Raw genomic sequence first — 71,764 nt, 5'->3', positions numbered from 1 at the left:
GTCGTGGGTTGCGCATGTTAATAAAGAAAGCGTAGACGGGGCAGCCCAAAACCCAGCTGATACTTGCTACCCGAGTGATAATAAATGATACCTGCCAGCTCCCCGGCTTCGTTGTGAATTTATCTCCTATAGTAACTACGTTGAAGCACCTAAAAAATGTAACTATGTTGACAAACCTGTGGGCCCCAATGTCAGTATATCATTAGGAGGAAGTATTTTTTTGATGAGGCACTTGCTTGCGTACGGCCATAGACCTGGTGGGTCCTGACTGTCCGCCTCTCCATGTACAGTCCTCTCCGGATTCCTCTCGTTTGTTCAGCATGTTCACAACAGCAGACACCGGCGTCATGGCGAGCGCACAAAGGCGCAGGAGGAGATCCGACCACCTGAGGAAGTGCCTTATTAGTAACGAAACAACTGAACTAGCCTAGTGGCCGAGTGACACTACCCGACAGCTGTTCCGCCCGGGTTCGATTCCACCTGTGCAGAGAAAATATCTTCAAAATTTTTGCCTTTGCCTTTATTGACATGTGGGTCCCAATTGTCATCTACGCACACCACGTCCAACACTTGCCAAAACTTTGTCCCTCGTTTTCTCTGTTTTTCGCACACTCGACATTGTGTGGGCATCTCGAAAATAGCATATCTTTTTGACTGTGCATCATATGAAGATGTGCTATGCATGAATGTTGATCAGCATGATGTTAACTGACTGGTAGTTCCAGTTTCGAACATGAATAAAACTTCCAGCATGATGTTAACACTGTTTGAAAAGGCCGTGTTAATATAAATGCTCTGCCTCTGAAAGTTGCAGTTTCTTATCTAAAACTGAAATTGGAGTTTCTTATCTGAAACTGAAACTTGCAGTTTCTTCTCTGAGAATCACATTGTCTGCACTTTTATACTCCTATGAAACTACATTTTTTTAAGTGCTAAAAATAGATCTCTAGAATTCATAAAATACTTCATATGCTCAATACTGCAAATCTGAAATTCAAAAGACATTCATATCTGAAAGTACTCTCAGAATACACAACACAAAACACAATTCACAACCTGCAAATACTAACAACCCTAAGCTCCTCCTGACAATTCACAACATGCCCGACTATTGGTCTGGGGGGGCAATCCCTCCTATTCCTCGGCGGCAGATAGCCGCCCCGTGAGACGATGTGAATGGCGAGGGAGAGGATGGCGGGGAAGCGTCGTCGGGCCAACTGTTTTTCTCCTCTTGAAGTTGGGTTCGGTCGACGAAGACTCCACCGGCTCGCTCTGGCACGACACCCTCACAAACGGCACCCTGTAGATGCTCGATCCTTCAATCTCTGGTGGATGCTCCATCTGGGATCGATACTCCCACCATCGCTCCCTCATGATCGGATTCGGTGAATCTGTTTGCTCCATGGCCCAGAGGAGCAGCTCTATGTACTCCCGCACGACTCCCTCCGGGAGTATCGCCGCCTTTTCGCTCTGTTGCAGATATTTGGCCATGGATGTCGCTGTCTCCGCTAGTTGGTCCTTGTTGTCGAACCAAGACTGTATCTCCAACATCCTAGCTAGCTTCACAGGGTCGCCGTCTGCGATCCTCACATATCGGTTGTACTCCTCCATCGATCTACTTCTCCACAGCACCTTCACTCGCCGGCGGTGGTTTTTGAATGGAAGAGGAGAGGAGCAGCGCTGGTTTTGGTTTGGAACGGGAGAGGAGCGACACTGGTTTTGGATTGGAATAGGAGAGGAGGGGTGGTAGTTTTGAAATGGAAGAGGAGAGGAGCGGCGCTGGATTTAGATTGGAACACGAGAGGAGCGGCGGTGGTTTAAGAGGAGAAGAGCGGAAGAGCGGCGCTGATCTTGGAAGTATTTTTTTGTTTTGCGTATTTTGGGTCAAAGTTTGACCACGTACTGTATTTGACAAGCAAAATGTGAATGCATGTCACCAAAAAATGTATCGTTTGGTTCGTATCTGAATGTACTTTCAAATTATATTATTTTTGCAACGTATAACATATATTTTATTTGCGAAAATCATGGTCAATTATGACCCAGAATAAAAGGGAGACTAGTTAATGTGGGCTCGCTTTCTTAATTGAAGGGTAAATTGATTTTGATTTTGATCCAGTCACAGCGCGCCGGCCCTCTCGTCCAATCCTAAATCGCTGTCGCACGCTCCTCTCCCTCTTCTCAATTGCAAAACCACCTCCTCTCCTCTCCATCATCTCCATTCCAAAACCACTGTGTCGCCTCTCCCTCTTCTCCATTGCAAAACCACCTCCACTCCTCTCCATCATTTCCATTCGAAAACCACCGTCTCGCCTCTCCCTCTTCTCTATTGAAAGACCACCGTCTCTCCTCCCATCTTCCAAAGCTAGCATCGAATCAGGCAGATCGCCGGCAGCGACCAGGCAAAGTTAGCCAGGTTGAAGGAGATCCTTACTTGGTTTGACAATGAGTGGGAAATTTCGAGGACGATAGGGTTTAAGGTAAGCTTCGCACTAACCTAATCTTCCACCTGCTCATGCTTACAATCAGTGTGACAGCTAATGAAAATCATGGTTACAATCAGTCTCCGAGTACTACGCCAATCACCCTTAAATAGCTGTGGACCTTTGGGTCAAAGTTGTGACACTGTGTACAAATAAAGAAAAATAGATTGGTGCTTCTTTCAGAAAAGAGTACTCCCTAGAAAACTAGCAATATAAGCTACTAGTATTTGGTTAGAGGATTTGCTGCCGAGAAAGATCCGTCCACAGAGAGCGCCACACATCCCACTGGTGGTGGTGGATGCCAATGCGTGCATGGATCATGGTTAGTGTCGGTAATTTTTACTTGGCACACCTCGCACTCTGCATATATGCCGGTTCCATCCGTACATTTGTGCAGTTCCACCAAAATGCAGCTGAATAACCCTGTTTGCACAGATAATGAAAAAGCGTGATTACATTATAGTGGCACTAGTTGATGAAACACGCAAAATAAATAGAAGGAAATATTGCGATAGTATCATAGTATGCCATGCTGCGAGGGCGAGATGGGCCCTGCGACGCCTCATACGGTACGCCATGCCTCATACTGGAAATCGTCCCAAGTCTCCCCGATACACCTTCTACCAGTGATGAACATCAGTGTACAGCGGTAGTACAAGGAGGGGCCTTGAGACATTCAAATCTCTATTTTTGTGCAGATCAACTAAAATTAAGCACCCCAGTTTGCAGAAACGCTTAAACATTAACAATGGGACTAGTTGATGAAACATACATTAACAAAGAGAAGCACTTTCTTTATCTACATTGGAAATGAAATGATAGAGAGGACACTCGCTCTATTTTAACTGTATTATTACTTCATTTTATCAGTGACACTAGGGTCGAGCAGGTGGCAAACGAGGTGTACCGTGCATCGCAAGGATGAAGGCCGGGGGTGCTTAGACTGGGATGCTGAAGCTGGCTCTTTCGGTCCCTATCTCCCCCCTGATGTTTCTGTGGTAGCATTTGGGTTGTAATCCAAACTTGGTCGAGCTGGTGCTGCGTCCCCCTACCTGCCTAGCTTATGTGGCGAACTTGTCTCCTGCTAGTACTCAGTCCATTCTAGTAGTAGTTGCATAACTGCCCGTTTACACTGAGATGTTGCCGGATAATGGTTCTCTATGGTTGGGTTTCTTTAATGAAATCGGAGGGAACCCCCTCTTTCGATATATAAAAAAACAGTGGCACTAGCGGTGCCAAAACATTGCCTCAAATTAATAGTGCCACTAGATTAAGGTGCAAAATAATAACATTACTGCTTTATCATGGCAGTGCCAAAACAGTAGCACAAGAGCAGGATCAACATGCAGGATCTTTGGCAAACGGTCAGACCAAAAAGGAACATACCTCGTGATGGGAACCATATCTGCAGTCAACGCCATCGTAGAAGGGATGACACCAGTCACCAACATGGATGATTCAATTCATGGGACCTTTTGGTGCAGTTCACCTAAAATGAAGCAATGTCCCATGAGCTAGCAGCTTCTTCTTCTTCTTTTTTTAAGAAAAGGGCAGTTCCATTTCCATCAGAAAACGAAACCCACAGAGCTTATTCTTCATTAGTTGCAATAAAATTGAGCAACATCAAGGTTGGTCGTGAAGCTCCTGGAGAGTAGGCGGACCAGGACAGTTGCATCTCTAACGAAAAGAAGCAACTTATCTTAATGTGAAATTTAGCAGGACATGAAATAAGTGCCATTGATTCATATTACTGGAGGCATTACATTGAAAACAACATTGGTTTAACGTGTCCTTACTTTTAACAGTGCGACTGCTACATTTTACCAGTGGCATTACATAAGAGCGACTCGGGGCAACAAACATCAGAAGAGGATATCTGGGTTGGTCCCATTTTTGTTCGGTATATAGCCACCTTATACTGTGTGAGGCTAGCAAATCTAGTGCTGGACTTACTCTGTTGACGTGTCCCCCAGTCCCCACTTTCTTTCCTTTTTCAACCAATAGATCGGGTTTATATTGAGTTTGTACTGCGTTCCCTTTATTTCCCTATTAGACCTAGAGACCAGTTGGATAGCCGGTCTCTGCTACTTTTCGCCCCCATTATTTCCTCTTTCGACCAAGTCCTAGATTCAGGTAACAAATCTTCCCCCACCCCCACCCCCTTTCTTCCTTGTTTGAACCAAGTACTACTAGATTCGAGTGCATGAACTAGTTTTACCTCTTAACAGTAAAAAATTAGGTGGTTTTCGAACACCCGATCGATCCTATCTACACGAGGGGCCTGAGAAATAGTAAAAGATACAAATGCAGCGGCGTCATGAGCTCGAGAAGTAGAGCAAGGCCGGTTTCGAAGGAAGTTATACCTGAGGGTCACCGGGATGTCACTAGGTGGGCGGCGAGAGGCCGGATCTGCCCACACTACGGCAACGAGGAAGAAGGGGTGGGAGTCCCTCCCTCGCTAGCGATGCTTGGGAGAGAACGGCAAGGCACGCTGATCGGGACACGCCGGCAGTGGGTAAGAGCCATCGCCGAGGACGACCGCGTGAACGTTGCACATTCTCACCTTCCCTGACGGAGAGGATCCGGCTGGATCTGTGACCAGCGGTGAGCAGAGAGAGAGAGAGAGTGTGGCCACCGCTGTCGTGTTTAGATCTGGAGAGGACGAGACAGTGTGAAGAGAGAAACACTAGCAAGCAAGCGCGGAGGCTCCTGCCTATATAGTGGAGTACTAGTTTTCTTTTGTCTACCGGTCGGAGCCGGCTTGACCTCGGCAATGATTGTCGACAAGTCTTCATGCACGTGCCCCGGAGGCGCAGTTGTCGTCATTTTGATCTGAAGCACCGGATTATAACATATAACACGAAAAAATGCCACATGACAAGAAATCATAACCTCACTGCCCAAAGGAGACAAGATGAATCCCGACGGACAAACTAGACGAGGATCAAAGCTCAAATTAAAGATAAACTCGTAGAAAAGGGGTCCGTCGATAGATGTCCTAATTAACATAGCCGGCTTGACCTAGATGGCAGCCGATTAGTCTTCGTGCATGTGCCCCCAATGACTAGCCCAACTCAGTTGTCGCTGTTTAACCCTCGCAGTGATCCAAAGCACAGGACACCTAATTTTGCGAGATGACAAGAAACCTTTTTTTAGATTTCTCACCAGAACTACAGCCCTGTACAACACGGCCTGCACGATATGTAGACGATAGCCAATCCAGGCGTGTCTGCTGGAGTCTGGTCACATGCATGGACAAACTGATCTTCCGTGTCTTGCAGGGATCGTCCAAGTACCAACGTATGTACTTCTATTAACTCACCCGACTTGCGGGGCCGGGGAGTGTGCCTATGGTCGGTTCTCAATTGCGGTCCCACATGTGTGTGAAAACGCAATATGATGCGCGTTCCATTCGGAGAGCGGCATGCCAGACCGACCGACCGTCTGGGGTGCGACGCGAACGCGATGGGCGTATTGTATACTACGTACATGTGTACCGCCGTTTTCTTGAGGCTTTGCTCCATGGCGCAATCCATGGATACAAAATTAGTATACTGTACTATTTAGAAGTCGAGGGCGGGGCTTTTCCCGCGCGGTAGGCGGGGTAGTTCCGCCTAGTCGGTTCGATAGAGACGCGAGAAGATGAGGGAGTAGGCTGCTGCAAACGTAGGGCTGTGTGATTTGACAGTGAGTTACTGCTGGACAGGTGGGGCCCGGTGATTTGACTTGCCATTATCATTTTAACCGCGGCGCTATGACCGGCTTGAGTCTCCCGATTCCTGACCACCTCCATACAGGTGCCTCTCCCGATGCTCCACCATGTAGAGGCTGGCTCTTGCTTGAGAGCCCACTCCTCCACTTTTTCCTGGCCTCTTTCCCCCACATATGCAAAAATGCCATGTAAAGCGGGCTTATAGCCCACTATTGTACTTGATCCTACAGGTGCTAAGCCTGCCACATAGGCATAAAGTCTGATGTGGCAAGTTAATTAAGAAGAGAGACTAGTTTGGTGACCCCAGAAAGAAACGGTGATAAGCGTGTGTACCTAGATGAAGCAAACTTAGCAACAAAAAACTAAGCACCTATGCATTGGGGGCTTGAGTTGCTAAGCCATTTAATGCCCATAGCACCTCATCTAAGCACCATTTCATTGGAAGAGGTCACTCCTTGGCAAATGCAATAAATACTACGAAGAAAGAGATGGAGAGAAGTAAACAAAAAATACTCTTATAGCCAACCTTATAGCTAACCTTGTTGCATGAGTGACTAAGTGATGACTATGTATGACATGCCAACATTAGATATCCTAACGTACCGTGTTAAATATCCAAGGGCGCGACCGTGCGAGCGAGGCGACGGTCGTGGTAGGCGCGACCATGATACGGGCTGCTGGCAGCCCTTGGATCTGAGATCGAACGGTCGCATGCTAAGTTGCTAAAAATTTGCAGAATAACCCTCCAGGATAGGATATTCACCCATAGGTCTAGAATCACGCCATGCAACCGTTCGATCTCAGATCCAAGGGCTCTTGGAATCCCGTATCATGGGAGAATGGAAAGCTTCGTATCACCTGTAATTTTTCCGACGCTTGACATGACATCGAAAGCCATTTAATTGGGCGTCGAGTAGACATGACATCTAATTGGGCCCCCATAGTACTGTGCATGAATCCATTTATCCACCAGGCAAGCCACTACCCTGCCATTCGCACGCGCCCCCCACTCGACATTTTTACAATCGATAAACCGCTCCTAGTCGTCCCGTCCTTTCACATTACGGCAGTTCCACTAATCCTAACCCTCCTCCCAAATCCATGGCGTCCCAAATCTCCATGATCGGCGGTGAGTACAAGATTAGAACCATCACCGGCGATGAGTTCGACGTCATCTACACCCGTTCTTCCGCAGCGGTGAAAGAATGCCTTGCTCGCTTCAAACACATGTTCGAAAACTCAAATGATGAGTGGGTCGCTGGGCTAGATGTTGAGTACACCACAGTCCTGGGAAGCGAGAAGAAACTAAAGGAGGCAGAGAAGAAGAAGCCCACCGTGATCCAGGTTTGCGTGCATGACTTATGCTTGGTCTACCACATATGCCATGCCGACGTTGAGTGCGAGGAATTTAAGAAGTTCCTCAAGGGCGGCCGAGTCAAATTCGTTACTGTAGACTTTAGGAACGACAAGGAAATCCTGGGTCGGATAGGCCTCATTGTAGGCGACCCCTTCGACCTCCAGAAGGAAGGGCTGGTGCCCTCCCTTGATCAGCCTTCAATGCTGACCCTGGCAGGAGCCATGGTTCATCCTTCGTACGAGAACTGAAGAAACCTCCACACACGTTTCATCGTGCATGGCAGTGGACTGTACTAGATATAGACCACATCTAGTATGTTGCAATGGATGGCTACCTTTGTTTCAATATCTACAAGGGTTGGATGAAGAGCAAGAGCCAAGTGTGCGGTTCAAGCAAAGAAGTATCGCCCAAGAGGAAGAGGGACAAGTACGAAGTCGAGGACGTGGACGAGGACTCCGAGTAAGGTGGCAGTGTCGTTGCTCATGGTGGTTCTAATGCAGTGTCTACCGAATTAGTTGCTTAGTTTAATTTCTGGTGTGCTTAGTTTTATTTGAGGGGTGTGTTGTGTGAGCCCCCAGCAGAACTATGTTATGTTTCTTCTCGTTATATTTCGTACATTTCATCTTTTAGTTGGTATAGTACTACCACTCGTTTCTTGACATTATATGCGTACAATATATATGGCCAACATCATATAGCCAGCAGTTTAGTTGTCAAAGAATTTCAGGGTGCTTAGTTTTGTCAAAGAATTCCAGGGTGCTTAGTTTTATTTGAGGGGTGTGTTGTGCTGGACACCATTAACTTATCATTGTGAGAATCGGCTTATTTTTGTCATGTAACATGGTCAACGGGTTTGACGTGAAAATAACAATGTCTAATGGCATTTCTGAGCAAACATCTAACTTAACGATGGCATTTTTTAGATATCTAATTGCATTTTTTAGCAGGCATCTCACGGATCGATTGCATTTTTTGAGTAGTTGTAACTTCTAATGGCAAAACTGAGTAGTGATACACAACTAGTGGCATAAATAATAAGAACCCAAGAATTAAATAGGTATGCTAATTTCTTTATTTCTTTATACCTTTGTGTGCGAAACAATATATGCTGCCTCCCCCCAGATTTTCTTTACAGAGGCAACATAGAACTATATGAGTGCCCTGTTAAATTTTGGAATTATTCTGGGTTCGTTTGGCCTTTTTTATACATTAGTTGAGTTTCTGGTCATTTAATGTGCATAATTCAAATTTGAACTACAAGCACATGCTCCCGTGCACCAAAGTTGACTGAAAAATCACATGTGTGTCCTCGGGTGAATTTCTAGGTCCCATGCAAGAAATGGGAATGAAATTCAAACATCTAGGCATCGTGGTTCGGCCGAGAACATTGAGAAGCTTGGTTTTAAAATTCTTGTAAATCCAAAACACGCCTGAAAATCATGAAACTTGGCATGGTGTCATGTCATGGTACTACCATGCTGTGGTAAAAAAATTGCAGAATAGGAACAAGTTTTGGTATAAGTTTCTTGCAAACCGGAGCTTCTCTCAAGAAGGCTCGTGGTTCTGAGAGGGAATGTGTCACCTTTGTGTGCATAATTCAAATTTTAAATACAAGCACATGCTCCAGTGCACCAAAGCTGGTTGAAAAATCACATGTGTGTCCTCGGGTGAATTTCTAGGTCCCATGCCAGAAATGGGAATGAAATTCAAACATCTGGGCGTCATGGCTCGGCTGGAAACATTGAGAAACTTGGATTTTTAATTCCTGTAAATCCGAAACACGCATGAAAATCATGAAACTTGGCTTGGTGTCATGACATGGCACCAACATGCCGTGGTAATTTTGATGTCCGATTTGCGAAGGCGCACACATTAACAATCAACAAAGTCATTTTGGAACAAGTGCTGTCACGTTACAATCGGAAACACAGGTATTATTGAAACCGTGGGCGTTCTATTTACCATTTACGTGCCGCCACGCGTCCCCTTTTTTATTAGCTAGGAGGCGCCGTGTAGGGTAGCTATTTGAGTACGGGAGGCGTACGATCAGACCCCTGCGCGTGCTTACCAGGAGGAGAGCCCTTTGACCTCCATCTGCCGTCCACCTCTCTCCCAAGGTCTCCATTAATGGCACCTGAGCCTCTGTTTAATGGCGTGGCAATGTCTCACTCGACTGAGATTTAAGAGAGAAAAAAGAAAATCTGAAAAGAAAATTTTGCACGGATCTTGATGTAAGATCCGACGGACCTATATAGCATCTACTGCAACTTATAGCAAGACTGATGAATATATATATGGACGACGAGAGTGGATAATAATTGTCTTACATAATTAGGAAGATAATTAAAAAAGTCACATGCGGCTACGCCTGAAATACACAAGGGCAAAAGAAGAAGGAAGACGCATACAACGATCTGGCTCGCTAATCTCTACTTTCTTTATGCGTTGCAGGTCGCGGAGACTAGTTCTCGCGGCAGGCGATGATCTCTTTCATCAGTTTCATGTCCTTAATATGCTGCTTGGTAGCATCCATGGATTCCTCCACCAGCCTGTTGCGCTCGATGCGGAGCATGGCATTCTCGTCCATAAGTTTCTTGATGATGACGCCCGTCCTCTGCAACAAGGCAACGGTCTCCCCCTCCTGCTTCGCCCTTCCGGAGATCTTCGCCCTCAGCAGGTCGCGCTCGCCCCGGAGCTTCGCATTACCCTCCCCTAGTTGTCGGATGACGCCGGTAGCCTCGTCCTGCATCCTCGCCCAGCCGGAGATCTGATCCATGTGGCTATGGACTATCGCATGCATGCGCGTGTAAGAGTCCTCGCCTGCCCGCGAGAAATTTTCCCAGGCCGCCACGGTGCGGCGGGACCTCCCTGCTGCTTCGGTGGCGTGGCGGGACATCTCTGCTGCTTCCGCGGCGTGGCCGGACCAGTCTGCTACATCGACGGCGCGGCGGGACCTCCGTGATGCTTCGGCGATGCGGCGGGACCTCTGTGCTACTACTGCTGCGCGGCTGGACATGTCGGCTGCTTTCGCAGCGAGGCGGGACATCTCTCGTGCTTCCTCTTCCATGCTCACCTCTCCCTGGTGGAAATATCTCGACCCAGAACTCGCGCTGGCTATGGCTTGATTGACTTGATTGTTTTTTTGGATGAGGAGTTGAGGAGGAATGTGCAGTCATCTTAGCATAATAGTATTTATAACCGAGTACTACTAATACGCTCCTAAGTGGGAAACCGTTTGGGTTGTGATCGGTGTGTACAGGTTTGCAATTAAATATAGCGTGGTAGTAGTAGTAATTTGGAATGTGATGAGACGCGCTCAAAATTTATTGACGGTTCTAGTTTTGAAGTGCGGCACTATTCCCGGATGGCGTAACGTCGGCACGTTTTCTCGGCCGTGGGGTAGCATATGCCATGGTACTAGTTCTTTTTCTACTGCTGTGTACGTGCAAAAACTGGCACCGTCGGATACATATCTTACGCTTGGCATTCGACAGGAATAGCCTCGTGGCGAGCTATAGACTAGTCTTTTTTTCACACGCTTTACACCTATCTCTCGGGACATCTCGCACGCACCATCACTGCTCCCTAGGTCGATGCCACCCACATACAGTTGTACTCTAAGAAGAGGTGCACGCACGCACTCGTCCTCTCTCACACACGCATCTGTAGCTACGAATTGTAGTGTTCTCAACCATCCGATTGGCTCTATCATAGGTTTCACGTTGCTCCTTGGCCTTGAGATTGAGAAGTTTAAAACGTGGAGGCTAAGATGGAGGCGCGAGGTTTTGGTTAATGTGCGGGCCGCACACGACACCAACACGACACTAGCTTCGTCTGCCTGGTGCGCATGCAGTCGGGCGAGTTGTCCAAGTATAGAAACAACCAGGCCCTCGTTGGTATCCGCGCCTCGACTTTGGCTGGTCATAGTGGAGAGTAGCATAGACTAGTTACTAGTCTATGTTACTAGTACCTTTATAGTGGGTAGTCTCATATAGTATATGCATAATTTGGCGACGAGCGCTCTCTATATGTACCACCTTTTTTATTTAATTACATCTTGTTAGTTTTGCTCCATAGCGCAATCCATCGATACTACTACTGTACAAATGTATATATTTTTTAAAAGGCTAGAGGGTGGGGCAGTCTAGCTTGGTCCTTTTCACGAGAGGCGAGGGCCTTTGTGATTTGACGGCTCATTACTGCTGGAACGCGGGGCCTTGTGATTTGACTGCTCGTATAAATGTGCCGACGACCTGAGGAGGAGCAAAGAACCGTGCGGTATACTCAAGTTTTCCACTGGAGTATGACGGAGGAGCACGAAACACGGCAGCCCAGTGCCATATCCTCTACTCTCTACTCTTATTATATATTACTAGCAAGAGGCATTGTTCTATTGGCGATAAAGAATGATCTAATTTGCTAGTCATCTCATTTTTAGCATTGTTCTATTCATGCCTCGCAGAGAAGGTGACACGTGCGGCGAAACACCCGAAGCAAAATAAGAAACACAGGAGCAAAAGAAGAAGGAGGATTATCACCCCAAAAAAGAAGGAAGACGCACACACAAGTCTGGGGCGCTGCTCTCACTACATGAAGGGTTGCTGGCCGCGGAGTCGTAACTGCTTCTTCATCGCCTCCACGACCTCCATCTCCTTGCGCATCTCCTCCGCCATCTTCTTCATTATGTCCATGACGCGGGATTTCTTGATGCGAGCCTTCATCATCTGTTCCACGGCCGCATTACGTACCTTGACAGCAGTCGGGTGCTCGATGCGGAGCTTCGCCAACTCCTCCCATGACGAGGGCCTGCAACATCTTCATCGAGGAACTACTATTCTCATGCAGCTTCTTCCAGCCGGTGTTCTCCTCCTTCAGCAGGTCGAGCTCGTGGCAGAGCTTCGCCTTGTCCTCCTGAAGTTGCAGGATTTCACCGGTCACCTTCTTCTCCGAGGCAATGCTCTTCTTCAGCAGCATCACCAAGCCAGCGGTCAACTCCCCCTGCTCATCGAGCTCAGCGGACATGTTGTCGAGGCTCTCCTTCAGCAGCTCCACCAAGCCGTGGATGAACTCCTTCTGCTTATTGAGGTGCTTATTGAGCTGATCGGGCATGCCGTCGAGGGATAACGACTCCAGCGCCGCTAGCTCGGCATGTTCTCCTCCGCGTCTAGGGCGCTCCTGGGAGCCATTGCCTGCCCGTGAGAGATCTTTCGAGGTCTCTGCGTGGCGGCGAGCCCTCTCTTTTTTTCCGCAGCCTTGGTTGCCGCTCCCTTGTTACGAGTAGTTCTCGACCTAGAGCTCTGCACACCAGCCATGGCAAGGACAAACGAAGGAGGACTTATGAGGAGGAAGGTAGAGTAATTTTCGGTTAGGTAGTTCCCCTTTTTATAACCTAAGTACTACACTAGTACTAAAACCTGCATAGTGGGAACACGTTCAGGTTTGGTACGTACTGGTAGGTGTGAGCAGGCTTGCACTTAATTGTAGCACTAGTACTTTCGAATGTGATGGGAACAAGGTAAATATTAATTGATGGTTTTTGGTTTCGAGGCCCGAAACGGCTCCCGATGAGTTTAGTGGAACATAAATTTCAAGTAGACTACACTGCTCAGATGCGTAAATATTATGTTACTGTCAAAAATTGGCACAAAATACGAAGGAGACCAATGGAAGTACTACTAGCAACCCATGATTTAACTACTCGCATGCGCGCAGTGGAGTAGTAATGTCTTTCTTCCGCCCTCATGTCCACTCAATTTGCATGTGCTGTATTCATTGACCATCAATGAAGTGAAGGACTTTACACGCGTCAAATTATCACATGGGGTGGATCTTGGAACAAAATTGCGTCCGCCCGTGTAACCGCATGTGCGTGCGACGGAATGAGTGCGGGTGTGGCGTGCGTGCACATCTTCGCTTCGTGCATGTACCGCCAGTGCGGCTCAGGGAGGACGAGTACATTCTTCTGGAACCAGCAGCACGTCACTGTGATCAATCCACACAAGGATGTCGCGACAACGCCTCCACATGTGCCACGTGTCTTCATGAACTGTAAGAGAGACACTGTGTAGCGTGCCATTGTGTTTTGCACATACTCGAAGTACTAGTAAGGTAAACGTGCATTGCACGCGTCAGATTTTGCAACCAAATTATGAATAAATACCACACTCTAGCATGTAAGCTCTGAGTCATATATGACTGATGTAGACCTTCATTTAATTCTTATAGTTCATCTCATTCAAAATCAATTAGTTTTTATAAAAAACCTAGGGCCTCTTTGACTCGTAGGATTTCCAAAACGCGGGAATATGAAGAACATGGCATTAGAGTGGAATGTCGTCTTGAATCCTACAGGATGGTACGAGTGTTTGATTGTGCATAGAAAAAACGCAGAATTCTTTCAAAGAGGTTTGAGTGGATGGGATGTTTCCTATGAAATCTAGTGCAAATGAATCATATGGAAAAATTCCTATGGTTTACAATCCTACGAATCAAACAACCAAGATAGGAAAAATTCCGAAGGATTAGAATCCTCCAAAATTCCTCCAAGAATCCTTTGAATCAAAGAAGCCCTTAATCTGTTTTATGATTCATGGATTTGTGCATGGTAAAGCATAAAGTAAAAAACAAATAATGGCAATTCAACTAGAAAAAAAGTTTGGGCAGTTATGATACGGAAGATTCTAGAACAAAGGAGAACTACTGTTGTTTTGAGATTTGTGCATTATGCTTAAGTTCAACCATGGAGTCTGCATGATTGTACATGTGGCAAAATCCGGTGGGGGCTAGAAGATGGTGCGAGGGGCCGAGTGGAGGGAGACTATGAAGGAATGCACAACTGCGAGATCGATATTTAGAGAGAGGGGGCGAGGACGTGCGCTGTTGCGCGTAGTGGCGGAGCCATGAAAAATGTCCCAGGAGCTAGGGGGCCAAGCATTGCTAATCCTGTACGAGGAGGGCCAATTCATCAACTTAAACCATTTTTACCAGCAATTGTCTAATGATCACATTCATATTAGCCTCGATATATAGTGATGTTAGGGGGGGCAGGGCCCTTGCTTCCCCTGTCTTCGCCATTGTGCGCGCATCTAAGAGATGAAGCGGAAAGCATGGATGATGAGAGGGGGCATTGGATATATAATTAATGTGGGTGTATTAGCTATATATGTAATCCTATATAGAGAGGTATAGATTGATCGATGTGGACGTGGGAAAGAGGGTGAGACCTCACTAGATATATAGATTGATCGGTTTATGTGGAAAACTATGAAAGACCTAGCTATATACACACACATATAGAGGAACATCGATCGTTGCGCATGCACGTGAGAGATAAAGAATGCCTGATATGATGGAGAGGGGATGTGTGTGTGTGCCTTCATGGGAGACCGATCTGAAGAAAAAGATTGCATGTGTGCGATGGATAATGCCGACTGGTAGTATGTGTGCATGCATGCACGAGAGAAAGTTAGTGGTACAATTATAAAGACAAGACCAATGTGTGGGTGTAAAAGACTAGGTGAGGTCATAATCAATGTAAAGTTGAATTCAAATATTTGAATAAGAGATCATGATGTTTGAAACCCATGCATGCATGAATATAACGGAGATCTGCGCGGTGTGGTTTGGAAACGAGCATGTTGTAATGTATACACATTGAACAAGGTCAGACTGGTTTGAATTTGAGATACTGATGACAGACATCGTTTGACCACATTGCATCCGTGCATGGACACACTATTCTAATTGGAGATGATGGGTGGCTTTCGCATCACATATCTATATCTATACCCCTATATACATATTATATTTTATATTTTTATATAGTGTGCGGATAAATTTAACTTTGAAAGATGGTCGTTGGATGAGGCCAATCCGATGGTGCAGAGTTGACAAATTTGAGCACCACTGGCCGTTGGATATCATCTAGATTCCACCAGATTTTGCCACATGTACAATCTAGAAGACTCTATGGTTGAACTTAAGCATAATGCACAAACCTCAAAACACAAGCACTTCTTCTTTGTTCTAGAATCTTCCGTATCAGAATTGCCCAAATGTTTTTCTACATGATTTGTTTTTACTTTATGCCTTAAAACGCACAATTCCATGAATCTTAAAATAGATTAGTTTTCTTATAAAAACTAGATGATTTTGAATGAAATGAACTATAAGAATTAAACGAACATCTACATCATGCATATATGACTCAAAGCTTACATGCTATAATATGGTATTTATTCATAATTTGGTTGCCAAATCTCATGCGTGCAATGCACGTGTACCTTACTAGTCTAAATGGTGTCTGTGTGTGTGTTGTGCGTGTTAAACACATCGTACGTAGTATATCATACTACTCTAAATTGTCTTTTTTTTGGGTACACGTTAAGCTTGTTCTCCCGAAATTTCAAGCCGCGCCTTGTTATGCCGAAATTTCAAGCTAGCGTCTCTGTCTATCATGTTGCGAAACTCCCGCCTCATCAAGCCGCGCCTTGTTACCCCGAAATATTTAAGATAAATCTTTGTCTCGTTGTGCTCCGACAACTCCCTCCATCTCAACCCGCGCCTTGCTATTCCAAAATTACAACGCGCGCGAAAACTCCCACCTCCTGTGAAATCCCGACACGCGAAATGCCCGTGATACTCCTGAACCGAAAGAACCGCCTCAAACCGGTGGGGGTACTTTCGTAACTTACCCCACATTTCGGACAAGCGCGTCCCTAAGCCATGGTTCCCCACTCCCATCCCATCCGCCCACCCATACATACACCGAGGCCGGGAAAACCCGCGAAGCCCCACACCCTCCTCCGTCTGCCACCCAGCCGGAGCCTCTTCCCCGACGATGTCGTCCACAGCAACACCTCGATGTCCCTCATCCACCATACCGGATGAGGATCCGTCGTTGATCTGGTCATCCCGCCGGTTCAGGCACCCCGTCTTCCACCTCCAAGGAGCTGCCCGGACGTTCCCCTTGTCTTTCGCGCCACCTCCATTCCCACACCGCCGTCTTCACCTGCACCACCGGAAGAGCATCATCATCACCGTTTCCTCAGATGAAGCTGCAGCCTAATCGGCGCCACCAAAGAGGTTGTACACTAATCGCCACATTTTCTTCTTGATTTGATCTCACGGTGCTGCCGGCGCTCGGTCCCGAGCCGACACGGCGCGGCTCCATCCACGGCGGCGTCACCGGCCACTTCCTCCACGGCGTCGCTCCCTCGGCAGCGACGTCCACATCAGTAGGAGCTGCTGCTGCTTTAGCTCTCGCTCGCGCTGCTGCTCTGCTCTTGCTCTCGGTCCCCTGCCTGGTCTGCTCTTGCTCGCGCTGCTGCTCTCGCTCTAGCTCTTGCTTGCGATGCCGCTCCAATTTAGCTACACTTCAGTCGACTGAATCGACTTTTGGGTCAGTCGATTTTCAGGGGGTGGGGGGCTCACCGGAGTTAAGGAAGAACCAGCCGCAGCGGGGAGGGGGCTCGCCGGAGAGGTACCCCACTATCTATCTTAGGGTTCAGGGTGGGGGCGGTAGTGGGACGGTGGCGTGGGGATCGCCGGAGAAAAAGCTCGGCACGGGGGGGCCTAGAGGGATGGCCGGGGCGGCGGCGGACCGGCGGTGGGGAGTGTTTTCGGGGCGGGCGGGGCGGCGCACCGTCGGCCGCGGGCGGCGGGGGCGGCTGTTTGGCCGGTGGTGGCTGGCGGGTCAGGGTGGTGGAGGTTGAAGATGAACTGCAGGCCCTTGATTTCGTATCCAATGGCTGATAAATCGACTGACCAGAGATGAAAAAGTCAGTCGACTGACGTGTAGCCTCACCTCTAGTGCGTTCAGTTTTGACAGTAAAATTCAGTTTCGACAGCAAAATTCAGTTTCGACAGTTAAGTTCAGTTTCGATAGTTAAATTCAGTTTTGACAGTTAAGTTCAGAGATGAGCGGCTGATGTATACATCTAGCACTTTGTGGTTATGTATTTTACGTCATCTATTGGAGATGCTATTAGAATTCCACTCAGGTTAACGTTGTCTCTCTTGTCCTGCTTCAGCCTCGGCGTCGTACAACTCACCGGAGCTGCTCGAACGACGAAACCCTCCATCACAGCGGAGCAGTACCTCGGGCTCCATCTCCAGACGCCTAAGATCTTCTTCCCCTCCTCCAACAGCCAAGTCAGCTGGAGCATCCTCACCGGCCAACCCAATCATGCTGAGATCGACATGGCTTCGCCAAAGAGGTTGTACACTTCTTGTGGTTTGACTTAATCTCACCATGCTTCTTTGCATCCTGTGATCTTCCAATTCTTGTGAACCAAACACCCAGATTGGCAGAAATCCAGTGTTTTTAAATTCTCTGTTTTGCACATGCATTCCTATCCTATTCCTGTCTATTTCCTATCCCTGCATTGTTAGAATCCTCAAATTCAAACAAGCCCTTACACAATTACTTCTGTTACAGATATGTGCCAAAGAAAACCTTGTGTGGTTTGTCCTGCTCCTGCGGTGCTGTGTTCCACCCCAGCTCAGCTGCACCACAGCAGGGATCCACTCCCCAGACTGTCTTTCGCCGCCTCAGATCTTCTTCCCCGCCGCCGGCAGCCACGACAACTGCATTACCATCATCAACTGAGCAGATGACCTTGAGGACTATGATACGTCCATTTTGCATCATGCTTTTATATTGATATTTATTGCATTATGGGCTGTTATTACACATTATGTCACAATACTTATGCCTATTATCTCTTATTTTATAAGGTTTACATGAAGAGGGAGAATGCCGGCAGCTGGAATTCTGGGCTGGAAAAGGAGCAAATATTAGAGACCTATTCTGCGCAACTCCAAAAGTCCTGAAACTCCACGGAAGTTATTTTTGGAAATAATAAAAAATACTGAGCGAAGAAAATACCAGAGGGGGCCCACACCCTGGCCACGCGGGTGGGGGTGCGCCCTACCCCTCTGGGCGCGCCCCCTGCCTCGTGGGCCCCCTGGTGGCTCTCCAGTGCCCATCTTCTACTATATGAAGTCTTTCATCCGATAAAAAATAATAAGCAAGCTTTGGGGACGAGACTCCGCCGCCACGAGGCGGAACCTTGGCGGAACCAATCTAGGGCTCTGGCGGAGTTGTTCTGCCGGGGAAACTTCCCTCCGGGAGGGGGAAAGCATCGCCATCGTCATCACCAACGCTCCTCTCATCGGGAGGGGGCCAATCTCCATCAATATCTTCACCAGCACCATCTCCTCTAAGACCCTAGTTCATTTCTTGTATCCAATCTTTGTCTCATAGCCTAGGATTGGTACCTGTAGGTTGCTAGTAGTGTTGATTACTCCTTGTAGTTGATGCTAGTTGGTTTATTTGGTGGAAGATCATATGTTCAGATCCATTATGCATATTAATACCCCTCTGATTATGAACATGAATATGCTTTGTGAGTAGTTACGTTTGTTCCTGAGGACATGGGAGAAGTCTTGCTATTAGTAGCCATGTGAATTTGGTATTCGTTCGATATTTTGATGAGATGTATGTTGTCTCTCCTCTAGTGGTGTCATGTGAACGTCGACTACATGACACTTCACCATTGTTTGGGCCTAGAGGAAGGCATTGGGAAGTAATAAGTAGATGATGGGTTGCTAGAGTGACAGAAGCTTAAACCCTAGTTTATGCGTTGCTTTGTAAGGGGCTGATTTGGATCCACGTGTTTCGCTATGGTTAGGTTTACCTTAATACTTCTTTTGTAGTTGCGGATGCTTGCAATAGGAGTTCATCATAAGTGGGATGCTTGTCCAAGTAAGGACAGCACCCAAGCACCGGTCCACCCACATATCAAATTATCAAAGTACCGAACATGAATCATATGAACGTGATGAAAACTAGCTTGACGATAATTCCCATGTGTCTTCAGGAGCGCTTTTCTCTATATAAGAGTTTGTCCAGGCTTGTCCTTTGCTACAAAAAGGATTGGGCCATCTTGCTGCACTTTATTTACTTTTGTTACTTGTTACCCGTTACAAATTACCTTATCACCAAACTATCTGTTACCGATAATTTCAGTGCTTGCAGAGAATACCTTGCTGAAAACCGCTTATCATTTCCTTCTGCTCCTCGTTGGGTTCGACACTCTTACTTATCGAAAGGACTAAGATAGATCCCCTATACTTGTGGGTCATCATACTACACGGGTTCGCAAGAGAGTTCACACTCTTCCGTGTCTGCTTACGTTATGCATCGCTTAATATGAAGACATGCTACTTTATTGTCGTGTTCACCTATTAGACTCCGACTCAGGTCCAAACTTATGCTGAAACTTGAGTTTTTAAATGGTTGTGGGGTACATATTGGGGCAGCAATCAGTACTATCTGTCTACTATCTGGTTAATCTCGGGTGTCTACTATGAGTTTCATGTTGGGTGCAAACAAACATTAAAGGAGCCATTATCTGTAATTTTTAACTAAAGCATTTATCTGCCTGCTATCATTTGTTTTGGGTCTATCCACAGTTTGCTACCATCACTCTGGATTTGTGCATGCACTCCTTACATAATCTCACTATGTTTTATTCCTATGCATGTCAGTTATTGTACACAATGGAACTGAACATGTAGAGCAAAAGAGACGAGCCTTGCGTGGCAATAAAATTTCATGCAGACGTCGCTCCATGGTGGGTGCAAAGGCAGCCCCCCTCCACCCATTTCGGATCGTAATCAAGAGGAAGATAACTATTCTGAGGGGGATTCAGAAGCAGAAGACCACTCCTATTTACCCCATGAGGTCTTCGCTCTAACTTGGCATGCTGATGTTGGTAATATCATGCATATGGTTCCTTGCATTGCTTACTGTATACGTCAAAGATGTCATCTCCTTAGTTTAGACATGCTTTGTGTCAATGCCATCTGTTTAGTTTCTTTATCGTATATGTGAATCATGCAATGCCATCTTGTTTAGCCAGGCATCATATATGTGAATTTTGCAATGCCACCCTGGTTAGCCAGTCATCTTATATGTGAATTATATCATGACATCATTTTTTTATTACGTGTTAAATTTGTCAACAATTTTAGTACATTCAATTACTCTTCCTGTGCATCAGCCATTCGGCACGGTCATGGACAAATCTGGAGTGGAAACAAGGTCTTCAGAGCAGAAAATGCTATCTGACGAAGCGCATGTCTTGCTGGTTACAGATAGCTCCTCAAAGGAGGATTCAGAGACAGATGACCAGTCCTATTCCCCCCCCCCCCCGAGGTGCATGCTCTAACTTGGCAGGGTTATGTTGCTCATATCGTGCGTATGGTATCTTGCATTGCTATGTCATTTGCTTAGTTTAGACATGCTTTATGTGAATGCCACATGTTTAGTGTCTAATTACCATATATGTGAATTATGCAATGCCATCTTGTTGCAAGACATTATATATGTGAATTATGCAATGCTATCTTGTTGGAAGGCATTATATATTTGAATTATGCAATGCCATGCTGTTTAGCCAAGCGTCATATATGTGAATTATATCATGTCGTCCTTTTTTTGTATTTCTCATTGCTTTTGTCGACAATGTTTGTATATTCAACTGCTCTTCCTGTGCATCAGCCATTTGAATTGGTGATGGAGAAATTTGGACTGAAAATAAGGTCTTCAGAGCAGACAATGCTACCTGGTGAAGCAGATATCTTGCTGGTTACAAATAGCTCTTCAGAGGAGGATTCAGAGGCAGATGACCAGTCCTATTATCCCCCTGAGGTGTATGCTCAAACTTGGCAGGGTTATATTACTCATATCATGCATATGTTGTATTGCAATGCTTAGTTTTTACATCATATACACGATATTGAATGCCATCTCCTTAGTTGACACATCATATATGCGATTGCCCTCTGCTCACTTCCTTAGTATATAAACCATATATTTCAATTATAGCATGCCATGATGTTTACATAGACAGCATGTATCTGAATTATGGCATGCCAACCCATTTTCTAAAGACGTAATATAGTTATATCATCTCATCCTATTCACATAGTCATCATATTTTGAATTATGTCATTCTATCCGTGAATTATATCATGCCATCATGTTTCCATCGACGGCATGTTTGTGATTTATGGCATGCCAACCACTTTAATAGACACATCGTATAGTTATATCATGTCATCCTGTTTACATAGTCATCATATTTTGAAGTATGTCATTCTATCCTGTTTAGTTAGCCATCATACATGTGAAATTGTGTCATGCTATCTTGTTTATTAGCCATCATATATGTGAAATTATGCCCTGCTATTCTGTTTGGTTAGACAACATAAATGTGAATTATTTCATGCCCTGTTTTCTTCCCTACTATCCATCGCACCTGTCTATCTTACAATGTCTGTACATTCAATTACTTTTCTTGTTTATCAGCCATTTCAATTGGAGGGGGTGATGGCAGTATCTGTGGGAGTAAAAACACGGTCTTCAGAAAAGAGCATGCTACCTGTCGATGGAGATAGAACCACGGTTGTACTTGCCCAAGAACCAGCCCCACCACACATAACCCAGACTCACGCAGATTGTACCCCTACCCAGTTGGACAGAGAACTAGCTACACCCCTTCTAACCCCAACCCCAGCAGATAGTAACCCAGTTCCCATTGACACGGCACCGTCTCCACCACAGAGCACCCAAACACGAGCAGTTAGTAAGGCAACTGCAGTGCCCAAAGCACGAGGACAACCACTCCGAACCACAAGTCAACGCTTAAAGCAGAAGAAGAATTGTTCTCAGGTCAGGTTCCATAGCTATGGTTCATACTACTTTGCTCTTGCATCACTGTATTTACTCATACCAACTAATTTCAAATTTGAAGGATGCAACTGAAACTCCAATGGTGCAACAGGTATGTTTTAAACCTGTTTCTTTAACGTGTTTGCTGTTGTAACTTGCTCTATGTTGATTTCAATTTCAATTGAATAAATAGTTATATTCTCATGCCATGCACCTTACAAGTGTTGTTATTGCTGTGTAGTTTCCCACACTTATATTCTGTCTAAGCTGCATTGTCTTAAATAGATATGATTCGAACTGTATCTATATTGATTTGGCAACATAAACTAGAATGATATAGACCATACAGTGACCATACTACATAGATATATGTTTGTTTCATGCTGTTATCCTGTCCACCTTACTACTGAACTGGTTTACCAAAATGAGTTTCATATACTACATTGTAAACCTGTGATGTGTTTGTTTGTTTCTCTTTTAGAACGCGGATAAAATATTGGAGAAGAGTACCCCGTTATGCAATGGTAAAGGAAGTAATGCAGATAAGGTTCAAGATAGTGAGACATCCCTGTTGTTCTCCAAGAAAGCTGATAAAAACTATATTGAAGACACTGAGTCAACCCCAAAGTCCTGTCTTGATGTAGTGTTCGAGTTACTGGCTACTACTGCTGGCACCAGCTCTTCGAACTCGCTGCCTGAATCAGTTCGGCTTCTTGAGTCTCAACTTCAAGTTGAAAGACATCGATCAGATGTTATGCGACAGGAAGCCGAAGGACTGAGGAAGTCCCTGCAGAATTCAGATGCATACTTTCTGGTGCAACAGCAAGTGCTGGAGGATTTAAGCGCCAAACAAGAGAAAGTCAATAAGCTTGCTAAGCATCTTGCCAGCATTATGGGTACCCAGGATATTGTTTCTTGAGCTCTTCTGAAGTGGTTTCAATTCTAGACTTGTTTTGCTGCGGCGTTTATATGCTGCTTTGTTCCCTATATTTGCATTGGTGGCGAACTTTGACGCCCAGTGGATGTAATATGTGTAATAGCCGTGATAGCCTAGCGTAAGTTGCTTGCCTATTTATTTCCTTATTGTCTTGTTTATTTGTTTTCTTTAGTCAGTGCAGTTCTTTTTTCGCGGTTTGCTAGTGGCCGCAATAACCTATTTTTTAAAACTAGGCCACATTAACCATGGGCTACATATTTACTGTAGTTAACATGGGATGTAGTTAACATGGGCCTCCTACGGGACGTAGAAACAATGGGCCTTCTAAGGGCCGTAGAAACAATGGGCCTTATACGGGCCGTAAACACAATGGGCCTTCTACGGGCCGTATCATCAATGGGCCTTCTACGGGCCGTATGATCGGTTGGCTAAACATGGGCCAATAACAGACCACATTATGGCCGTAAATGGGCTAGAGTTGAAATCGTCCGTTCATGGGCCGACCATAACGGGCCGTCGTTAATCGGTCGTATTTGATGACGCTATGAAAACGGCCCAACGTATTAACGGGCCACAAACGGGCCGACTGTAACCACAGACTGAATTTGTCCACAAGCAGAAAATGACAGTAACGGGCCGAAAGTAAACGAATGCTGGAAATGAGCAAAAGAATAAATGGGCCCTGAGAAGGCCGAAAGATAACATGGGCTGGAAACGGCCCAACGGAATAATGGGTCGTTAATGGGTATAAAGTGATACACTGTTCATTACGGGCCAGTTTTACCACGGGCCGTTAATGGGCCGAGGGTTACTAAGGGCCTCATATGGGCCGAAAGACGTCATGGGCCATACGTGGGCCGGAAGTTAAAACGGGCTGGAATTATATTGGACGGCCCAGATGACGCTACTGGGCCTAATTCAGATAGGCCGTAAACGGGCCCTGGGTTAGCGGGCTGTAAATGGGCTATATGCGAACGGGCCATTAACAGGCTTGCCGTGGGCCCGCCCGCCACCTTTTGACCAAGTCAAATGGGCCGACCTTTTCACAGGAATGGGCCTCTGTTGGGCCGTGCCACGTGTCGACGTATCATAGGCGCTTTTGGTCCAATGAGTGGATGACATCTGTCCCAACGGCAAGCCGACACGTGTTCCCTCCAGCCAATGATGATTTTACACGTGGAAAATCCCCATTGGTCGGGGCTGTTAACGGGTTATCGGATCCAAAACCGAACCCGATAGCTTAACGGCGTTCCGTTATGGTGGATGCCACGTGTCGGTCACCCTTGACGAAAGCATTTCTGTGACGCGCGATTTAGCGTCATGGAAGTGGACACTTCCGTGATGATAATTTTGGTAATGTCATGGTACACTTCTACGACAGCACAGGTATGACTATCTTGATTATGTCATAAATTTGTCATGGATGTACATGCATGACAGAAAACGTGACCTACTGTGACAAACACGTATCATCACGAAAGTGTATTTTTTTGTCGTGCATACGCTTTACTGGAGTCTCATTGTCATACATCCATACTTCAAATCAATTATTATTGTACATGCGTCCATAAAATCTCCATGTAACTATATCATGTACTTTGCTACCAAAGTTATATGCATATTGACATAGACTTTAATCTTATCGCTGCCTAATCCAAATGTATCAATAATAGATAACCCTATTTATATTTTATTACCTCCACTAAGTATATACCTAATTAAACAAAAACTATAATTAACACATAATAGCCAAAATTAACCATGTATATCTGAACATTTGTGCCTACATCAAAATATAATGACTTTAGCCATTAAATCTTGCTAATCTACCCATTCCATCCACCCAACATTTCAACCGAGGCTCCTACAATACCAAAATATATGGATAACAGAATTAGAACGGGCCCCGAGAGGGTTACTAACCTCTTAAACTAACCACCAATGGATATGCTCACTTTGATGGCCAAAGTTCACAATTTCTTGAAATCGCCTCTTGATGCGGCTTGAACTACGTCGGTATTTCTCCAAAGAGGAAGGGATGATACAACACAGTCACTGTCAGGCTCACTTTCGTAATAAATCACAGAATAGCCCAAAGTCTCACCAGCCCCAAGATCAGGACTGTTGGTGGACTTCCTTGGTATAGATAACCAGTACAAACATACTGTTACATCGGGTTGAGCCAGAGTGCTCTACAATCTGTTACAAACTTGTAAAACAGGTGGCGGTGGAATATGACAGTGGGTGACAGTGATATAGCACCGATAAAATAAAGTAAGCCAAGCGTCAGGGTGAGGCTTGACTATTTTATTTGTGTAGCGGAAGCACCAGTGGATGATACACGTGGTAGACTCCAAATCCACAGGTGACTGACTGGGAACACCTCTACGTGTTGGGCTCGCCAGCGCAGTCCTCCTCTACAAGCTCGTCCTCCTCTAGGTCTGGCCAAGACAATAACCAGGGACAAGCCTGTGAGTACGTTGGAATATACTCGCAAACATTATGGACAAAAGGTATAACGAATGCAAATGATCATGATGGGCTATGTTAAATGCACATGTTGACTTTTTTGCAAGAGCACAAAAAGTCCAAATTCAACTTTTTTGCAAGAGCACAAAAATTTGTCTCAAAATATTTTTAAATAAATACTAAAATAAACTAGAGTGAAAAACAAGAATTTCAGAAAAAAGAATCAATTGAAACTGATATGTGGTTTAAAAGTTATTAAGGATTTAAAACTAGGGACCTCTTTGTAAATAAAATAACTGCCAATGGGTCCCTGCGGTAATAACTGAAAGCGCCTCGGATAGGAATACGCTTCCTCAAGAAGAAAGCGTAAAGAGGCAAAAGACGCTTTCGGAAATAATAGAAAAGAACAGAATACTGACGGGTGGGCCCCACCCGTCAGGTTTGAAATTCAAACGCGCTCTACGCACGCGTGTACAGAGGGGAGGCGGTGGTCACCGGCGGCGATCGTCGGTGTTTCAGGAGGCGGCGATGGTCGGGACGCGTTCGGGGTGGCACCCGCGTCGGTGGGTGGTGGTGGTGGTCGCTGGTGAGCACCAGAACGACGGTGAGGTCGATTTCGGCGGGCGGCAGCGTCAGGTGGTTGTGGGCTTCGCCGGAGAGGGCTCCAGTTGACGAAATGGAGCGCATAAACGATCACATGGTGGATTATTGGGCTACTTATGAAGTTTGGGTGGAGGAGATGGCCTAATGGCGATGAGAGGTTCTCGGATGCCGCGGCGGATCGGGTGGTCGGAGGTGGGGAAGATGGCCCTGTCGAGGTCGAGGCAGTGTGCGGGAGGTCGATTGAGATGGTGGTGGAGTGGTGTGGGTGATGAACGAGGCTCGGGGTGGCCTTTTATAGGCGGTCCGAGCATGTCAATGGCAGAGTGGATCACGCCGGAGTTATTCCGGTCGGCGAGGTAGGTTTGGACGGTGGGTGTGGTCGACGTGGAGTGGATGAGGTCGAGGGTTTCTCTTGAAGCGCCAGCGCGACGTCCACGAGCTCCAACGCCTTGTCCCGATGCTGCGATCTCGTTCGGCCATGGCGGGCGGCGGGCGGCTCCGACGACTGACAGGCGGGCGCGGGGTGGTCTGGACGGTACGTCAACACCGTATGGGAGGCGACGCGTGGAGAGGAGATCGGTAGGGGAGCAGTAGGGGAGTGAAGGCGGCCGGTGGCCGTGCTGATCCTGTTCGGCCGCCGCTGCCGAGGGCGGTGGCACATGCACCAGCCAGCCACTGTGCTGGTCGGCGGCGAGGCACTGACCAGAGGGGTCCGGGCATCTCATTTATGCCTCAGGTAGACGACACCGCGCGAGGAAGTGGAAGAGGAGAAGTGCACGACATCAATCTCCCCCTCTCTCTGAACTTCCGTTACTTCTGAATTTTACTGAAACTTTTTGACAGTGGTGAACAGTGCACGGCAGGTGTTTGACAAAATGCCAGAGAGCTCTAGACATTTTAGAAAATTTTGAGAATTTTTGGGGTGATGTGTGGATGCCTAAGAGAGTGTCTGGCAAAATTTCAGAATTGTTGGAGGAAGGAAAAATGGGTTTTGCCCATGGAATGTGAATCTGGTCCAAATTTGAATTGCCTAAAGTTTGAAAATTTTGAACTGTGGAACCCTATGTTTTTGGTGAAATGGGTTGTGGGTACTGTCTAGTTGCTGGTGTAATTTTTGTGGGTGGACAAGAGTTTAAAAGAATATGGTTCCTTTGTAAACCAAAGGAACTAGGAATAATGCAAATTCCAACTTTGGAATTTATTAAATATGAGAAGAATATTTTTGTGGATAAGTGAGGTGTTGGACACTGTCCTAGAAAGTGAGCAAGACTAGGAAAGGATTTTGGAGTGACAGAATAAATTTTTGGGAAGAGTTAGAAGTATTTTGACAAGAGTGAAGTGACCAAATCCTTGAAATATTTTCAAATGCCACAAAAATTCTTCTAACATAAGAAATGCTTTTGATAATAGACAGAATAACCAAACCAAAGACTCATCCAAATAAAGAAACCATTTTGAATTTATTTTTTAATCCAAGGGATAATTTTGGGGTGTTACAGTTACAGTAAGTATTTTCCTCAGTGATGAGACCAAGGTTATCGAACCAGTAGGAGAACCACGCAACACCACGTAAACAGCTCCTGCACACAAAGAACAAATACTTGCAATCCGACGTAAGAGAGGGGTTATCAATCACTCACGGGTAAAAAGATAGGTAAAATTGTAGTAGATTGGATAAATAGATCTCGCGGGAACGCGAGATAAAATAAATAAATAAAAATTGCAGCAAGGTATTTTAGGATTAATAGATCTTAAAATAAAAGCAAATAAAAATAGATCGCGAAGGCAAATATAATAAAGAAGAGACCCGGGGGCCGTAGTATTCACTAGTGGCTTCTCTCGAGAAAAAATAGCAACGGTGGGTAAACAAATTACTATTGGACAATTGATAAAACTTCAAATAATCATGACGATATCCAGGCAATGATCATTATATAGGCATCACGTCCAAGATTAGTAGACCGACTCCTGCCTGCATTTACTACTATTACTCCACACATCGACCGCTATCCAGCATGCATCTAGTGTATTAAGTTCATGGAGAAACGGAGTAATGCAATAAAAATGATGACATGATGTAGACAAGATCTATTTATGTAGAAATAGACCCCATCTTGTTATCCTTAATGGCAACGATACATATGTGTCGTTCCCCCTTCTGTCACTGGGATCAAGCACTGTAAGATCGAACCCATCACAAAGCACCTCTTCCCATGGCAAGAAAAATCGATCTAGTTGGCCTAACTAAACCAAAGATTCGAAGAAGAAATACGAGGCTATAAGTAATCATGCATATAAGAGATCAAAGAACTCAAAAAACTTTCATGGATAAAAACATAGATCTGATCATAAACTCAAAGTTCATCGGATCCCAACAAACACACCGCAAAAAGAGTTACATCAAATAGATCTTCAAGAGACCATTGTATTGAGAATCAAAAGAGAGAGGAGGAAGCCATCTAGCTACTAACTACGGACCCGTAGGTCTACAATGAACTACTCACGCATCATCGGAGAGCCACCAATGGGGATGATGAACCCCTCTGTGATGGTGTCTAGATTGGATCTGGTGCTTCTGGAACTTGTGGCGACTGGAATTGATTTTCGTCGACTCCCCTAGGGTTTCTGGAATATTGGGGTATTTATAGAGCAAAGAAGCGGTGCGGGAGGCCACCGAGGTGGGCACAACCCACCTGGGCACGTCTGGGGGCCCAGGCACGCCCTGGTGGATTGTGCCCCCCTCGGGGCACCCCCCAGGTGCTTCTCTGGCCCATCTGGTGTTTTCTGGTCCAAAAAAATCCACAAAAAGTTTCGCTGCATTTGGACTCCGTGTGATATTGATTTCCTGTGATGTAAAAAATAAGCAGAAAACAACAACTGGCACTTGGCACTATGTCAATAGGTTAGTCCCAAAAATGATATAAAATGATTGTAAAACATCCTAGAATGATAATATAACAGCATGGAACAATAAAAAATTATAGATACGTTGGAGACGTATCACCTCTAATCGAGTTCCTTGCCGCAATAGATCTAGATTTGGATATGTTCGCCCTGGTGGGCCCAATTTATGGCAAACTTTCCGAGGCGGCCCTTAAAGGCAGAACGAGTACAAAATCTTTTGATTTTGCGGTGTGTTTGTTTTCAAAATGATCTCAGAAAGGTCATGAGAGTTTTCGAGGCAAACCGCTTACCTAGGATCGCCTCGCAAAGGTGAGGTTTTTAAGGCAAACCCAACTTGGTTGATTATTGTAACATGATCAAAACCAGCCTCGTCATGGATCAGTTTTTGTTGGGGGCTTTCCTTCGGCTTGTCTTTGATGAAACAAAAATGTTGCACCTACGAAGACTCCTACGTAACCTTACGAAACATTCGAATCCTCGAATCCACTAATCAACCCCAACCCCCCCCCCCCCCCCCCCCCCTCCGAGTTTTGCTATATCTACGTAAAGATTTTTACGTAACCTACGAATCGGGGGGGCATCAGTTTAGACTTTACGTACCATGTTACGTAAGTCTAGCATTTTTGCCCCCCCCCCCCCTCCTTTGAATTTTAGGGTGAGCCCATGCCATCACTAATACCAATTAAGTGCTGCCAAATCATTACATAACCCCTCTCCCCACGTAACTACACGTAGGTGTAGAGAAGCTCTTGATGAAATGTCTGATATGAGCCTTTGTGTACTAGTGTTACAGGAATTATTCTTTTCTTCGATGTTGTATGTATAAATAGGACAAGCTGGTCCCACCTTTGTACTTCAGTTTATAAAAAGGAAAAGGCTAACGTGGATATGCTGCCACGAGCCACAACCCCCGTACACGACAGTACTACACGTCCTCTTGTATGGCCACACGTGGAGCAATGCACATAAAACGTACGCAACACGCCCCAGCCCTTTCTAGAACGAATCTTTGAACCCACGTTCAATGATGCACTGGTGCTAATCTTTTAGCTAAGAAAAGAAAAGAAGATGCACTAGCACTATTGTTAACAGCACAAAATATATGCTAGCATCATGCTGTTCGTCTACTAGATGCGCCACACGAGACAAGGTAACTAAAAATGAGACAGTGCGCAAAAGTTATTAAGCCCAAACTTCCCTTACATGCGATATTATTGCTGATCGATCGATCTCCATCGCAGGAAGGATAGGAGGGCTAGCAAAACCTGTTGCAAGAGTCAGTAGTACGATCGATGTGCCGCACCAGGAGCAGGAGGCTGGATGGCCGGCTAGCTACAAGCTAGGAAACATCCACGGTTTGTCCCTGTCGTGGCTACACAAAGCAACACCCAAAGAAACGCAGCTAAGCTAGGCGCGGAGGCCGCGCTTTCGGCAGGAAACCTACGGTGAGTCGGTAATCCATCATCATGCCTGTCGAGAAAAAGAGGAGCAAAAGGTCGATGGGAATTAGCCGCGACACCGATCTCCGGCCGTCGGGGCATTTCCGGCAGACGATTCCCTTGCCACCTCGTCGATCAGGGGGTAGTGACAGTGGAGTGTCCCTGACAGCGACCTGACCTGCGGTGACCGGTGACCCGGCGCCCCTACGCTACGCGCGCGCTAGTATATATGCAGCGATAGCACGCTTGGTTTGTTGCACACCACCTCGCCTCACTCGCTCACTAGCTCTCTCTCTCTCCCTGGGGGAGTCTACAGCTCGATTACGAGTGGTAATTTTTGCAAGTGATTGTTGGAATGGAGCAGTTTGGCTGGGGAAGGGAGGAGGGAGGGTGGAGGAAAGGGCCGTGGACGGCGCAGGAAGACAAGCTGCTGCTCGGCTATGTTCGGCAGCAGGGAGATGGGAGGTGGAATTCTGTCGCCAAGCTCACAGGTGCCCAACGCAATGATCATGATCATTCGTGTTCATTAATTTGGGCTGCATGCGTACGAGTACGTGCGCATGCAAGTTCGTCGACCTGTAAACCCAAGCTCACGCGTACGAGCACATACGAGTACTATAGCTAAGCTCGTTTTGCTGCAGGTCTGAAGAGAAGCGGGAAGAGCTGCAGGCTTCGGTGGGTGAATTACCTGCGGCCTGACCTCAAGAGAGGCAAGATCACGCCACAGGAGGAGAGCGTCATACTCGAGCTCCATGCCTTGTGGGGAAACAGGTACGTACTGGAAAAAAATCTTTAGTTTGCGGATGTGCATGCATGCCATGATCAATGGGATCGAGCTCACAAAACACATGCACTTAATTTGTGGTGTTCGATCTGCCAGATGGTCGACGATTGCGCGTAGCCTCCCCGGCCGGACGGACAACGAGATCAAGAACTACTGGAGGACGCACTTCAAGAAGGGCAAGCCGTCGTCCAAGAACATCGAGCGCGCCAGGGCGCGCTTCCTCAAGCAGCGCCGCGAGATCATGCAAGGCCACCACGAGCACCAGCGCGACGTCCAAGACGACGACGGTGCTGCCACCGCGGACAACACCGGCGGCGGCGCGGCTAGCCATCACGCAGACGAAGCGACGACACGGCCAGCGCCGCCGCCGGCGCAGGACGACGACGACCTGGCGATGATGCGGGACATGGCGGACATGGACGAGTTCCTGCAGTACGACCACCACCCCATGTCGATGTCGGCCTACTTCCTCCTCGACGGCGGCGATGGCGCCGCCAGCGACGCGGGGTCCAGCGGGGAGATTACCACCTGCGGCGCCACGTGGGGCAGCCTGTGGAACCTCGACGACGTCGACGTTGTAGATGACGTCGGTGGTGGCGGCGCGTGCGGCTGGGGCAGCTTCGCTTTGCTCCAAGATCACGGACTCGCTTTCTACTAGCCTAGCCTAGTACAATGGCAAAGCCTATGCTGTGGAGGGTACACGTAGCGGCCATGTACGTGTGGTGTTGGTGGATAAGGATGCGTCGCCAACTAGCGCCCCCACTTCGACTAGCCTGGCTGCCACGATGGCATGTTTGGCTCCTTTTAGAACAACTTTTTAGGGGAAGAAAATAATATTTTTATTTCCTCTGGAAAGATAGAAATGGAAGAAAAGGCAGGTGTTCAAAGGTGCACCCGAGCCAACTAGCTCACGTACTCTCCCCGTTACACTTTACTCTATGGGTCTAACTCCTACTACGTCCGTTCTTAAATATAAGACGTTTTATCAGTTTAAATTAAACCAACAAGATATTTTATATTTAAAAACAGATGGTGTATTATGCATATCGAAAGGAATACCTTTTTATATATGGTCATGTACTTATGCCATTATGTACTTGATGTATTATATAGTCTGGACGATAATAGTTATACTCTCTGTCATAATCGACTTTGTTCTATTCTCACAAATCATGTTTTACACTGCCTTGTTCGTGTGTTATCTATTTTTGTTATTCGTGCCATGATATTGCCTTGTTGGGCGTTCGTGTTCGTTCCGTCCTTTTTTGCTTTATTTCATTTTTATGGATTTATCTATATTCTGTTACCCTAAAGAAAGGAGCGGCTATGTATTGAGATCCAAGGAGGTCACGGCTCAAGGGTGCCCTTCCAGCGCTGCTATTGGACGGGCACAAGTAGCTCCCTACGGGTTAGTTTGTTTATATTTTTAAAAGAAATATACTAATTACAGAGTTTTGAAAATGCGAACACTTTTTCCAGATTATGAAGATAGATCCACGGAAAAAATTACATACAGTGAATTTTTATAAAAAACATGTAAACATTTAATAAAAAATATTGTTGCTCATAAGCAACTTTAAGCATGCGATTATTTTTTGCAATACGTGAATACTTGTTTTCATGTATACTACTATTTAAAAATGTAATAATATTTATTGTTTTATATTTAAATATTTCTATTCTACAACACATGATTTTTTATTAAACCAATTGCATAAAATTAAAAGTCAATAAATATGTTGTCGTGATTTGCATTAAAAACAAATTTGGTCCTCACCAAATACCGATCCATACATGAAACATGAGCACTGTAGGCAAGGTGGGGGCATGTTGCTCACTAGTCACTATTTTTTTAGACGACCCTACTAAGGTTTATTATTCAAGATGTTCATGTATACAAAATCATGAGGCGTGCTGAGCCGAACATGGCGTCTGGCACTTAACGAAAAAGAACACTTAGCAAGACTGTGAGCTTCGAAGTTGACATTCCTCAACTTATGGACAAAAGAGCATCGAGCATAATTTGATGATCATTCCTTAATCTCCTTGATGATGGCCCCGTACCTCCCTAGCAAGCCTTCTTTGATATGATCAACCACATTATTGTAGTCCGGCACAACATAGATATTCCTCAATTATAGGTCGCATGATATAGAGAGAGCCTCTATGCATGCAAAAGCTTCAAGCATGGTAGAATCGCCTGGTCCGTTGGAAAAGACAACCGAAGAACCCAAATAAGTTGTTGTCTGATATGTACATATGGCTCTGATTGCACCTCTCTCACTACACCGTCCATATTAACTTTCACCAAGTTTCCCGGCGGAGGCAACCAACAATGATCAGTACCTCGTCCAACCCTTGTTGTAGTTATTTTGAAGTAGCTAAAGCTTGCAATTCGGAGAGATATGGCTGCACAAAACTATTTGTGGAGCATATCTCTCGAACACTATTTTGTGTATAGCTTTCAGTCATGTCAAATATTTCACCCACAATGCTATTATCTTCTGTGTGAAATTATTCGCTAAAAAATCCAGTTCTTTGCACATGGCCCGTGGTTTGAAATCATTTCTATACCTATTAATAAAGGGAGGAGAGCTTCTGCCCGTCCGTCATGCATTTTTTTATAGAAACCACCCGTGTTTTCTTGTAATTAACCCGAAGTGCACCCTTAAGTGACAGAACATGAATAACTTTTTGTGTTTTTGGTAATTAACCCACAGTCCATCCTTAAGTGACATAAAACAAATATTTTTTTCACATTTTTTACAGAAACCCTTTGCCCTTTTGGGTAATTAACTCACAGTCCACCTCTAAGTATCAGGAATTAAAGAGAAAAGTCCATGATATTTGAGTTAATCAACCAGCGGTCCATCTAGAACAAATGCTTTAAAAAGTATACATACCTTTTAAACCCTAACTCTACTTTTAACATGTTATTATGTATGGAATTTGATTAGAAAATTGTGTAGAATCTAGATATGACATTATTTCACCTGTTAACCATTTTAAAATGCAATTAAGGGTGCAACCTTAACCAATAGCACATGATATATCTTTCTTTCGTAACAGCGCCGACCTGAATTGCAAACAAACACCTCAGTAAAACCATATTGGAGTTTGCAAACAAACACCTCAGCAAAAACAGATTGGAGTCGAATGAAACCATCGATAAACCACTTATGCACACCTCGGCAAAGTTTGCTCATCGTATGCCGAGACAGAGAGAGAGACGCTTTAGGATTGACCACACTCAAACGCATTGTGGTTGTATGAGCACTGAGGCCACCGTTAGCGAGGATGAGGAAGAGGATAAACAACAATTGGGATGTCATGTTGAAATAAAGGGCGTGGACCTATTAGGGGGGGGGGGGGCGTGTGGTATTTTCCCCCATTGCAACACACGGTCTCTTTTGTCAAAATCACTAGTTAAGGGTTACCCCCTGCAAAGGGCACTCCTCACCTTCTTAGGTGATGACAAGTGCCACACTACATGTGCGCTACTTGTCGCAACCCGAGAATTTTTCCTTTTTCGTAGATTCGTTTATTCAAAACCTTTTATCTCCTGAACCGTGCATCAAAATACCGAACTGTTTTCACGGTTGGATTTCTCATGTCGATAACTTTGAAACTAAACCCTATGTTAATAGGTTTTGATGATTTTTGTACGAAAACCCAAGAAAAACCGAAAATTGGAAATTGACCAAAAAATGAAAACCAAAAAACCGGCAACAAAAAACAAAAAAATGAAAAAAAAAACAGATCCGGAAAAGCACAGTTGTGGTTTTTATATTTTTATATATTTTTTGAGCAAGTTTTACATTTTTTTAATAGGAAGCACAGACTTTAACAAAGTCACTAGCTCGACATACGTAGGAGGCCCATGTATTTTGCATTGAAGGCGCGTCGCTACCATGGGCCAGTAATTACACTAAAAGCCCAAAAAGACGCGCAACACAAGGGGGCCTGCAACCTGTTATCGAAATCATGCCCGCTATCCCCTAAAACAGGAAAAAGTGCCTAAAAAAATCTAAAAAAAATCACGGCCGTTAATCGTAAATACTTAAAAACGCAGCTGTGCTATTGCGTGGAAACGAGCTCACACTCTTGTCCCTCACTCCACATGGTCCCTAATGCACAATGAGATTCTTTTTGCTAGCGCGTCAGTCCGTGAGAACGCCCCACTGACCTCAGGTGTTGAAAAAGCATAATGCATGCATGCATTTAATTTGCGTTTTCAAAATTTTAAAACGCTATAACTTCAAATTGAGGCGAAATTGAAATCGGTTTTCACCGCCAAGTTCTTTGCGACAAGCACTTCGAAACTAGATCTCATATGAGTATGTTTCGACTAACTTTTTTTACAAGCAACTTTGGGTGCTATGGAAGCAACTTTAGTGATATATGAAAGCAACTTCTTGTTAGGTTATGTAGTATGACTGCCTATCATCAAAAAATCTCTTCGAAGTTCTTGATAGAATAAGCTCTTCTTGATTGGATAGGTTGATTCAGATAAGTGTTCTTTTGGCCCTGTTATTCTTGGTCGAATTTCCTTTGGATCCTGCACATAGTCACATAGGTCTTCCATTTATTTTTTCATGTGGTCGTCCGCTGCGTTGATGTATACGTAGAACATCGTGTGGTTTCTGGAAAACTATCACACAACAAACACACACAGAAAAGGATACCATAGTTGCCCTACATAGTCTGCATCCCTATTTTTATGCACGATACATGGAAAATAATATAGTTGCCCACAATTAACCATAAAGTTGTCTAAAACCATGTATCCCATTGCTCAATTCTCATGAACAGAAACATTATCAAGACCGCTATTTGGCCAACATCTAAAGGTTTTAGATACTTTTCAATTAAGTTTGTGTCATAATGGTGTGTCAAGAATTTCTTCTCTTCGGGTGGGATCCCTTGGTAAGATTCTAAACACTTTGGCGAACGATCATAAAGGGTGGTGGGGTGGAGCTGGTCATGGGGACATAATTAAAACCATGAAGTTTTTTATGGGATTAAGTTTATCTATGAACCCCAAAAAGCAAACATGTGTATGTTCTTTATCCATTTTTCATGTGTCATAGTTGCGGGACGTTTTGCTATACAGTTGCCCAATCCTAATGGACAGAAACATTATCAAGACCATAATTTGGCTTATTTGTAAAGATTTTATATACCTTTCAATTAAGATGGTGTCATAGAGATGGATCAAGAATTTCATCGTCCTCGGGGTTGGATCCCTTGGTATGATCGTAAATACTAGGCGAATGATCATAGAGGGGGAGCGGTGCGGAGCTGGTCATAGTGGCATAACTAAAACCACGAAGTGTTTTTAAGGGATTAAGTTTATTTGTGACCCCCTCAAAAAATGAACATGTGTATGTTCTTCATCCCTTTTCTTAGGTGTCATAATTGCCTACAATCAGCCATAATGTTTCCTAAAACCATCTATCGAGTTGCCCACAATCAACTGTACAATTCTCTAAAACCATGTATCCAGTTGCCCACAATCAACCATACAGTTGTCTAAAACCATATATCCAGTTGCCCAATCCTCACGAACAGAACCATTACCAAGACCATAATTTGGTTAATATGTAATGGTTTTAGATACCTTTCGAGTTTGTACCATAGAGATGCGTCAGTAATTTATCTCCTCGGGGTAGGATCCTTGGTATGATTGCAAATACTTGGCAAATAATAATAGGGGGGTGGGCAGGGTGGAGTATGTCATGGGGACGTAAAACCGTGAAGTGTTTTTAGGAGATTAAATTTATCTATGTACCCTCCAAAAATGAACATGTGTATGTTCTTTATCCCTTTCCACGTGTCATAGTTGCCCACAATCAACCATACAGTTGCCTAAAATCAAGTATCCAGTTGCCCACAATCAACAAATAGTTTACCTAAAATCATGTATCCAGTTGCCCAATCATCATGAACTTAAACATTCACCAAGACCATTATTTGATAAATATTTAAAGGTTTTAGATACTTGTAATTAAGTTTGTGCCATAGAGGTGAAGTTGAGATTTTCCTCTCCTCGGGTGGGCTCCCTTGGTGTGAACGTATAGGGGAGCAGGTGGAACCGGTTAGATTTCCTAGCTGGAGATATGAGGCACATGACTATGTGTGTGCACGCGCGCGTGTGTGTGTTTTCTCCTCTGCTACTGCCTATTTGCCCAAGAAAAACTGTGGAGTTGTTCAGTCCTGGACTACACCTGAGTTGCATTTTTGTGTTTTTTATATGGAGTTACAAGCAAAAGGGCCGCTCAACCTGATATTTCACAGGGCGAAATGGATCAACATAAGGTACCCGTGGTTTTTTCAGATTTTTTTATGAAACGGTGAGGATGAAGAAGGAAGGCAACCAGAACGGGCGAAGAGAGATGGATAGGAAGTAATTCTAAAAAATATTGTATTAGTAGATTAAGTTGCATCGGAATATATATGGAGCTGCTCAGTTCACATCAACAGCTGCATAAAAATGCTTGGAACACATTTTTATTTTTTTAATAGTTGCCCATAAATCACACTACAGTTGCCTATGTTAAAGAATATATATGCATTAGTACCACCTATATATGTTGTCTCTACTGTTATTTTTGTGGGTTTTTTTGCACAAGGGTTTCCTGATATTACTTCAAGGAGCTTATGGGGCATCAACCCCTCTTTTAATGCATGACACTAGTTGCTTCAAATTTTACAAGAGTTTTCTGAAATCATACAAAGTTGCTGCATGTTTTTTAGTTTTGCATAGGGGATGCATGCTATCTTTTACTGCAAGGAACTCATATGAGGCAGTAGACCTTTTTTACATGCCTGATAGTAGTTGGACTCATTGGATGGTTAAAAGTGTCTAGAGAGGCCGATTCCGATACTTGGGGCGTTTTGGTGATCCGCGTTGGAGTTGTCCTTGTCGTAGGCTTAGAGGTGAAGCTGGTCAATTGGTAGTCATGGTAACAACTTATAAGGATCCTCCGTTGGTAGGTAGTCATACTAGGGGAAAAAGAGTTGCTTTTCTATAGCACTAAAGTTGACTCTGTAGCACACAAAGTTGCTCGAAAAAAAAGTTCATCGAAACCTATTCATATGGGATCTTGTTTTGAAGAACTCATCGCGAGAAACCGAACGGTAAAAACGGATTTGAATTTTGACATTCTAATCAAAAGTTATAAGTTTTCAAAGTTATTTTATCCCCTAAGAGCATCTCCAACAGCCGCGCTATAAAAGTGCCGCGCGCTAAAATCAGTGTTTTTTGCGCGCGCTACCGCTCCGGGCGCTCCAGCGGAGGCGCAAAAAGGCGCACGCGGCATATCTAGTTCAGCGTGCGGGCCGAAACGCCATCGTACGCTGCTTATTTGCTGCGCCCGCTCCCACGCGCGCGCTCGCAACTCCACCTACCCCATCCAGCCGTGGCGGCACCGCCGCCCGCGCCACCCGGCGACCGTTCGGGCGCTTCCCCAGCCTATCCCCGCGCCGCGGCAGCTTCCTCCGCCTCCCTCTAGTCACCGCCGCCCCTCGCGCACGGCGGTCCTCCAACGAACAGCGTGCGGCCGCTCGCTGCCGCTCGGCGCCCGCAAGGTGTTCGACAAAACGCCCGCAAGGTATGTATTGCTCAAACTTCATGAATTTGGTGCATGTTGATTGTAGTTTTTATAGCCTAGTATTGAACATTGTAGATGAGTTCGTCGTATGATTCTTCCGAAGAAGAATTTGATATGGAAAAGGAGGAGGATCTTGCAATGATCCTAGCTATGCACATCAATAAAAAATCGAAGCACGGTGGTTCGGTTATGGTTCGGCAGAAAATTTGGAGGGATAGGATCAATGCCCATAACAGATTGATGAGGCACTATTTCGTGGAGAATCCCACATACCCGGAGTCGTACTTTCGCCGCCAGTTTAGGATGAGTGTCATGCCCACGATGCGGCTATATCTCCCACGTGTCGAGGCATGACTTAGAGGCATAACCGCATTGTAGGTATTGTCGCAAGAAGGGTCATCTTCACACAATCCCATGTAATGAACAAGAATGGGATAACGAGAGTTGGCTTACAATCGCCACTTCACACAATACATAAATTAATTCATACATCATCCAAAATCCACACATAGACCGACTACGGTCAAATCCAAATGAAAATAAGATAACCCCAAATGCTAGATCCCCGATCGTTCCAACTGGGCTCCACTACTGATCATCAGGAAACGAAACATAGTAACGACCACGTTCCTCGTCGAACTCCCACTTGAGCTCGGTTGTGTCATCTGCACTGGCATCGTCGGCACCTGCAACTGTTTTTGGTAGAATCTGTGAGTCACGAGGACTCAGCAATCTCACACCCGCGAGATCAAGACTATTTAAGCTTGTAGGAAAGGATGGTGTAATGAGGTGGAGCTGCAGCAAGCACTAAGCATATATGGTGGCTAACATACGCAAATGAGAGCGAGAAGAGAAGCAACACAACGGTCGCGAAGCTAGAAATGATCAAGAAGTGATCCTGAAACTACTTACGTTCATGCATAACTCAAACCGTGTTCACTTCCTGGACTCCGCCGAGAAGAGACCATCACGGCTACACACACGTTGACGTATTTTAATGAAGTCAAGTGTCAAGTTCTCTACAACCGAACATTAACAAATTCCCATCTGCCTCATAACCGCGGGCACGGCTTTCGAAAGATAATACCCTGCAGGGGTGTCCCAACTTAGCCCATTATAAGCTCTCACGGTCAACGAAGGATAAACCTTCTCCCGGGAAGACCCGATCAGTCTCGGAATCCCGGTTTACAAGACATTTCGACAATGGTAAAACAAGACCAGCAAAGCCGCCCGAATGTGCCGACAAATCCCGATAGGAGCTGCACATATCTCGTTCTCAGGGCACACCGGATGAGCCAGACGTCGGGTTGGCATAGACCCTGGTTGCCCAGGGGGCGCCGGACATCGCTCGGTTTGGGCCAGCACTCGAAGGAGCACTGGTCCGGGGGTTTAAATAAAGATGACCCTCGGGCTCGCGAGAACCCAAGGGAAATGGCTTAGGTAGGCAAATGGTAAAACCAAGGTTGGGCCTTGCTGGAGGAGTTTTATTCAAGGCGAACTGTCAAGGGGGTCCCATAAATCACCCAACCGCGTAAGGAACGCAAACTCAAGGAACATAATACCGGTATGACGGAAACTAGGACGGCAAGAGTGGAACAAAACACCAGGCATAAGGTCGAGCCTTCCACCCTTTACCAAATATATAGATGCATTAATTAAATAAGAGATATTGTGATATTCCAAAATATCCATGTTCCAACATGGAACCAACTTCAACTTCACCTGCAACTAGCAACGCTATAAGAAGGGCTGAGCAAAAGCGGTAACTTAGCCAAACAACGGTTTGCTAGGAAAGGATGGTTAGAGGCTTGACATGGCAATATGTGAGGCATGATATAGCAAGTGTTAGATAGCGCAGCATGGCAATAGAACGAATAACTAGCAAAGCAAAGATAGAAGTGATTTCGAGGGTATGGTCATCTTGCCTACAAGGTTCTCAGAGTTGTCGAAAGCTTGATCCTCGTAAGCGTACTCAACAGGTTCCTCGTTCACGAACTCGTCTCCCGGCTCTACCCACGGTAAGAACACAAGCAATGGAACCACAATCAATCACGGGAAATGCACAAACAACATGATGCAATACATGCATGATATGCGAGATATGATATGCGATGCGTATGCGTGCTCCGAAAGAAAAAGGATGAACAAGGCAGTAACTTGTCAAACCAAGTATGCCACTGGAAATATGAGATGATTTCGGTCGAAATCGATATAAAGATCACCTTAAACGGATGCACGGTTTGCAAATGGCAAGCAAAACAAGAATGACACGATTCTGCGATTAACAGCATGATAGCACTTAGAATACATCAAGTAACTATGCTACAGCACCCCAACATAGCAATAAAGTATATGGCAGTGATCTACAGGAGATGCTTGACAAAAGATGAACACTGAGCTACGGCTAGATCACACAATAACAGGTTCAAACAAGCATGGCAAAAGTGCAAAAGATATCAGGTTCACAGACTGTGAAAATACTGAACATGGCTGAAACAGCATCAGGTAGCAATGTTCAGAGCAAGAATAACACATGCTACAGGAACTTAACATAGCAAAAAAAGGCATGGCATGAATCTACTAAATGCATAGAACAAAAGTCCCTTACTGATCATGAGCCAAAAAGGATCAGAAGATATGATGGCACCCATGTAAACATAGCAAGTTTCGTTAACAGGTTTCAGACAGCAGAAAACAGAACATGGCATTAACAGATTTATGAAGGCATCTTGGTGAACTTGATTCACTCATCACAAAGCAATGCATGACAAAAAAAGCATACCTACAGCAAGATGGAATGTTTATGAAGCTAACCATGGCAAGAGCAAGTTCATAGCATGTATGGATCAACTACAACAACCTTGGCAAAATTGAATATCATGTTGACATTCTGCCAGAAATATTTTATAGCAAAAGTAAAGCAAGATTGAGACATGCTAGGGGACTCCATAATTGCAAACAGGGGCATGGATGGATAGAGCATAACTATATCTACAAAACATCCTTAGTGAACATGCCCAAAAGAAGCATGGATCTCTCTGCAGACACATGGATACATGGCAACAAAAATAACAGCAGTAACAGACTTAGTGAAAATCCTAAGTCCCTGAAAACAGAAACATCACGAAGCCTAGTTTGCATGCTTGTGCTAGTCACCAAATAGATCAAAAAATACATGGCATACACCTCTGTAAAGATGGCATGGCTTAGATCAAAACACCTGTAGAGCTCATGCCCATAAGATGCACACATCAAATGTAGCAAAAAATAACAAAACACCAAGTTCTGTTAAGTAACAGCAGTAAACATCATCTAGCACTCTTGCACCAAAGATTTGGGCATCAATATGAACTCAAACGAGCATGGCACAATGGAAGAAAATGAAGAGCATCTCGAGAAGAACATTTCAATATATCATGCATGCAAAACGGAGCAGTATGCAATGAGATATGATACAATGAACATGAGCACATAATGTGAAAATATTCGGGACTTGGGGGATTTTCGGGGTCAACCTCGCTGGATCTGGATCTGGCACGGAAGCCGAGGACGGCCGGGCTGCTCGCCGGAGTTGGGGAAGAGGAGGCCGGAGCTTGGAGAGGGCGGCCGGCCTGAGGGAGAGGGAGGAGACGGCGGGCTCGGGGGCGCGGCGGTCGGCGGACGGCGGAGACGGGCGGCGGCGCGGAGCCGCACGGGCGGAGGTGGAGGCGCGCGCGGGGACGCGGGCGCGGGCGGCGGCGGCTCGGGCCGCGGGGGCCGGATGCGGGCTCTCCGGGCCGCGGGCGGTGGGGCAGCGGCGCTGCCACGTGGCGGGATCCGATTCGTCGGGCGCGGCGGCGGGATACGTCCAGCGCCGGGCGGACGTGTCCGGCGCGCGGAGGGAGCGGGGCTAGGGTTTGATGTGCGCGAGAATTCGGGAGAGACACATATTTATATGTAGAGGGAGCTAGGAGACTCCAAATGGAGTGCGGTTTTCGCCCACACGATCGTGATCGAACGACCGAGAGCATGGAGGGGACTTAGATGGGTTATTGGGCTGTTTGGAGGGGGGTTTTGCTGCAACACACAAAAGGCCTTTGCGGTTACCCGGTTAACCGTAGGAGCATCAAACGACCTCCAGATGGAACGAAACTTGACAGGTGGTCTACCGGTGGTATACCAAGGCCACTTGGCAAACCTCGGTCCATTCCGAGAACGTTTAACACCCGCTCACGAAAAGAAACAAGAGGGGTGCGCCGGTGCATGTGGGAGTGTCGGATTACAAAACGGACAACGGAGAAAATGCTCGGATGCATGAGACGAACACGTATGCAAATGAGATGCACATGATGACATGATATGAGATGCATGACATGAACAAAATGCAAAACGAAAGACAAAACCCGACCACGAAGGGAATATCATAACACATAGCCGAAAATGGCAAGAGTTGGAGTTACAAATATGAAAAGTTACATTCGGGGTGTTACAATGAGCACCGAGTTGTTCAGGCGCATTGCAGAGAAACTAGGGAGCCATGACCGGTTTTTTCAGCAAAGGTGGAATGTCGCCGGAGAGCTCGGGCATAGCACCTTTCAGAAGATGACAGCCGCTTTGCGTATGTTGGCATGCGGTATCCCGGCTGATCTAGTTGATGATCACTTGGCTATGGGTGAGAGCCAAGCCATCATGTGTGTCAAGCACTTCACAGTCGGAATTGTCCAAGTGTTTGGCCAGGAGTATTTGAGATCTCCCAATGCCGAAGACGCTGCAAGGCTATTGGAGACGAACAAAGCACACGGCTTCCAGATATGCTTGGCTCAATAGATTGCATGTATTGGAGTTGGAAAAATTGTCCAAAGGCATGGCATGGGCAATTCCACGGCCAAAAAAAGGGTTCCACTATAATCCTTGAAGCGGTGGCCGATCAAGAGACTTGGATTTTGCATGCTTTCTTTGGAATACCTGGATCTTTGAATGACATCAACGTTGTCAACCAGTCACCTGATGAATAAAATTGCAAATGTTGATTTGCCACCGGTGCAGTTTGTAGCAAATGGTCGTACATACAACTATGGCTATTATCTTGCGAATGACATCTACCCAAAGTGGCAAACATTTGTGAAGCCGTTGAAAAAACCGGAAGGTAAGAAAAATCTTGATTTTCACAATGCTCAGGCGGCGGCTAGAAAAGATGCGGAGAGAGCTTTTGGGATTTTGCAAGCCCAATTTGCTATTGTGAAAGGACTGGCTAGATTTTGGGATCAAAAGATGCTTTGGTACATCATGCATGCTTGTGTGATAATGCACAACATGATCATCGAGAATGAGCGTGGCCAAGATGTAGACTACTCTCAGTATGAGCTCTTGGAACATCCCGTACGAGTGCGACGGAGGGCTGAAAGGGTGGCCCGTTTAGTTGCCTCCTATCATGTCATCCGACGTCCCACAACACATGATGATCTTTAGAAGGATTTCATTGAGGAGTGGTGGGCTTGGAATGGCCGACAAAGAGCATCATGATTTGTGTGCTTGATGTTATATTGTTGAACTATTTGTTGTGTTATTGAACTATTTGTTGTATTGAACGATAAACTATTTGTTTGAGTTGTAATAACGAAAGTTGATTTATTTTATTTATGTTTGATCTTTTTGCTTGTGTTTGGAATGTATACGTTGTTTGTGCGAAAGTCGTGTGCGCTGCATTTTAGCGCGGCTGCTGGAGCCAGCGCTGCCCGCCGCGTCAAACCAGACGATGGACACGCGACAGAGTAATTTTTAACGCGTGGAGTGTTGGACAGCTGTTGGAAATGCTCTAATAAATACAGGTGAGATAGTCATGCGCGCGTATTTGTTTTTTTTTTTTTTGTCTCGCTGATGCGCGGGGAGATCCTTCCCTTACGTGGCTTGCTGCGCGTACGAGCGCCATCGAGTCGTCATGTAGTAGTAGCTTCAGGATTGTCTCAGAGAAAAAAAGGTTCACGAAAGGAAAAACATCGCTGCCTCGTGGTCCTACCACACCAGCACCCCTCAATTCCGGTCCCACTTACCAGTTGCAATCCTTTTCCTCCTCTTATACCCTTGCTTCCCACAAACCCTAGCCGCTAGATACCCGTGCAGCCCTCCTCCCCGCCGCTTCTTCTCCCGCCCGCCGCCGCCGCCTCCGCCTCCGCCTCCGCCAGTCTCCTGGTAATTTCTCTTCTCTCTTCTCTCCCCACCCCAATCCCGCCCCCCGACTCCATCAGCGATTGCACTTCTCGACGGTCTCACTGATACGGTTGCTTCCGCTCCGTCGGATTTTTCAAGGTTGATTCCGGCGCCTTGAACCAAGATGTATCTCCAGTACTACATCAACGAGAAGGGCGTCAAGGTGTACACCACCAAGGTCGGATAATCTTTTTCCCTCGCGCTTACTCGGTGATGTGATGATTTGTATTTGTGACCCCGTGCTGATGCTTTTCTCGCTCCTTGTACTGCAGAAGGAATCCCCTCTCGGTGTGCCGACGCAGTCTGCCCACCCAGGTATACCAACTTCCTTTCCCTGATTACCTGCCTTCGTTAGAGTTTGGACATCGTATGCCAGCGTCTTCATGTACTGTAAAAGAGGGCACACATGTCTGATAAGCGTCCCCTTCTCGGTGCCATGTCCCTGTTTGTTATGTCCGGTTGCAGCACCAGGCTGCTTGTTCTCACATCGGACGCGTAGGCATGATCTACACTTTTACTTTTTGGAGAAACTTTAGGTGTTTCTGTGTTGGTCTTGGTCTTTTAGGAGAACGAAGTTCTTGCTTGCGAAGAGACATTTGTATCCATTGTACGATAAGTTATCCAAGGGTTACACATCAATAAAATGCTGAATTCATGCTGGGAACATTGCTACAGCATCTAATCAAATTTTCAGCTTGCATGACCTGCTTTGTATTATTGTTTTGAGTGTTGGAACAAGGAACAGATGCTTAGAGAGCATTGCGGGGTACCATCAGCTGATGTTGCTTTGTTATTTAGCAATGTTTTATTACTAAAATTATAATTGATGTAAGAATTGAAGTTCCAATCTGAAATTGTTCTGTTTTCAACCCATTCGTGCTGGAAGATTTACTTCCTATGCATTTCTATTATGGTTTATTCTGAAAAGTAAAAGAGTCCAGAAATTGCCCATCCTACTTGCCTTGAGCACCGAGGTGTTTGGTAGATATTTGTAGAATACCTCAAATCATATGTTCTTGGGTGCTGAGCGCTCCTCTTAGAAGCACTTATATAATATGTCCGTTTAACCTGTAGATGAGTTGTGATATCTTGGTTTTCTTCAGTTGAACATTTGTACTGTATTTATTGTTGACATATCAACAGTAAATTAACTCTGTACATCTAAGGGTCCTCTTATAAGTGCCGTTCTGCCATGTCCTGTAGAATGTAGCTGAGTTGTGATATCCGTATTTTAGTTTTCTTGTGTTGAACATCTATGAGTATTCTGACGCAAAAGAATGGTACTTACATAATTGCTTGTGATACAGCTCGTTTCTCCCCGGATGACAAGTACGCCCGTCAGCGTTACCTGTTGAAGAAGAGGTTTGGATTGCTGCCAACCCAACAGCCAGCACAAAAGTACTGAAGCACTGGATGGGTCCTCCTAAGAGATCTGTTTTCTTTGCTGAATGCTGTTTGGAGTGTAGATTAGCTATGTGAAGAGAGAATCATCACCGCTACTTATCTTGCTTGTTATTGCAGTACCTCTAAATGTAATGTTATGCTATATGATGGATCGTACTCTTTTGTACTATGTGCTCTCTGTGTGACTAAATCATTTGGGATCTACCTTGCCCTGAAGTTTGAACTGCTACTTTTGCATGATTAGCTACTGAAATGAGAATCAGACTAGTAGCTTTTTTTTCCTGTGCTACAAGGAGTGGATTTTCTTGTTTAGCTATTCTGCTGAATATGTATGCTCAGCGAAATTGCTAATTTGTGATCTTCACACGAACAGCTTCTGATGGTGTTGAGCTGCCCGTCTTCTTTGCTCCAAGCGATCAGCTGCTGTTGCCACCCCAGCGCCTCTTAGCGATGAAAGTTCATGGGCAGGTGGATTTTTTTTCGCATTCTCATTCTTTATCTTTTCAAGATGTTCGCTGACTGAAAATCATTTGTATTGGAGTTGAAATTTGTCCAGTTTCTCATTCACAACTTGGTAACGTTGGAGTTAAAATCTGAAACTTGTTATTTGTAGTTATTGTTTGTTCAAAGATTATTGTTATCATCTTCTCTTTTCTATTTTGACGAACGGCAGTGCCACTGCAGAAAACACTGCTAAATTTGCTTGGTTGAAAGAGCTCCCCCCTATACAACCACACGTAGCCGACTGCCTGTTTCGGACTTTTTCACTATTCTGACCCATTTGCTTAAGTTTAGCACGATTTGACCCGTGTTTAAAAGTTTTTTCGGATCTGACCCATTTTGAAACGTCATCAACTGTGGCGTCTTGCTTGCACTGAAGACGCCTCAAACCCCGGCGCCTGGCCTGACACATCTTGCTTGCACTGAAGACGCCTCAAACCCCGGCGTCTGGCCTGACACACACCCTGCTCAGCTGTGCGATGTGGCAAATTTTGCCCCGACCCTAGACGCCAAAGACCATGGCGTCTACATAGCTACTATGTGCGTATATGATTTTTAACCAGAGAAGATAACACGTGCGTACCAAAGTCCAGCAAGTTGGCACATAGCCCTGCAGCGAGACTTATCATCACTGACTGTATAAATATATACTGTCTTATATGATTGTCATCAGGCTAACCGATGAAATTTGCCATGTCGAACGGTCAATTGGGCTGACCAGGAGGTGGGCCAGAGCTAGACGCCGAGGTTCATGGCGTTTTCAGTGCAAGCACGACGCCATGGTTGTTGGCGTTTTGAAATGGGTCAGATCCGAAAAAACTTTCAAACATGGGTCAAATCGTGCTAAACTTCAGCAAACGGGTTAGAACAGTGAAAAAGTCCCCTGTTTCTAACTTATCAAAAACATAAGCACTAGGGGACCAACTGTTTCTGGGCCTGAAGCGGCGAAGTAAAAAATATTTATTTATTGAACTAAGTAGTTTATGCCAGTCATCTTAATGGACTGTCTGAACTTTCAGTTGTAGCATCTACGAACTGAACTGAAATTGCATGCTAACCCAGTTGAACTTAATACCTATTGTATGAGCTAGAGAAGATAACACTATGCTTCTTTTTATTCGCAAATGGGGCTGACATCCTCACCTTGCCTGTTAATGAGGAATCATGATGTGTGTTCATGTTTAATACCAGCTTACGTAAGGGGCGACTGGCAAGGTAGCAGACAACCGCAATTTCCAATTTTGCAACTTTCGCCTAAAATGCACAGGCAATAGCAAACAACCCCTATACAAGAATCATTGCCGCTAGGCAAATTTGGATGGTGCTCTTCAACTTGCATTTGGTGAAAACAAATACTATGTGTATTAAATAACAGAGACAATGAAACTAGACAAGCGCAGAGACAAAGAGGTCATAGAGTTTGTCACAATGCCATGTGTATCACTGACTAGTGATACTAACTTACATTGTCAAAATACAATTGCTCAAAATGTCCACAATAATATCCATACATATGCCAGAAGTTCTTTTGAGGGGTTGGGGGTTGAGGATGTATTGTGAAAGCAAAATGATGCATTGCTATTAGCAGGAATAATGCATTGCATTTGTGTACCGAGTTGCAAAGTAAGCAATGATCATCCTCACTCCCACATATAATACGACCTTTCAGCTACTCTGGTGAAGAAACCAACTCAACGTCCCTGGAGGATGGATCATCGTCTTCGTATTCAGAAATATCATCACCAGTGCTAATTATATCTGTGTTGCTTGCCTGCCTAACAAACTGACCCCGCACCCTCGGCCTTGTTTCAGCAACTTTCTTCCGATTAACATACCTCACCTTCTTGTCAAAACAGCGGTCCTTCCTTTTCTGCCTGAATTTTGCAAGTGCTGCAGCTCTCCTGCCAGATCGACTATGTCTTTCCTCGAGAATTGGTGTGCTCGATACCGACGACCACACATTCTGTGTTGACAAATGACTTGAATGCACATTCATACCAGCAGGACTATACTGATACGATTGCATCGATGCACCATGGGATTGGTGATAAACATTGTATTGATGGAGCATTGTTGGTGGTGTATGAGCTTGAGCAGTGTTTATGTTTCCTTGGAAACTTTGAACTGAATGAAGTGTCATGCCATGCTCTACCATCCCTGGATAATAAAATGGGTAATGATACACAGGAGGGTTTCCTGAAACATCTTGTTGGCCCTCATTCCTTTGCTCCAGATGCAAGTTAGAGGAAGAAAAGCATACCAAAGGATACTGCATAGGCGTCTCAAAAGCTTTTTCATCCTGAATATTTATTTTACCATTAGTGTCGATTCTGTCGGTCGCACCAGAGAAATTACCCTGGTGATCCATAACGTCTATCTGATTACCCTCTCTCTGTAGTTCATTATCCAATGGGTTGTTTGCTGGAGTGCTTGATTTAACATATGCTAGAAATGCAGACGACTCAGCTATCCTCAAATTAGTCTTTATTGGGCGTGAAAACATTCCTCCTGGAGATGCTGATAAAAGATAAGCTTTAGAAACTGTCCGAGAACTATGAATGAGTAGGTCGTATGAGAGGGGACAAAACAAAAACAGCTGAAGAGGAAAACAAAGGTCAGACTGAAGACACTTACATGCTTTATCATCATCTTCCGCAATGCTAGGTAAATTTTCCAATTGGTCTGTTTTTGGAGGGTCCACAGCAGGAGACTGGTGATGATAAGAAAAGCAAGGGTTTAATAAGTAAGGTAATGCACAGCAATGAGCATCTCATCATCGTACAGCATGTTGTAAAATGCACATATTTGCGGCAACATAAATTTTGGAAGATACTACAGAGAAAGAAAGAGAAAACCAATCATAGGACAGTTGTAGAACTTCCTACATACAGATAAATTAGTTGATTACCTCATATTCATGTTGACTCGAGGTATTTGTTTCATGATTTCTATTTCCTTTTGGCTTATCATCTGTCTCGTCCGAAAGGAGTGTGGTGCTATTGGTATTGGCATCACTAGGTTCCGACAGCACTAACTCAAGATTGTCAATGAAGAAGTTTTTCTCGGCCAAACCAAGCTGCCAACACCAACATTCAACTTAAGAATAATTCATAAACAGTACAGCAATGACCACAGGCATACCAGCTTAGAGCATTCTTTTGACACTACTAGTGAAGATGAAAAAACAGATTGCGATTTACCATCCGTCTCCTTCGCCACACATGGGTCCAGAGATTCAACAGCTCATTCATGCGAAGCGGCTTGACCAGGTACTCTGCTGCCCCGAGCCGCAAGCACTTGACAACGACAGAAACCTCGTCTCTGTTGGACATCACTGCGTATTTGCGCCCGTACGAATATCATCACTACAAGCATGGCGCATGAATTGGACAGAACTATGGAAACTGGGAGACAGCTTACTGATGATGGGGATATGGCGCAGCTCCTTGTTCCTGCCAATGTACTTGAGCATCTTGAAGCACTTCGAAACTGGCAGATCGACCTCGGCCAGGATGATGTCTATCTCAGCGCCCTCGCAGTTGAGCACGTTGATCACCTGCCGTGGAGACTTGGCGCAGGTCACTGGAAAAATAAAGCAGCAGCACCGAGCACCAGAGACATCATTAGAAGAGAAAATGGTGATACTAGTTGTACTGGTAATAATAAGGCCAACGGCAAGCAGCAAACACATGATTAATAACAAGCCTAAGGTGAACTGACCTTGGTAGGAGCAGTTGCAGAGGAGGCGAAGCACATCCTGTGAGCTGTCTGGGTCGCTGTCGCAGAGGAGGATCCTCACCTTGCTCCGGTCAACGAACGGCTGCCCTGCCCCTGCCCCTGCCCCTACCCCGGCGCCGCTGCCGCCAGCGCGAACCCCCTCGCCGGCGCCCACCATACCCAAGTCCCAGGCAGTCACCCGTGCGCGCGTTAGGACGAATCAGCAGAGCCCGCAGCCAGAGAGGTTAGACGCAGGAGGACGAGGCGGCTGTTGGATCTGCGGACGCCTCCTCCTCCATGCATGCGGCCGCTGGCACCCCCCAATCAACTCGGCTCCCGGCGAGTTCCCGCGGCCGGAGGACGACGGATTGCGGCCTGTCGGCAGTGACCTGTACTAGGAACGGCGGCCGCGCCCGGCGGCGGGTGCCTCCGCCCGTCGCAGTCCGCCCCGCTCCATTATCTGGTGGTATGCTAAACTATTCGGGGCGGTGGCTGGTCTGCGACGGTGGGATGTCCACTCTTTGAGATATTTCCGTCGCCTTTTTTCCTCGCTTTTCACTATGGGGTGGGGGAACACGCGGCCCGCCCGGCTCCGCAAGGGCAAAAGCCAAACCACGCCGGCGGGTTGGAATAGTAAACGGAGCCGCTTGGCGGGTCACGGCTCCGGGCTGAGCCGGAAGCCGCAGCGCACGCGCGCGCGCGATCTCGGCCGCGCGCAGTGGGGCCGCGTGTCGCGTCGTGGCGACACGAGCGGCCGCCGTGAGAGCGACGGCGGCTGAGGCTCGAGCCTACGGAGAGAGCGAGCCGCTTGGCTGGTTGGGGACCAGGCTGGCGGTCGCTGACCGGAGGAAAATATCTACAGAAACGCTTTTGGCTTTGCGGGTCCTGCTAGTGCAGTGCGTGGACTAACTAACCGCGAAATATCTTAATCAAATGGATTAGGGGCCGTATGCGTGCCGAGCCAGCGAAAATGAAAGCTGAAAATGGAACGAAGCGAGAGGAAGGTTGTGCCGTCCCGCACACCTCCTCCCGGAGCGCCCATCCAGAACTATGTTAGTTGGGAGAACATACGCGTTCTCATAGCTCAGCGATTATTGGCCGTCGGATCGTTTACTTGATGCGTTTTGGACCGTAGGATCTTGCTCCTGGACGACCTCAGCCGTCGGATCGACCCGGTGCTACTGCTACAATGAATAGTTACTGCCTCCCCGCGCTGTCGCTCACTCCCTGGTTCCCGGCTGGGTCTCGCTGACTTGTGGGGTAGCCCGCGTGGTGGGCCTCGCGTGTCATTCTCTGTGTGTGTGGCGCGTCCCGTGCATCCCGTCGGCGCTTCGAGCGGTAAAGATCTCGTTGCCACCGCCGAAATTCTCGTCGCCCGCCGAGGGCATTTTCGACTTCTCGCATACCCGACGCCAGATGGCTTTCCCTGGTTCGCATACTCATCCCCAATCGGGTGAGACGACTAGGGTTTTTTCACCCTCCCTCACTTCTCTCTCTCCCTCGCATCTCTCACGCAGCCGTCGCTCTCGCTCCCCTCCTTCTCTCCGGCCCGAGCTGCCGCCGCTCCTCTGCGCCTCCCTGCTCCTCCTGGCCGTCCCTTGTGCTAGCTCCTCGCGACCATGAAGGGCGGCGGAGCCATCAGTAGTGGCGACGGTCGGGCTCTTGGGGGTGAGGCTAGAGAAGTCCAGGCGGAGCACGCCACCGCCGTCGCAACAAGCCGCGCCTTGGGCGACGCCGATGAGCTCCAATGGTTGACGCCACCAACGTGCTTCGGTGGATCGATCTGGCGCCAAGAACCGTCCCAGCCTTGTTGCATCTCCGCTGCCGCCCCCTCCCCTTCCACCCTAGCCGCCACCCCATCGTGCGACTGCGAACCCGCCCTCCCGTCCCACTCTCCTCTCCACTGTCCTCGGTGAGTTATTATGTTCTTCTTTTCTGCATTTTTCCTCTACTAGAGTGAATAGATGTAGGTAGGTTGTTATGGATGGGTCTTGGGGGTGTTTGGATGTATGGGCTGCCTGAATCTTGTTAGAATCCTTTGGATTTATTAGGTCTGGTTGGACCCCCTCGGTTTTTTGTTGCTATGCGGGAGACAGTGCGGCATTGCTAGATTCCTCGGACGATTTTTTGTTGTATTTCTTATTTTGTTCGGTGGCTGCGGGTTTGGCATTGGCTCGTGTTATTGAAATTTGTCTAGATAAATTAATTGCCTGATCTGTTTGTTAGTCTGGGTTAATCCTTGGTTTAGGCCTTTAGCTTAAGGATTAAACAAATCACATGACTGGTTATAGATAATTGCAGGGACTATGCATGGCATGGTAATCAAACCACCATTGTTAGCTTTTTGGTTGGCGATTTTGATGGAGAGAGGGGGGATAGGTTGTAGACATGTCAGGTGGTTAGTTACAAAGAGAGTGGAGATTTATGCCTATTGTGGTTGCAGTTCTGTGAATCAAAGCGCCATTCTTAAATGCTAGATTAATTTGGTTGTCTCATCTGTCACCAGATTCCAGTTTCTAATTAGCGGTCAAGGAGTAGATAACTGCACAACTTTGGACATGCATGAGGTGAGCATGCATGTAAATCTGTCTCAATATTAACTGATAGGGCAACTAATGTGACCGTTTTGTTTTGCAGGCAGTGGCTGTTGAAAAGATAGATGACTGTAACAAATAATTAGTAAACGTGCACGTGCAATGCACGTCTCTACCAAACTTGCACGTGCAAGGCACGATCTCTATTCTAATAACCACAGCCCTTTCACTAAAGGGATCTACAAGGGCCAATGGTAGAAACATACCGGTACCCGGCAATGACACAAACCCTGGCGTGGCCTTATAGCACTACCAGCATGCATTGCCATCTCTCTACTCCCATCGCCACATAAGTCCATGGCGGAGTTGCGACTTTCTCCTTGCCATGCAGCCGCTTTTGCCATGTAATAGTAATGGGATGTGCTTCTTCTCAAACCTGAGGGGCATAGACAGTTAAATCACCGCATACAACTTATTAAAATGAAGTTAATTCAGAAGGCTTGAGCAACTTATTAAAATGTTCAAGCGCAAAAAAATTCTACCATCAGAAGATGAAATGCATAGTAAGGCCTTCGGGATTCAACTACCTTCGGGATTCCATATAAAGGTTGTGGAATGGACATGATGCAACAGAAAAACGGCAAGCAAACAATAGTAGTTCGTATGGAAATGGTCACCATAAGGAAATAACAATTTTCACAAAAAGGAGCTTCTTTTAGAGGTACCAATTTGCACTTTACTGAAAGATAAAAAAGGACACACACTGCAATAAACACCTGAGTAGAGAATAACCAAAGATGGAGCGCTCCATTTTTCTACATGACCTTACTTTCTAGAAATATCATAGGGTGCTTTATAAAGACAATTACCATATGGGAGACCTGTTAAGGGTACAAAATAACATCTATTATCTTTAGGGTGTTTAGAGAGCAGAGCTCACAAGCATATGCATTTGAATGTACAGCTAGCATTGATGATAGGAACTCCTCCCTTGGGTTCTAAATCAATTCCAAGAGGAAAGGCTTGTGCTTCAGCTCAAATCTCTAGTAGCTAGACTGTTTTCCTGCAAGCACAAACAGAAAACAAGACAAATATATAAATAAATGTGTTCTTGTTCTCAAAAGGATGTGTGTGATAGCTACCTGATGCTCCAGTTTAGCTGGATAGAAAGTTCCCACTATGAGGAAACAACTAATGATAAGTATGTTCATAGGGTCATTTTTCTTAAAAAGACTACTGTCACAAAATTGTGCTGTGCATATAAAGGTCCTTGTCTGAGCCGCAAAGTACATTGGCCAACACAATTTGTGACATTGTATGATCCAAGTTATCTGCTTCCCCGTGTATTTCCTTGTCATCTCAATTACCGTCGAGGTAGTAGAAAACTGAAGGGCCTTGCATTCTTATATATTGTATGATCATTAAATTGTTAAGAACTTACGAAATCAGAGGCGCCTGCAATATAAACCTTTGTTCGCCACCATGTTTGAAATCTGCCATCTTCACCAACATGAGGTACAGTACCTTTGAATAGTTTGGTGTGAACTAATTGTACCAATGATTCAGAAAATTAATGTTTCTCATTCTGAATCAAAGCAACAATGACTACTTGTCTGGTATAATCAATATTCTCAGTCTAGTGGGAAATAAACATAAAAACATAGAAAAATAAATCTATGCATTGCACTATTAATACGAAAAGTTTTAAATAAATATGACGTAAAATATTTATTTCAGTTCTCAATATATAATATTAAATTATTAATGCGTACAAAGAAAATACCCAAAGCTATTTGTGGTTCCTAAACCATGCAGTTGAATTATTGGCCACTGGAGAAATCACAGATCTATATGTGGTTCTTTCATCGTTAATCATTCCTTGTGTTTCTAACATCTCTGTAGTAACACTGAGAGGCAAGAGAGACTTAGCAAAACTATTGTTGGCAAAGAATAATTCTGTACAACACAGAGCCTGGAACTCTGGATCCTCTTTTATTTGACCACTATTAGCAAAAGTAGATCCTCTGTTAGGTTGCAAATGTTAACAAAAGTACTTTTAAGACACAAATGGAAAAGGGTTAATTGGTTAACAAGTGTGGACACATGCCACAAGCTGAAATAACTACTCTTTCTCCTCAAACTGAATCAAGATGCACTCGTAATGGGCATATCTTTCCCCGTCTGACAGGTTCAAATTATCATCAGTGCTAACCAAAAAGCAGAAAAAACAAACTAACCTGATTGTGCCAACAACCTGAAATACAGCTGCAAATAAGGGTGCAAGCATGGTATCATACATGATTTATCCAGTAATGATTGTTGTAAGAACTTATTCTGAATTCTCTAAGACCCAAAGAGGTATCAAGAACAAAGTATTATGATCAAGAAACCCCGAACAGTCTGAAAGGAGATAATCAAAAGAAAATAGCACATGTATGCTTTCCAGTCCATGTATGATATACAAGCTTTCTAACACGCATTTTCAAAAATTCATGCTAAAATATGAAAGATTGTAGAAGATACGGCACAATAGATGATTGGAGATAAATCCGACGTCTATAACTAAATTTTCAAAATGTGCATAAATTGCACAGAACACTACTCAAATGGTTAGGAGGAAAAACACGCATATTCTCTTCCTTTGAATGGGCTCCAGCGTCACTGGAGCAACAACCTCTACATCTTCGGCATCCTACCCCAGTCTGCAACAATAAATAAAAATATCAGGCAAGAAATAATGCAACTGGCCTGCCGTCGCGGTGCCTTCGACGCGCCCTGAATTAGTGAGAGCGAACTGCTGAATCTTCACGGCGATTACAGCCCTGTGGGTGCTCCCATGAATTAGAGAGAATCACTCCCTGAGCGGATTACTACCATTTTCTATTATCTATGTGAGAATGCTTTGCACTTCCAATATTAGTTACAAACAGCTACATGCCTTGGTGATCAGCCGATCTAGATAAACAGGAGAAAAAGGAAAAGGGTATCTAATTCTCATCCATCTACCTACCTATCTGTAGTTCTGAACCCAGCCTCGGCGGTGAGCTTCTCCTGCTCACTGTGAAGGAAGCTGCTAGCTGAGTTGTAATTTCAGGTGTAGTAACACACTAACAGTACCTTCTGGGCATCTAACAGTTGATCCGGTGACTGAACCACACAAGTTTATCTTCTTACTCATCACATGAATACACTCCCCCACTTCTCTTCTGAAATCGTGAGCAGACAATGGTTTGCTTGGGGATTACCTGGATCATCGTGGAGCTTCCAGTAAAGTTGGCGGCAACAGTCGGGGGCGCGTCGAAGGCGCTCGAAGGGAGAGATAGTCGCGTGCGGACGCCTCATTCTCGGCTCCGGTCCTCGCCTGCTACGGAAGGTGCCGAGGCGGCGGGGAGACGCCGGTGCGGGAGAAGCACGAGGATGATGAGGGCCGGAGGGGCGGCAAGGCAGGGTGAGGGAGGTCCGCCCGCGTCCTACGCTCGTCGTTGGCACGGCCGCCTCCAGCGGCATCCTCCATCCAGCGACGGGATGGGGAGCCTGTGCCAACGGCGTGGGGCGGTGACATCCAGGGACGGATCTGATGGCCGCATATTCGCCTGCATAACCGGCGGAGTTAGTGGGGAAGATGCGGCGTGCGTGGGTGTGAGACGAAGGATTGCTGCGCGGGATTAACGGTTTGTTGGGACGATCCATCCGGCCCGGTCAGATTGATCGTCGTCTGCCCTGGCAGAACATCGAATCTGAACCGTTTGATTGGCTGGCAGACCATCGAATTCATATGGACTCTTAGATTTGAGTAATTGGATTAGATCAGAGGGTTCTAATTGTTCCGTGTACATCTGTTTGGGTGTTCTAATAATAGTATAGATGTGTGAGAACAAGGAGCCAAAAATATTGGAAAACGACCATAAGATAGATAGCGGATTCAGTGATTTGGTTATTATGGAGGTTGATGGAACTTGGTCTACCGTCGGAATTCAGAGCCATAAAGCATTGGACTTGGACAAGGCAAGTGCACTTGCAAAATCTTCATCTAGAATATCTATTTTGGGTACTAATTACGTGACTGCTCCATGGTTCAGAGCTCTTCCATGGCAGCAACCAGCAGTCCAAGGCCAAGGTGAGTTCCCCCCTTTCCTCCTCTTGCTGAGCTCCCTCCTTTGCCCGCCATTTCCCTCGCTATCTCAGTGATATGGTTATATGCGCTGCTAGAAGTGAGGATTTGACTATATTTCCGAAGCGAAAATATAACGAAGTGAAAATTGTTCCAGAGATCTGGGAGTTGTACAACTACTTCTGTTACTTTGTGTTTGTTTACAATTGGCAAGTTTTAGGCTTTTACTGTCTTTAGGCCATCCTAGCAATACTTTTTACAGTTATACTGCAAGGTCTGCACTATTTGTTCTCTTCTGAAAATATGATTCTTGATGAAGTTTTACTTCACTGTTGGCATCTCCTCTGTTTGCTGATCTACAAATGTGTTTTTGTTTTTACATTGATAGACAAATTTTTAGTCGTACTTTCTAGGATCATAGTTTGTTGTCAACTACTTCCACTCATGGCTGATATATGTGAGTATTTAGGCTGGATAAATATGTTGGAAATATGCCCTAGAGGCAATAATAAAATGGTTATTATTATATTTCCTTGTTCATGATAATTGTCTATTGTTCATACTATAATTGTGTTATCCGGAAATCATAATACATGTGTGAACACATAGACCATAACATGTCCCTAGTGAGCCTCTAGTTGAATAGCTCGTTGATCAATAGATGGTTACGGTTTCCTGACCATGGACATTGGATGTCATTGATAACGGGATCACATCATTAGGAGAATGATGTGATGGACAAGACCCAATCCTAAGCATAGCACTAGATCGTGTAGTTCGTTTGCTAAAGCTTTTCTAATGTCAAGTATCATTTCCTTAGACCATGAGATCATGCAACTCCCGGATACCGTAGGAATGCTTTGGGTGTACCAAACGTCACAACGTAACTGGGTGGCTATAAAGGTGCACTACAGGTATCTCCGAAAGTGTCTGTTAGGTTGGCACGGATCGAGACTGGGATTTATCACTCCGTATGACGGAGAGGTATCTCTGGGCCCACTCGGTAATGCATCATCATAATGAGCTAAATATGTGACTAAGTAGTTAGTCACGGGATCATGCATTACGGAACGAGTAAAGTGACTTGCCGGTAACGAGATTGAACGAGGTATTGGGATACCGACGATCGAATCTCGGGCAAGTAACATACCGATTGACAAAGGGAATTGTGTACGGGATTGCTTGAATCCTCGACATCGTGGTTCATCCGATGAGATCATTGTGGAACGTGTGGGAGCCAACATGGGTATCCAGATCCCGCTGTTGGTTATTGGCTAGAGAGCGGTCTCGGTCATGTCTGCATGATTCCCGAACCCGTAGGGTCTACACACTTAAGGTTCGATGACGCTAGGGTTATAAGGAAGATTTGTATGTGATTACCGAATGTTGTTCGGAGTCCCGGATGAGATCCCGGACGTTATGAGGAGTTCTGGAATGGTCTGGAGGTGAAGATTTATATATGGGAAGTCATCATACGGTTGTGACACCCCCGATTCGACCGTACACTAATCATACACGCAATGTGTACGATCAAGATCAGGGACTCACGGGAAGATATCACAACACAACTCTAAAACATAAATAAGTCATACCAGCATCATAATACAAGCCAGGGGCCTCGAGGGCTCGAATACAAGTGCTCGATCATAGACGAGTCAGCGGAAGCAACAATATCTGAGTACAGACATAAGTTAAACAAGTTTGCCTTAAGAAGGCTAGCACAAAAGTAGCAACGATCGAAAAGGCAAGGCCTCCTGCCTGGGACCTCCTAACTACTCCTCGAAGCCGAACTCCATGTAGAATCATCCTCGGGATCTCTAGCTCCTGGACTCCAGCATCTGGTTGCGACAACCAGGTATAGAAAGGGGAAAAGAGGGAGAAAAGCAACCGTGAGTACTCATCCAAAGTACTCGCAAGCAAGGAGCTACACTACATATGCATGGATACATGTGTAAAGGGCCATATCAGTGGACTGAACTGCAGAATGCCAGAATAAGAGGGGGATAGCTAATCATGTCGAAGACTACGCTTCTGGGAGCCTCCATCTTGCAGCATGTAGAAGAGAGTAGATTGAAGTCCTCCAAGCATCGCATAGCATAATCCTACCCGGCGATCCCCTCCTCGTCGCCCTGTTAGAGAGCGATCACCGGGTTGTATCTGGCACTTGGAAGGGTGTATTTTATTAAGTATCCGGTTCTAGTTGTCATAAGGTCAAGGTACAACTCCGGGTCGTCCTTTTACCGAGGGACACGGCTATTCGAATAGATAAACTTCCCTGCAGGGGTGCACCACATAACCCAACACGCTCGATCCCATTTGGCCGGACACACTTTTCTGGGTCATGCCCGGCCTCGGAAGATCAACACGTCGCAGCCCCACCTAAGCACAACAGAGAGGTCAGCACGCCGGTCTAACCCTATGCGCGCAGGGGTCTGGGCCCATCGCCCTATGCACACCTGCACGTTGCATACGCGGCCGGAAGCAGACCTAGCCTAGTGGCGTTCCAGTCCAATCCGGCGCGCGCCACTCAGTCGCTGACGCCACGAAGGCTTCGGCTGATACCACGACGCCGGGATACCCATAACTACTCCCGCGTAGATGGTTAGTGCGTATAGACCAAATGGCCAGACTCGGATCAAATACCAAGAACTCGTTAAGCGTGTTATGTATCCGCGAACGCCGACCAGGGCCAGGCCCACCTCTCTCCTAGGTGGTCTCAACCTGCCCTGTCGCTCCGCCATAAAGTAACAGTCGGGGGCCGTCAAGAACCCAGGCCCACCTCTACCGGGGTGGAGCCACCTGTCCTTTCAGCCCCCTCATCAGAATCACTTGCGGGTACTCCTCGAGCCGACCCGACTTTAGTCACCACATGTGTCATGTATATAATGTATATAGTATATACCCATGATCACCTCCCGAAGTGATCACGGCCCAGTAGTATAACATGGCAGACGGACAAGAGTGTAGGGCCACTGATGGAACACTAGCATCCTATACTAGGCAGTAGGATAGCAGGTAAGGGTAACAACAGTAGAGGCAAGGGCAGGCTATGCATCAGTATAGGATTAACGGAAAGCAGTAACATGCTACACTACTCTAATGCAAGCAGTATAGAGAAGAATAGGCGATATCTGGTGATCAAGGGGGGCTTGCCTGGTTGCTCTGGCAAGAAGGAAGGGTCGTCATCACCGTAGTCGAACTGGGGGTCGCCGGTAGTCTCGGGGTCTACCAGAGAGAAGAGGGGGAAGAAACAGTAAATACATAGCAAGCAAGTGCATAACAAGACATAACATGGCAAAGCGCAGCGATAGGAGTGTTCTAACGCAGTGCTACACGATACTGGCGAAGGGGGATAATATCCGGAAAGTTTTCCCGGAGTTAGGCATTTTTGGACAGATGAAACGGAGGGGGAATGTTGCGAGTTCGAAAGGTTAGGGAGGTGTGGCGGACGAACGGGCTGCGTATCCGGATTCGTCTCGTCGTTCTGAGCAACTTTCATGTAGAAAACATTTTCATCCGAGTTACGGTTTAAAAGATATGAATTTTCAAAGATTATTTGAATTTCTGGAATTTATTTATTAAATTAAATTCGAATTATCCAAAACAGTAATGGTGACGTCAGCATGTCGTATGTGTGAAATCAGCAGTCAACTGTGCGCTGACCATGTCACCCTGACATGTGGGGGCCCACATGTCAGCCTCTGTAGCTAATTAACTGGGTTAATTTAAACTAAAAAAACTTAATTAGATTGTGGGCCCTACTAGTCAGTGTCTGATTAGGGATTAGTTTAACTAACTAATTTAACTAGCTGATTAATTAGTATTTTTATTTATCTTTTTAAAAGGTTTTATTGGTGGGCCCCGCATGTCAGCTGCTGGGATTGGCCCAGTCAGCATCGACCGAAGTCAACGGGTCAAAGGTGGGGCCCAGGGGCCCGCTGGTCAGTGACCCTGGGGGTGGGCCCCAGGCGCCACATCGGACGCCGGCGGGAGGGCACTCCGGCGAGCCCGTACACGGCGGCGAGCCTCGGCCGTGGCCGGAATTCGGCCACAGGGGTCCGTTTCACGCGCGCTTGGTCGCGTTCGAACGGCCAAGACGATCCGCGCCGGATGGTGGTAGTGGTTCGTCCGGATATGGCCGGAAACGGCATCGGCGGTGAGCTTAGCGGCGGCCGGAGTTCGGGGTTGCACGGGCACGGCTATGGGAGGCACGGGAAGGCCAGATGTGGGGCTCTACGGGGCCCTAGGAGTGCCAGGAGCACGCGGGGACCATCGGTGCGGGCGGAGGAGCTCGGGGTGCGCGAGCCCGGCAGCTATGGCGGACGGCGGCGGTCGGTACTAGCAGGGAAGCTAGCAGGAGAGGAACCGGAGCCCAGGGAGAGAGGGGGGTAGCGGAGCTCACAGGGGAGCCGTAGGGAGTGGCAGCGGGCTCAGGGGAGGCTTGGAGCGGCCGGGACGGCGACGACGTTGGGGAGGGAGTCCGGCGAGGCGGTGTTCCGGGCGGCGAGGGCGCGGGGAAGACGACGTTGGGTAGCGCCGGGCGGCGAGGCGTGGTCATTGGGGCTCAGCGGGGAGGCGTTCGACGAGCGGCGTGGTGGCCCGGCGACGGCGGGGGCCAGCGGCGTCGGGGGCGAGGACGGTGAGCGCCGGCGACAAGGTTGGGGCGCCGTGCCCGAACCAGTTCGGGCAGAGGGGGGGCGAGGAGCGAGGGGCGTGGGGATCGGCCTCCTCCCAATCCAGATCGGGGGAGGGAGAGGCGACGAGGGGGGGAAAGGGGATAGGGCTAGGGTTCGGGCAGGTGAGTGGATAAGGGAGTGGGGGACGCGGGGTGGGCCGGCCCATTCGGGCGGCCTGGTGGCCAGCTGGGCCGAGGCCCAACGAGGGGGGGTCTTTCTTCTACTTTTTTTTCTTTCCTATTTTCTCTTATTTATTTTCTGTTTAGTAGTTTTATATTTTGTTTTCTATTTATCTTAGTTTTATAAATTAGGAATATAGTTTCTAAATTAGTGTTATGGTTTAACCCACTGCCACAAAAAGTTTCACTCCTAACTAAAATAGTTTGATATTTTATAAATGATAAAAGGCATTTAATTAATTAAGTTGCCACTGTTTTATTTATTTTAGGACATTCAAACATTTTTAAGGATGTTGGTTTCTCCACCATTATTATCTAGGTATTATTTGTCACACCTGGAATATTTTAGTTTTAATGTTTGAAAAGTTTTATTTTCTTGCTTGATTTTGGAATTTGAATTGGAATCGGTTTCGAACTAACGCGAGATTAGGAACAGTAACCAAGGTGACGTGGCGACATTAACGGGGGATTACTATAGCCTAATTATCCGGGCGTCACAATACGGTCACCGGAAGTGTTCGGGGGTATGCCGGTATTGTACCGGGGCCACCGAAGGGGTTTCGGGGGTCCACCGGGAGGGTCCACCTGCCCCGGAGGGCCCTATGGGTTGTATGTGGAAGGGAACCATCCCCTAAGTGGGCTGGGCGCCATCCCCCCTAGGGCCCATTATAACGCCCACGATGCGGCTATATCTCCCACGTGTCGAGGCACGACTTAGAGGCATAACCGCATTGTGGTTTGTCGCAAGAAGGGTCATCTTCACACAATCCCATGTAATGAACAAGAATGGGATAAAGAGTTGGCTTACAATCGCCACTTCACACAATACATAAATAAATCATACATCAATCAGAGTACACACATAGACCGACTATGGTCAAAGCCAAAAGAAAAGAAGATAACCCAACTGCTAGATCCCTGATCGTCCCAACTGGGCACCACTACTGATTAACATGAAAAGAAACATAGTAACGACCAAGGTCCTCGTCGAACTCCCACTTGAGCTCGGTTGCGTCGCCTGCACTGGTATCGTCGGCACCTGCAACTGTTTTGGTAGTATCTGTGAGTCACGAGGACTCAGCAATCTCACACCCGCGAGATCAAGACTATTTAAGCTTATAGGAAGGATGGGGTAATGAGGTGGAGCTGCAGCAAGCACTAAGCATATATGGTGGCTAAGATACGCAAATAAGAGCGAGGAGAGGAGCAACGCAACGGTCGCGAAGCTAGAAATGATCAAGAAGTGATCCTGAAACTACTTACGTTCATACATAACCCAAAAACCGTGTTCACTTCCCGGACTCCGCCGAAAAGAGACCATCACGGCTACACACGCGGTTGATGTATTTTAATTAAGTCAAGTGTCAAGTTCTCTACAACCGGACATTAACAAATTCCCATCTGCCACATAACCGCGGGCACGGCTTTCGAAAGATAATACCCTGCAGGGGTGTCCCAACTTAGCCCATCATAAGCTCTCACGGTCAACGAAGGATATTCCTTCTCCCGGGAAGACCCGATCAGTCTCGGAATCCCGGTTTACAAGACATTTCGACAATGGTAAAACAAGACCAGCAAGACCACCCGAATGTGCCGACAAATCCCGATAGGAGCTGCACATATCTCGTTCTCAGGGCACACCGGATGAGCAGTCCGTACAACTAAAACCAGGCCTCAAGTTTCCCCGAGGTGGCGCTGCCAAGGGCTCTAGTTTGGACCAACACTCGGAGGAGCACTGGCCCGGGGGGGGGGGGGTTAAAATAAAGATGACCCTTGAGTCTGCAGAACCCAAGGGAAAAAGGCTTAGGTAGGCCAATGGTAAAACCAAGGTTGGGCCTTGCTGGAGGAGTTTTATTCAAAGCGAACTGTCAAGGGGGTCCCATAAATCACCCAACCGCGTAAGGAACGCAAACTCAAGGAACATAATACCGGTATGACGGAAACTAGGGCGGCAAGAGTGGAACAAAACACTAGGCATAAGGCCGAGCCTTCCACCCTTTACCAAGTATATAGATGCATTAATTAAGATAAGAGATATTGTGATATCCCAACATATCCATGTTCCAACCTGGAACAAACTTCATCTTCACCTGCAACTAGCAACGCTATAAGAGGGGCTGAGCAAAAGCGGTAACATAGCCAAACAACGGTTTGCTAGGAAAGGTGGGTTAGAGGCTTGACATGGCAATATGGGAGGCATGAACATGGCAAGTGGTAGGTAGCGCGGCATAGCAATAGAGCGAACAACTAGCAAGCAAAGATAGAAGTGATTTCGAGGGTATGGTCATCTTGCCTGAAATCCCGCTAGGAAGAAGAACGAGTCCATGAAGAAGACAAACGGATGTAGTCGAACAAATCCTCACAACTCCGGAACGAAATCGAAGCTAACAAGAGAAGCAAACCGGAAAGAAGCAAACAACATAGTAAACAACCATCACATAAACATGGCATGATGCACAAACAAGTATGATGCATGTCCGGTTTAATGAGCATGGCATGGCAAAATGCAACAAACAACACTACAAATTAAGTGGAGCTCAATATGCAACGAGTTGCATATTGACGAAACACCACATTCAAGTTATTTAGTTCGCTCTTGTTTATGTACCCAACAATATTAAATGTTATTAAACAAGGCAAGGGGTGAAGCATAAGTAAGCTAACTATTTAGGCAAGTTTAAATGAGGCCGGAACAACAAACAACAATTCCGGAAAATCCTCATGTGCATATTTTAGATTTGGTACTGTTCTGCCATAAACACAATTTTAATGTTGTTAAACAGCAAAATAAAGTGCACCAAGTTAATCTATGCATTTTTCTACCCCATTTACATATAAAGTTTATTCAAATCCGAGCTACGGTTATTTAGTTATGAAATAAAGCATTTTAGCATGGCATTTAGGCAAATTAATGCAAACAGCAAGTTAAACATTTTTAACATGGATGAAAGTTGCATATTATGAAACTAGATGAAATTCTGAGCATTTTACATATATAAATTATTTACATATGATGCATGGTTTATTAGTTATTAGATGCATGAACACTAGGGTTTTTTCTGTAAAACTGCACTCTCTGGAATAATTAGCTAAAACGTCCAGAACGGAAAAAAACGATGCGGGCCGAATCTGGAGCACTGCTGGGCTGAATCTGGAACAGGGCAGCGGCTGGGAGGCTCACCATGGGCTCTTGGCCCGGTCGGTGGAGGAGGAGGCCGCTGGGCCTGGCGCGGCTGGGCTTGGTGCGATCTGGCGCTGGCTCCAGATGAACAGGGACGCGGTCAACGGCGATGCGGTCCTCGCTCGGGCACAGGCGTGCGCTCGAGGCAGGGTCATCCTCCTCCTGCTCGAGGCAGAAGCAGAGGAAGAAGGCACTGGCGGCCGGCTGCTGGACTCCGGGACGGCGCGACGGCGGATCTGGCCGATGCAGTCAACGGCGTGGCGGTTGCAGCGGTTGCAGCTGCCGTTCGTTGCAGAGGAGATGCGGCGCAGCGAGGGGCTTGCAGCGGCGGGCGCGATGCTGGAGAGGAAGCAGGCTTGGCGCGGAACTTGGCCAGGCGGAGGGCGAGGTCGAGCTCGGGGACGAGCCCCTGCCGCTCGGGGAGGCGCGAAGCAGAGGAGGCTCGAAGCGGGGCGCTGGCGAGCAAAGGGCACGGAGCTCCGGTGCAAAATCCATGGTGGCCGACGCGTCCTGTGCTCCCTGAGAGAGAAACGAAGGGAGAGAAAGAGGGTTACAGGAGAGACGAGGGAAAGTGGGAACGGAAGGAGGAGACGGGAGGCTGGCCTGGCGGATTAGCACGGAGGAGCTGCTCGGCCTCGAGGTGCTGCTCGATGCGGTCGACGCGGTGCAGGGGAAAGCAGAGGCCTCGGGCGTCGGTTGCAGGAGCGAGAGGCCATAGGCGCAGGGCTGCTCGGCCTTGGGCTGTTGCTGCGGGCTCGAGGAGAAGCAGAGGAGGCCGCGAGACGAGGTGGCTCTAGTCGCCGGTGGAGCTTGCTCCGGCGGCACGGGCGATGGAGGTCAAGGGAGGTGAGGTGGTGGTGGCCTTGCGGGTGGCTGCTGGTTGGATGGATGGATCGACGGAGAGCAGTGGCTGGGCGCGGAAGGAGATGGGCAGGTGGGTGGATCGGGGGGATCCCGAGGAAGATGGCGGCGGCGCTAGGGTAGGATCCCTAGAAATTAGGTGGTTTGTCTAGGTTAGGTTAGGGGGTCTATATATATAGCAAGTGGATTTTTGGATAGGGGCATTTGGTTCCTCCGATCTTAATCGAACGGTCCCGGATAAATAGGCTAGGAAGACCAAATAAGAAAACGGAGATGTATTATAGATGTTAGGAGATGATCTGAATGCAACGGTGATGACTGAGCGGTTCGAGTTCGGGGCAGTTTCGGACACACACACGAGGGGTCGGAGAAAGGTCGATAACGACAAAGGGCATGTCACAAGGTCAACGGAGGCAAGCGAGGAGCGGCAACTACGAACGATGCAAGCTTTAAGAAAACATGCAGATGCAATGCGCATGACGCTATGAGAAATGCAACATACAAATGAAACACACGGCGGCCACGCAAAACATGGAAGGCATCTGAAGCGTCGGACTCGGGGCGTTACACCCATGCGCCTAGGGTTGGGGGGGAACCCTAAAGGGGGGCGCCCCCCTTGCTTGGGGGGCAATCCCCCTCCCCCTTGGCCGCCGCCCCCCCTCTAGATCTCATCTAGAGGGGCCGACCCCCTTCCCCCTTCTCCCTATAAATAGAGGGGTGGAGGGAGGGCTGCAGAACCACATCCAAGGCGCAACCCCTCCCCTCCCCAACACCTCTCCTCCTCCGCGTGAGCTTGGCGAAGCCCTGCCAGAGAACTGCCACTCCATCACCACCACGCCGTCGTGCTGCTGTTGGAGCCCTCTTCCTCAACCTCTCCCTCCTCCTTGCTGGATCAAGGTGCGGGAGACGTCACTGGGCTGCACGTGTGTTGAACGCGGAGGTGCCGTTGTTCAGCGCTAGGATCGGAATCTACCGTGATCTGAATCACTACGAGTACGACTCCCTCATCCGCGTTCTTGCAACGCTTCCGTCTCGCGATCTTCAACGGTATGAAGATGCACTCCCCTCTCGTTGCTAGTAAACTCCATAGATTGATCTTGGTGATGCGTAGAATTTTTTTAATTTCTGCAACGATCCCCAACAGTGGCATCATGAGCTAGGTCTATGCGTAGTTTCTATGCACGAGTAGAACACAAGTTGTTGTGGGCGTCGATTTTGTCAATTTACTTGCCGTTACTAGTCTTATTTTGATTCGGCGGCATCGTGGGATGAAGCGGCCCAGACCGACCTTACACGTACGCTTACGTGAGACAGGTTCCACCGACTGACATGCACTAGTTGCATAAGGTGGCTAGCGGGTGTCTGTCTCTCCCACTTTAGTCGGATCGGATTCGATGAAAAGGGTCCTTATGAAGGGTAAATAGAAATTGGCATATCACGTTGTGGTTTTGGCGTAGGTAAGAAACGTTCTTGCTAGAAACCTATAGCAGCCACGTAAAAAATTTGCAACAACAATTAGAGGACGTCTAACTTGTTTTTGCAGCATGTGTCATGTGATGTGATATGGCTAGAAGAATGTGATGAATGATATATGTGATGTATGAGATTGATCACGTTCTTGTAATAGGAACCACGACTTGCATGTCGATGAGTATGACAACCGGCAGGAGCCATAGGAGTTGTCTTAATTTATTGACCTGCGTGTCAACTGAAACGTCATGTAATTACTTTACTTTATTGCTAACCGTTAGCCATAGTAGTAGAAGTAATAGTTGGCGAGACAACTTCATGAAGACACGATGATGGAGATCATGGTGTCATGCCGGTGACGATGATGATCATGGCGCCCCGAAGATGGAGATCAAAAGGAGTAAAATGATATTGGCCATATCATGTCACTATTTGATTGCATGTGATGTTTATCATGTTTTACATCTTATTTGCTTAGAACGACGGTAGCATAAATAAGATGATCCCTCGCTAAAATTTCAAGAAAGTGTTCCCCTAACTATGCACCGTTGTGAAGGTTTGTTGTTCCGAAACACCACGTGATGATCGGGTGTGATAGGTTCTAACGTTCGCATACAACGGGTGTAAGCCAGATTTACACATGCAACACACTTAGGTTGACTTGACGAGCCTAGCATGTACAGACATGGCCTCGGAACACAAGAGACCGAAAGGTCGAACATGAGTCGTATAGAAGATACGATCAACATGAAGATGCTCACCGATGATGACTAGTCCGTCTCACGTGATGATCGGACACGACCTAGTTGACTCGGATCATGTATCACTTAGATGACTAGAGGGATGTCTGTCTGAGTGGGAGTTCATTAATAATTTGATTAGATGAACTTAATTATCATGAACCTAGTCTAAAATCTTTACAATATGTCTTGTAGATCAAATGGCCCACGCTAATGTCAACCTCAACTTCAACGCGTTCCTAGAGAAAACCAAGCTGAAAGACGATGGTAGCAACTATACGGACTGGGTCCGGAACTTGAGGATCATCCTCATAGCTGCCAAGAAAGCATATGTCCTTGAAGCACCGCTAGGTGAAGCACCCGTCCCAGCAAACCAAGACATTATGAACGCCTGGCAAACACGTGTTGATGATTACTCCCTGGTTCAGTGCGGCATGCTTTACAGCTTAGAACCGGGGCTCCAAAAGCGTTTCGAGCAGCACGGAGCATATGAGATGTTCCAAGAGCTAAAAATGGTTTTCCAAGCCCATGCCCGGGTCGAGAGATATGAAGTCTCCGACAAGTTCTACAGTTGTAAGATGGAGGAGAATAGTTCCGTCAGCGAACACATACTCAAAATGTCTGGGTTGCACAACCGCTTATCTCAGCTGGGAGTTAATCTCCCGGATGATGCGGTCGTTGACAGAATCCTTCAGTTGCTCCCACCTAGCTACAAGAGCTTTGTGATAAACTTCAATATGCAGGGGATGGAAAAGACCATTCCTGAGGTATATTCAATGCTGAAATCAGCGGAGGTGGAGATCAAAAAGGAACATCAAGTGTTGATGGTGAATAAAACCACTAAGTTCAAGAAAGGCAAGGGTAAGAAGAACTTCAAGAAAGACGGCAAGGGAGTTGCCGCGCCCGGTAAGCAAGCTGCCGGGAAGAAGACAAAGAATGGACCCAAGCCTGAGACTGAGTGCTTTTATTGCAAGGGAAACGGTCACTGGAAGCGGAACTGCCCCAAGTACTTAGCGGATAAGAAGGCCGGCAATACCAAAGGTATATGTGATATACATGTTATTGATGTGTACCTAACCAGCGCTCGTAGTAGCTCCTGGGTATTTGATACCGGTGCGGTTGCTCATATTTGTAACTCAAAGTAGGAGCTGCGGAATAAGCGGAGACTGGCGAAGGACGAGGTGATGATGCGCACCGGGAATGGTTCCAAGGTCGATGTGATTGCCCTCGGCACGCTACCTCTACATTTACCTACGGGATTAGTTTTAAACCTCAATAATTGTTATTTAGTGCCAGCTTTGAGCATGAACATTGTATCTGGATCTCGTTTGATGCGAGATGGCTACTCATTTAAATCCGAGAATAATGGTTGTTCTATTTATATGAGAGATATGTTTTATGGTCATGCCCCGCTGGTCAATGGTTTATTCTTAATGAATCTCGAACGTGATGTTACACATATTCATAGTGTGAATGCCAAGAAATGTAAGGTTGATAATGATAGTCCCACATACTTGTGGCACTGCCGCCTTGGTCACATTGGTGTCAAACGCATGAAGAAACTCCATGCAGATGGACTTTTGGAGTCTCTTGATTATGAATCATTTGACACGTGCGAACCATGCCTCATGGGCAAAAATGACCAAGACTCCGTTCTCCGGAACAATGGAGCGAGCAACCAACTTATTGGAAATCATACATACTGATGTGTGCGGTCCAATGAGCGTTGAGGCTCGCGGTGGCTATCGTTATGTTCTCACCCTCACTGATGACTTAAGTAGATATGGGTATGTCTACTTAATGAAACACAAGTCTGAGACCTTTGAAAAGTTCAAGGAATTTAAGAGTGAGGTTGAGAATCAACGTGACAGGAAAATAAAGTTCTTACGATCAGATCGTGGAGGGGAATATTTGAGTCACGAATTTGGCACACACTTAAGGAAATGTGGAATTGTTTCACAACTCACGCCGCTTGGAACACCTCAGCGTAATGGTGTGTCCGAACGTCGTAATCGCACTCTATTGGATATGGTGCGATCTATGATGTCTCTTACCGATCTACCGCTATCATTTTGGGGTTATGCTTTAGAGACGGCCGCATTCACTTTAAATAGGGCTCCGTCGAAATCCGTTGAGACGACACCGTATGAATTATGGTTTGGGAAGAAACCTAAGCTGTCGTTTCTGAAAGTTTGGGGATGCGATGCTTATGTCAAGAAACTTCAACCTGAAAAGCTCGAACCCAAGTCGAAAAAATGCGTCTTCATAGGATACCCGAAGGAAACCATTGGGTATACCTTCTACCTCAGATCCGAAGGCAAGATCTTCGTTGCCAAGAACGGGTCCTTTCTGGAGAAAGAGTTTCTCTCGAAAGAAGTAAGTGGGAGGAAAGTGGAACTTGATGAGATGACCCCTCTCGAACCAGAAAGTAGCGCAGCACAAGAAAATGTTTCTGTGGTGCCTGCACCGACTAGAGAGGAAGTTAATGATGACGATCATGATCAAGTTACCACTGAACTTTCTAGGTCCACAAGGACACGTTCTGCACCAGAGTGGTACGGCAACCCTGTCTTGGAAATCATGTTGTTGGACAACGGTGAACCTTCGAACTATGAAGAAGCAATGGCGGGCCCAGATTCCAACAAATGGCTTGAAGCCATGCAATCCGAGATAGGATCCATGTATGAAAACAAAGTATGGACTTTGACAGACTTGCCCGATGATTGGCGAGCGATAGAAAATAAATGGATCTTTAAGAAGAAGACGGACGTGGATGGAAATGTTACCATCTATAAAGCTCGACTTGTCGCTAAGGGTTATCGACAAGTTCAAGGAGTTGACTATGATGAGACCTTCTCACTCGTAGCGAAGCTGAAATCCGTCCGAATCATGTTAGCAATTGCCGCATTCTACGATTATGAGATATGGCAAATGGACGTCAAAACGGCATTCCTTAACGGCTTCCTTAAGGAAGAATTGTATATGATGCAGCCGGAAGGTTTTGTCGATCCTAAGAATGCTGACAAGGTATGCAAGCTCCAGCGCTCAATCTATGGGCTGGTGCAAGCATCTCGGAGTTGGAACATTCGCTTTGATGAGATGATCAAAGCGTTTGGGTTTACACAGACTTATGGAGAAGCCTGTGTTTACAAGAAAGTGAGTG

The 71,764-nt window shown here is 46.3% G+C and overlaps 3 protein-coding genes and 1 long non-coding RNA gene across 4 annotated transcripts; 2 read left to right on the top strand and 2 right to left on the bottom strand.

Annotated features, from left to right (window-relative positions):
* Positions 1-30,927: 30,927 nt before the first annotated feature.
* On the top strand, positions 30,928-32,362 carry LOC109758235 (uncharacterized). The gene is made up of 3 exons (XM_020317082.3): positions 30,928-31,135; positions 31,286-31,415; positions 31,525-32,362. Exons 1-3 carry the CDS (start codon positions 31,000-31,002, stop codon positions 32,084-32,086), a joined length of 828 nt encoding a protein of 275 aa, XP_020172671.1. The 5' UTR covers positions 30,928-30,999; the 3' UTR covers positions 32,087-32,362.
* Positions 32,363-45,079: 12,717 nt separating this feature from the next.
* Positions 45,080-46,847, top strand: LOC109758236 (H/ACA ribonucleoprotein complex subunit 3-like protein). Its single transcript, XM_020317083.4, has 4 exons — positions 45,080-45,209; positions 45,327-45,405; positions 45,500-45,542; positions 46,535-46,847. The coding sequence occupies exons 2-4, from the start codon at positions 45,352-45,354 to the stop codon at positions 46,630-46,632; spliced, it is 195 nt and encodes a 64-aa protein (XP_020172672.1). The 5' UTR covers positions 45,080-45,209; positions 45,327-45,351; the 3' UTR covers positions 46,633-46,847.
* A 1,699-nt stretch (positions 46,848-48,546) lies between these two features.
* On the bottom strand, positions 48,547-51,915 carry LOC109758229 (two-component response regulator-like PRR1). Its single transcript, XM_020317076.4, has 6 exons — positions 50,853-51,915; positions 50,553-50,714; positions 50,333-50,466; positions 50,041-50,208; positions 49,767-49,842; positions 48,547-49,649 (listed from the first exon to the last, which is right to left on the bottom strand). Exons 1-6 carry the CDS (start codon positions 51,025-51,027, stop codon positions 48,802-48,804), a joined length of 1,563 nt encoding a protein of 520 aa, XP_020172665.1. The 5' UTR covers positions 51,028-51,915; the 3' UTR covers positions 48,547-48,801.
* Positions 51,916-53,423: 1,508 nt separating this feature from the next.
* On the bottom strand, positions 53,424-57,122 carry LOC120966485 (uncharacterized). Its single transcript, XR_005760249.2, has 2 exons — positions 54,324-57,122; positions 53,424-53,819 (listed from the first exon to the last, which is right to left on the bottom strand). It is a non-coding gene; the product is annotated as an uncharacterized lncRNA (long non-coding RNA).
* Between the last annotated feature and the right edge of the window lie 14,642 nt (positions 57,123-71,764).

Source organism: Aegilops tauschii, chromosome 6 (assembly GCF_002575655.3).
Source record: "Aegilops tauschii subsp. strangulata cultivar AL8/78 chromosome 6, Aet v6.0, whole genome shotgun sequence".
In the NCBI taxonomy this organism is placed as follows: Eukaryota; Viridiplantae; Streptophyta; class Magnoliopsida; order Poales; family Poaceae; genus Aegilops; species Aegilops tauschii.
The sequence above is the reverse complement of the archived record's forward strand: the minus strand, read 5'-3'. Positions and strand labels throughout refer to the sequence as shown.

What these genes read in the sequence shown, in the direction of transcription:
- LOC109758236 (XM_020317083.4), top strand. Translation starts at nt 45,352, where the DNA reads ATGTATCTCCAGTACTACATCAACGAGAAGGGCGTCAAGGTGTACACC. An exon ending in TCAAGGTGTACACCACCAAG is followed by an intron (nt 45,406 to 45,499) that starts GTCGGATAATCT and finishes CTTGTACTGCAG; the next exon opens with AAGGAATCCCCTCTCGGTGT. An exon ending in GACGCAGTCTGCCCACCCAG is followed by an intron (nt 45,543 to 46,534) that starts GTATACCAACTT and finishes CTTGTGATACAG; the next exon opens with CTCGTTTCTCCCCGGATGAC.
- LOC109758229 (XM_020317076.4), bottom strand. Translation starts at nt 51,027, where the DNA reads ATGGTGGGCGCCGGCGAGGGGGTTCGCGCTGGCGGCAGCGGCGCCGGG. An exon ending in GCGCCATATCCCCATCATCA is followed by an intron (nt 50,467 to 50,552) that starts GTAAGCTGTCTC and finishes GCAAATACGCAG; the next exon opens with TGATGTCCAACAGAGACGAG. An exon ending in TGTGGCGAAGGAGACGGATG is followed by an intron (nt 50,209 to 50,332) that starts GTAAATCGCAAT and finishes TGGTGTTGGCAG; the next exon opens with CTTGGTTTGGCCGAGAAAAA.
- LOC109758235 (XM_020317082.3), top strand. Translation starts at nt 31,000, where the DNA reads ATGGAGCAGTTTGGCTGGGGAAGGGAGGAGGGAGGGTGGAGGAAAGGG. An exon ending in TTCTGTCGCCAAGCTCACAG is followed by an intron (nt 31,136 to 31,285) that starts GTGCCCAACGCA and finishes GTTTTGCTGCAG; the next exon opens with GTCTGAAGAGAAGCGGGAAG. An exon ending in CATGCCTTGTGGGGAAACAG is followed by an intron (nt 31,416 to 31,524) that starts GTACGTACTGGA and finishes TCGATCTGCCAG; the next exon opens with ATGGTCGACGATTGCGCGTA.